The 72,089-nt window shown below is 39.1% G+C and overlaps 1 protein-coding gene across 1 annotated transcript; it reads right to left on the reverse strand.

Moving 5' to 3' along the window:
• Positions 1 to 20,603: 20,603 nt before the first annotated feature.
• tox3 (TOX high mobility group box family member 3) lies at positions 20,604 to 58,235 on the reverse strand. Its single transcript, XM_035906369.2, has 7 exons — positions 57,436 to 58,235; positions 37,181 to 37,246; positions 30,463 to 30,714; positions 24,002 to 24,265; positions 23,657 to 23,887; positions 23,461 to 23,541; positions 20,604 to 23,230 (listed from the first exon to the last, which is right to left on the reverse strand). The coding sequence occupies exons 1-7, from the start codon at positions 57,535 to 57,537 to the stop codon at positions 22,367 to 22,369; spliced, it is 1,860 nt and encodes a 619-aa protein (XP_035762262.2). The 5' UTR covers positions 57,538 to 58,235; the 3' UTR covers positions 20,604 to 22,366.
• Between the last annotated feature and the right edge of the window lie 13,854 nt (positions 58,236 to 72,089).

The raw sequence follows: 72,089 nt of genomic DNA on the forward strand, positions 1-72,089 counted from the left end.
CGAGGAATGGTGAGAGGGTGGTTTTGTCCTCTAAAGTAATGCGCTGTGCTCTCATTAACTGCTTTTGTTCCTTTCTTAACTTGTCCTTGTGAATCTAATTTGACCAACTGTGACTGTTAGAGAGATGCGTGAAAAAGTCCAACAAGGAGGCAAGACCCAATGAAAATTATTTATACTGGCATTTCCAACTCCAGAGACGTTCTGAAGAACCAATTTCATTCAGAGGCTGTAAAATACTGGCTCTCCGTGAAAGCTGTTGGCTATATGACAATAGATAGACAGGTCTATCACTCCCAGCTTGTCACATATGATGAAGACCTCTTAACATCACATTTAAACGCTCTGCTTTAAAGGTCAGTTTTCAATGTACAATTTTAATATTATGCCGGTTTCTAAAATGTAACCATTTTTTTTGTTCCATAACCTAATGAAAGATTGAAAGTGGCAAGTGAAAAAAAGATGAAATGCAAGACACAAAGCTCCAAAATACTGGAAAATTTATGACCGACTGTGCTGCCACCCCTCTGGGCTCCTAATCTGGACTTTTAACACCTTAAAAGATGACAATTATTTCTTAGTGTTCAATCTTTCTTCAATACTGCTTCAGCTGATGACAAAGTAGTGATGCTAAAGGACAAAGGATCTCTGAAAAGCCAGTAACATAAGACAGAATGACTGTATTTGACCTCCTGGGATGAGAATGGAATAACACAGTGATCCTCTTTGAGAAAAAGATTAAAAAAGCAGTGTCTTTTCCAAGATGTCCAGAGTCAAAGTATGACCGAGAAGGTGGAAACATGGTGCAGTGACTTTAAGCTGCTTATCCTGTTTAACAGCGCTGCATTAAGCCAGTGAGGGCAACAATCAGAGAGATGCTCCTCATATAAATAATAATGGCCACAATTTAGCTTTGAAATAACACAAATTTTATCTGGAATGATGAATATCCACAAATAATCCAGTAATAAACGCTTTTTTGTGTAAATTTTGTACTTCTGTTGTCAGATTGAAATAATACTTTGACACAATCTAGCTGAAAATGGGTTTCCAGGCAAGACAAATATCCTGTCTCCTGTGTAATTTAGTCACATTGTTCCACAAAAACGGAAGCGCATAGAAAATAAAGTGCTATAATCTATATATTGTTACCACACGGTGTGGACAACAAACATCAAGTACAGGAAGCTAAATAATTACAATATGGATGAAAACATGGAGGCATTTATGGTTCTAATCACAGAGGGAAACAATATATTACCAAGAATAGATGTGATGTGTGAAGCGTCTCGCTGTGCCAAAACAAGATGTGCAGTGCGGAAAGTCATTTTTAGGAGTCAAAATGGTAAAACCAATTTTCTTCCTAGCATATTTCACTTTATTTTGCTTTTCTTAAACACTCTGCTGACTACAGTTATTCTGTGCTGACTAAGATTGGACATTAAAGCTTAGTTTTAATACACAGTTTTAAAAAATCTAGCAAGATGTTCAAAGGTAATAATTTTTTGAAATTTTCCCCTTCTACTTGTTTTCTATACCTTTTTTGTAAAAGCATCTGTATATTTATAGTGCAATAAGGCAAAACACTGGGACCAATAAAGCCAAAACTACTGATATCACGAGGAGAGCAGAAGATACAACTCTTCGATATTTAGAATACACGCTCAATTAAACCATGAAAGGAGCAGATAATTACTTAGAGGAAGAAAAAAAAACCCAATGATGTCCCTTAGTGAGGCACACATGCCTCAGGTCAGTTTTATATTTTTATAATGGGTCTTATTCTTCTCAAAATATGCTAATAAATTACAATTTCACTGAATGTTAACTCCACATATAAATAAACATGGTGTTGTAATCACACAGCAGCAGCGTAGCATCTCTTCATCTCCTCAGACTCCAAAAGCCAGTGTTTATAATCACATCAGATCCATAAATAAAAAAAGAGTTAAAGATCTTGTATTAACAAGTTTTCTCAAAAAGTAAGCTGCGAGCCACTTTATTCAACTTTAGAAGGGCCATCATTATCTTACAGTGTCCATAGAAGAGATGTAAATGATAGCTTAAAAAGATGCATGATGTTTTGAATGTGCCCAAAGCTCTGTCTATGTATATGACCAGAACACATGGGAGCTATAAAAGTCCAGTAGGATGCACCCCCAAAACAAAAGACATAAAAGTAGTCTGATTATACAAAGGATTTGCTCTATTTGAACTTAAATAGTTTGTCTTTACATATCTGTCTCGCAGTTAACATTATCAAATGTTAACCAATAAGAGCACTTGGTTGTACAAGTGACTCTAAAGCATCCTGCACCCAGCTTCTTGAAAGCTATAATAACCTGTGCTTTCTGCGAAGTTCTGCCATTTCCCTACAGCAGATGGACAGTGAGCCCACAGAAAGCCAGTGAAGCATGCAGAAAGCAGGTCTCATGATACAATAGAACATGCAGCAGAGAAAAGGGGCAGCAGTGAGGGCTCAGGTTCAGCATGTGTTCAGCTATTCTCTGCTCCAGATGTGCAATCTTGCCCTTTCAGCATTTTACCTAAATCCTCTGTGTTAGAATAACAGAGCTTTCAGACCAGGCTTGTTTATCGATACAGTCCAACACATAATAAAAAATTCCCTTATAGGGGACTCTTTATCTTGTCTTTTTGCCTGTCTTTATTTTGCTAGGTTTGTCAGTGTAGTCTTGCACTGTGCAGGACAGGCTTTGTAGCCCTTAGCATTCTTCATGCGGTGCCTATTTTTGCTGGTTATTACATTTCAAAAGGACAGTTCCACCACTATGATAAATCTAAGCCTATACATTATAGTGCAATTTTTCAAGATGCATAAAATAGCAGGGAATTTGATTTAATGCTGCATGGCAAGCATTCAAGGTAATGCACCCATTTTTATACAGATAAATAGCAGTTTAAAATTATATTTTGTTGTTCTTTGTTAATTGAATGTATCTCTAAAAGCCCGCAGAGCTGCTCTCAGACGGAATCAAACTAGCCAGATCACAACAGAAAATTCTTACAAAGGATCAAGTGAATGATGTAACATGACAGTAAAGACGTTGCCCATCCTTTGTTCTTCTTGCTGCCCTACTTTTGTCAAATGATACCGAGGGAGACTTCAGGTACTGCTGCAGTAATTCAAGCTTTTATCCACACATAAGAAGAGGAAAGGAAACACTTTGAACTCTGCATGAACAGCAAACAGATGCTAATGAACATGATGTTCTAGTACAGGCCTCTGGCAACAGGATTAAAACAATTTAAAGGGGAGTGGGGAAGAGAAGATATTCACACAAGCAAGGATGAACATTAAAAAACACTGTACTGATGATGATTCGTACATGGCTTGGTTAGTAGAACCAAGAAAATGCTTTTCCTTATGAACTGTTCTCATGATAATTTGAGTTATTTTTATGTAAAAATGATTTATTTCAAATGTTACATTAGAGTTCTTTCTAAAATTGAGTTTGCAGAAAGCGTGGCACAGTTTTCCTGCAAGCAATTATTTTATGCTTTTGAGATAAATCATTGAATACATCAAAATTAAGGTTTAAGGTCTTTCCAACTTTAAAGCGCTTTGTCAGTTTCCTTTTGTCAACATTTTCCCATCAAGAGCATAATATGATAGCTTTCAAATGTACCCCTGAGAATTAAATAGAAAACTATGTTGCATCATCATGCTAGCTGTGGATGAGAACAGAATGTCCTGTAAATCTAAGCCCACCGCAAGGAGAGAGTTTCATATTTATCCACCTTTTTTGCCGACATAATGTGAAGTGTCAGAGTTTTGTCTATTATTATAGAAAACTGAACATCCCTGCCTCCCACCCTAGTCCCTGCATCAACAGATCCAACTGTAATTGGTTATTTAACTGGTGTAGTTTATGTGAGATGATGGATGCAATAGTGAAGGATGAGGCATAAAATTGCATATAGTGAGACAGCCAGCCAGCTAGTTCTGGTACGAAAGGTTGGAAAATGTCATAAGCTGCATCGTGGTGTAGCAATAACAAGTAGAAGCATAGTAACAAACAGACACATGAATAATGTATTTACATGTGCACACGTATGCCTCGTGCACACACAAACACACACGTACACTACAGTACACGCGTGCTTGTGCATGCACACAAAACAAATCTCGTCAAATAAATGCTTGATTATAATGTATGAAATGTTTCTGATCAGTCAGCTGAAAAACTAATTTCATTTTCTCATTAGAAGTTGCTGCCTGAGGCTCGTTCTCATGTCAATGTTTATTATTCTGAAAACAGAAAATTAAAATCATCAGCTTGGTCAGAATCAGAGCTGTGAATCACTATTTACGACTTAGGGAGAGAAAAAGAGGGAGAGAGCGAGAGGGTGGGGTGGGGGTGGGGAGGGGGGGGGGGGGCATATGAAAGACTGGACAACAATTGAAGGAAGTCATTTCATCTTACTGAGCCAGTGGATTTATAGCCAGCGTGACCTTTAGTTCTGCAGAAATTTGTTGCTTTTCAGACACTCATCATGTTTACCTTATCACCTTATTTAACACAAGGTGCAGTGGGTTAGTGAATAGTTTCCATTTGATTAGTCAGTCGATCTTAACCAGTTAATGAATTGGTTTTAGAGCTAAAGTGATAACAGAGTCATTTTCAGTGGAGCTTTTTTCCCCCCTGTTTTCTTGAACAGCAAAAATATTCTAATTTTCAGAAAAGGCTAAAAGCATTATTTTTGTACACAATTTAACTCCGGAGAATATAGAAACAAACATGCAAGCACACATACCAAAGCAGTATGTTCAAGATACCTTATTAAACTAAACCATGAACTGTCAAGACTACAATAATAAATTAACTGCAAAGATTTTGCAGCGAAATACTGATATAATCACACATTTTCTAACTTGTTTGTAAGATTTTAATATTGATTACATCTAGATTGCAATAGACTGAATTAGGAATACACTGAGATAATGGTTGAGGCTGATATTGACTAGTTTACTAGTTTACTGCCATTAGCCTGTTTGCAAATAAAGCCTCCTTTATGCGTGCACTGCAGCCCTCAACTTTTCTAGACATTACTTCCCTACAAAAAGCAAAAGGCAATCTGTCTTAGAGTTTATAGAGATAAACAAGTGCAGGTATGCGGAGGAGGGTCACTGGCAAATGGGAAACAAATGAGACAAATATAACAAAGATGAAACTGATCAGAGTGGGACCGACAATTACAAAACACAGGGACACGGAGACAAGAAATAAGACTGAAAGCAGTGTAAGAGACTAATATATTAATCTGTGTGATGTCCAATAGTGCAGTTTTGCACCAATGTGAGAACTGATGCAATACACAGCTGGCTTGTGGTCAGCTAACTTTGGACAACCTGATTGTTGTTGATTATGCTTGAAAACAGCTGCAGAGCACATTTATTCACACCAGTGATAAACAGTTGTATCACATCAAGTTTTCATTAGCTAAATGGAAGCTAGAAAAAAGCTGGACGATTTTAAAACTTTATTTTAAATGATGAAAAGGTTTTTTGTTTACCTGCCACAAAAAAGGGAAATGTATGTCAACAAAAATCACATAAATAAATAAAAACACAAACTTTGCTGCAGGATTTTTAAACATTTTTAATGAGACATGTATATCTTATGTAGAGGCTTCCTCATAGTGGGAGGATGATCACTTCCTGATAGCCTATTCAGCTTATTGTGGTGTTTTGTATCTTTTAGCGCATTGTTTTGGTTTTAGGGCTAACAGCGTCACTGTTTTGATTCATTCCCATACTTCTCATTGGATCCATATGCAGGAAGCAGCCTTTTCAGGCCGTGAAAAGCTTCTAAAAATCCACGGGCTCCTTGCCAAACAACAAATGCCAGAAAAATAAAGCTAGTGAGTAGCAAGTAGATCTTTTAGCAGCTAAAATGACAGATATTCCCTTTAATTATATACCCAAAAGGCATAATTGGATATAAATCTATGTGAAAATAGTTACCATGTTAAAAATATATAAGTGCAGTTTTGGGCCTCTAACATTTTGAAACTGCATATTTATAACTCCATGTTGGAGCCGTACTTCATGGATTCATACCTTCTAACCTTGGCTGGTATTTTGATCCCCTTTCTTTGGATCGTCTGTACATGAAACAGGCTCCAATTTCCATTTGTGCCTAAAAGTCTGTCACAGTGATGTAAACTACTGCAATAGTTACAACATGGACCCACATTCGAAAGGCATATGGCCTCTTCTTTTCTGGATTTCAAGGTTATTTTGTCTGGGTAGAGTTAATGTGAGTGTAGGGTTATACTCCAGACACATCAAGCCTCCCAAATCCTTCTAAGTGTGAAAACATTTTGATATAATTAAAAAAAGATCAAACAAGGTGTTTCCCCTATAGAGTTTGATTTATTTTTTATTTTTATGATTAATATGATCAAAGCACACAAACTCTATGTGCATTTTAAGCACTTTGATTACTGTTTAATTGTATAACTATGACTATGACTATTTACATGGGTGAACTGAAGGTTGTATGGCTAATACCAATTTCTACAACTATATTAGTGATATAATTGATATAGCTGACCAATTTCTTGTGTGTGGTGATTCAGGCCTGGTTGTTTAACCAATTAACCAAATCTAAATTGACTTCTTGCTGCCATTAAAAGAATCAGGCTTCTCTGCACTGTACTATCCTGCTCTGAATCTAGGTCTAGGGCCTTGTAGACTTCTTATTGATAGTTCAATTTACGCAAGCTCACGTCAGTCTATTACTGTGGCGTTCAGTTGTGCTTCAGGTAATAGTACATTACAATCTTACTGTAAAGATCTAACCTTGAATAAATAATGGCATACTTGCTGTTATATTGGTTTGCTTGAAAATTGCAATATACTGTATGTGCATAAAGTTTATATATTGAATATAGTTATACAGTAATAATTTAACACCTAATTAATTAAAAGGGGCCAAAATGACTCAAATGATTCTCAAGAATTTAAAGGTTATAAGCTCTTGACCAAATAATATTTCAAAAATAACTCTATATGATATGTACAACATAGAAATGCCTGGAGTCTTGTGCAGTCTTGTTGCAGTAAAGTAGTTTTAATTTCTAGGTTACAACAAACCTCAGATGTGAGAATGAGAATGAATAATGAATAAATAAGAAATACTTTATTGATCTTGAGCAGATTTCTCTCTGCTACACAGACTCTTGTATTATATTGACTGATGCACGTCATATGAAAATTTCCTATATCTACCCTTTTCGCAATGGAGCTGAATCGGTTAGTTTGAGCTCCTCTGCCTATCCAGTAAGTGATGGTCAGGATTATTCATGATGGATAACAGTTTGTTCAGTGACTTTGTCTACACTACAGCTTCAAAAATATTCAGTTCGCAGCCAGTCATAGACCCCAGTCTTCCTAATCAGTTTATTCGGTGTGTTGGTGTCACTAGAGCCAGTGCTGCTCCCCCGGGAGACCACAGTAAAGTTGTTACAGAATCTCAGCCTGGTCATCATTTTTGTTGGTCAAACAGTTGTTCAGTCTTTCAGCATTGTCACATGCTGCCATGTGAACACCCAGGAACTTATACTCCTCCACCCCACCAACATCCTGTCCCAAGACAGAGAGTCCTCTTTCTTCTGAAGTTGATTACCATCTCTCTGGTCTTATTCATATTCAGAACGCCACAAAATCATCCACTAGTGCTCTGTCCTCTTCCTGCCTATCACTAATATTACAGATTCAATCAGAGTTTTCCTGAAGGTGGCATGACCTGGAGTTGTACCAGACGGGGTGAACAGGAATAGAGATAGCATGGTCCCCTTCGGAGCTCCTGTACTGCACATTAACAAATTCAAAGGAGCGCTATCCAATTTCACATACTGTGGCATGTTTGGTATTTGGTAATCTATGAGATGGTGGAAGGGTTTACTGACATTTCCTGTAGCTTCTCTCTCCGTAACAACAGCCGAATTGTGTTAAATACACCTGGGAAATCAAAGAGGGTAATATGTGTATTTTATCAGTAAAAAGAGAAATCTGACTCACAAGACCTCAGTTCAGATGTATCAACTGTTCTGACAATGTACCTAAGATCAGCCCAGAGAACAAAGTGCAAATCATCAGATATCTCTTTAATGTGTCTGGGTGGCAAGTGAAGAAAACTTGAAAGGACTAGCAAAAAACTTTGGATGTTTATGAGAGAGCAGGGTTGGGCACCACATAGGACAGTTGCTTGAGAGGACAGCTTGCTGGTTTGAAAGTCTAAGGCCAGCCTATTGTCAGAAGAACTGGACACCAGCAACACCTGTTTCAACGAGAATTCTTCAGCACATATTTGTCCACATATTTGTAAATATGGTCTTACTGCTGCCCAGAAACTAGTCCCAAACACAGACAGCTTAAAAATGAGCTGAAAATACCAGACCACAAAAAATACCACATGTTTGCAACCATGCGGCACAGCAGAAAAACTGAGATGAACTGTTTTTTCCAATTAATAAAAAAAATCTTAAGCATTGCCAGTATTGTTGATGAAGTACTGCAGCTCATCTGGATCCTCAGTTTACCCAAAAGGTAAAGATTATGGTTAAGTAACAATCAGTAAGGGGGTGTCAGAGGATTCATAAGGTAGATGGGAACATTACCTGTGCTTAATATAAAGAAATTCCCTCAAAAAAGCCAGTAAAGTCCTCCATAGCTGTCTCCTGATGTGACTGTTACGCAGCATATCAGATGCATATCAGATGAATGAAGGAGGAAGCTTGAAACCTGGAGCACCTTTGGGATGCCCTCAAGGCAGCCTTCTATTCCATATCTGATAACTCCATAAGCAAATTCTATGACTGGCTGCCAACTATTCTCCAGGGTAAAGGAAGCCATATTAACTTTCATATTTAAACTCTAATGAAAACAAATGGACAGATTTTTCATTTGTTAGTGTTTTTCTTGACTATATTTCTTGACTATAATTTTATTAATCATAATAAGTAACAAAACCTAGAAATTTAATTGTTAATGACGGGCAAAAATATATATAAATAATGAAAACATTTCAAAATCAATTCATATATTTCAGAAGCAGTTAGGTGAATGGCAGATGCTCATTGTTACCATGAGATTTTGCTGTTATAAATGTGAGGACTTTCCAACTTCATCACTTGATTCTGCCAGAGTAGCTTTACGTAGTTTGCAGTTTAAAATAACCGTTAATCTTTGTTTGCATATATTTCTTATCTTTGTGCAGCTTCTCAGTGATTTTAGTTCCTTCCCCTTTTCATTTAAACTTACTTTCGTGTGATTGGCTGCCCTCTGCAAACAAAAGACTTAAAAGGTAGTTGAGTGGTCTGTATCTGTGTGCCTCGGATTATATTAAAAATCTTCATTCCCAATTCATTTCAGTTCAGGGCAGCACGGTAGCACAGGGGTTAGCAGTGTTGCCTCACAACAAGAAGATCCTGAGTTTGACTCCTCCATCTGAACGGGGCCTTTCTGTGTTAGCATGGATTCTCTCCGGGGACTCTGACTTCCTTCCACAGTCCAAAGACATGCAATTAGTGGGGTTGGGTTAATTGATGTATTCTAAATGGGCCAAAGGTGTCAGTGTGAGTGCTTTCTGTAGTTGCCCTGCGTCAGATTGGCAAGTTGTCCAGGGTATTCACAGCACCTATGGTAGCTGATCAAATTGTATGTACACTGACTTATTATTTGAAACTTCAGCTATGTTTAACCTGAGCAACTACACTGTAACAGTATATAGCCGATAAAAAATAATGTATTTTAGATTCTCAGCCTGAACTTTTACCAATTCCTAAAATGTGGTTATATACTATGGTATATGCAAAGGGTATTTCACTAAAATTTGATTTGTAGAGGATTCTTTGTATTGAGGTGCAGCCAGCCATACCTTGCTATAAACAGACCTTATTCCATATCACAAAAACATGTGTCCTGACCTTTCCACCAGAACCTTTCATTTATTTTCTAATATAGTTCCCCCTGTGAGTTACTCTGTTCTATAGTCATAGAAAAGGTCAAAGCAAGCACTCATGTCTGATGTCTCCCTGCAGAATTAGCTGTGTCACCTTTAATTTCTTCAAACTTTTTCATATAATAGTATATGTTCAATATTCACGGCGTATTAAGCATGGTGAATGTTCCATATTCTTTCTGTGAATGTGAAAATATGAAGCAAATAATAACTAAGCATCTTAATTTCGATGCTTCTCCCATCTGCTGAATCCAGCTGCTCAGTATAAAAGGAATTTCTTGAGGTTTAACTGCTATGCTGCTGTAAGATAATTGAAAAGCTTTAGCCTACAAATATGTAAAAACATACAAATATTGAGATCTGTAGCGTTGTAGACTTCGAATGCAGCAAAGAAAAATCATTCTCTATTCCTAAAAACAGACACGAAAGAAGTCGAGAGGGGTGTATCTTTTATCCCAACCCCATTCATCCAAAACACAGACGTTTCTTTAATAACCAAAAAAAAGGATGAAGGGATGTGATTTTCCATTAATCAACAATGGCAGAGCAAGCTCATTTGTATTGTTCCAGGGTGCAATTCTGAATTTAGGACATTGTGAAGAAATGACCCCCTTACGCCTGTGAACAGCTTTGAGAGGAAAGGAGGGGGAGGGGCTTGTCAAACCAATGTTGATCGATGATGCTGCGTGAGATTATGAACACAGAATTAGCACATTAGGACTTCTATGATAAATAGACGACCAAGACCAGCTAGTCCCCAAATCACCTCAAAGAGCAGTTTGACTAACTGACTGCACCACCAGTTTATGCTGATTTCATTGGTCACTTTGCGCTTGCATTGAAGCTCCTACACAGCTGTCTGTCAACAATATGATCTCAATTACAAAATCACAAAATGTAGAGACACAATTTATCTGTTTCAGTAAAATCTAAAGAATTTGTTGATACTCACTCTGAGGCTGTTTTCAAGGCTTTTCTTTACCTCCTTTTGTCATCGGTCATGAGTATTTCATGAGTATTTCCAGCTAGTGTTTGCCAAAGGAATCTGCTCATTACTGAGGCCAACAAATCACACACAATTCTACATAAGACGGGCAATCGTGGCTCAAGAGTTGGGAGTTTGCCTTGTAATCGGAAGGTTGCCGGTTCGAGCCCCGGCTTGGTCAGTCTCGGTTGTTGTGTCCTTGGGCAAGACACTCCAACCAACTGCAACCGTTATCTACTGGTGGTGGTCAGAGGGCCCGGTGGCGCCAGTGTTCGGCAGCCTTGCCTCTGTCAGTGCGCCCCAGGGTGGCTGTGGCTACAATGTAGCTTGCCATCACCAGTGTGTGAATGGGTGGATGACTGGTTGTGTAAAGCGCTTTGGGGTCCTTAGGGACTAGAAAAGTGCTATACAAATACAGGCCATTTACCATAAGGACAAAAAACTGATTTGGCTTCTGATAAATTTTGTTAGCAAGACAGTTCAGGTTAGCGTCCAACTTAGCTGGCTACTAAGCTGGATACAAAGACAGTAGATAGACAGCCACTGTAAAGTCACCCATTCGTTTGTGAAGTACCACTACAAACACCTTGCATTGCGTGTTTTTGTCAACACCATCTTGGTGTATCAAAATCAGATGTGGTGAGCTTATCTGACACTATGTTCACTAGCTTAAGACTCGTGATTAACAAGTCATTTTTTATGAGCATATCTGAAATAATCATCTTTTCTGACTCTTGGAATGACCGTAATTTACAAAATGGACTTAACAAATTGGTTTTATCCAATAACCTGAAACCAGATAATTGTTTATTGAAGTTATAAAGCAAGGGTTTATGTTGCACTGATAGGCCCCTGCTGGCCACTAAAAGGAACCTTTTTCTTGCCTTCATTTATCAGACCTGAAAGCTACGTCTACCATTTATAATTGTAATCTAATAGTATCAAGCATTAGCCAGTGAAGTGGTGAAACTCTTCTGGCTAGAAATGATCATAGGTCAAGGTTGGAGCCAAAACTAGGAACTACATTAAAAGTTCATTCAGTTCATGAGTGGGGTGGCTGTGACACAGGAGGTAGATCAGGTCATCTACTAACCAGAAGGTAGGTGGTCTGCATGCAAAGTATACTTTGGCAAGATACTTAACACTGAGTTGCTCCCGATGCATTCATCACAGAGTGTGTGTGTGTGTGTGTGTGTGTGTGTGTGTGTGTGTGTGTGTGTGTGTGTGTGTGTGAATGTTAAGAAATAGAAAGCACTTAGATGTAGAAAAATAGTATATATAAAGTGCTTTGAGTGCTATAAGAATCAGCCCATTTACCATGAAGGGAGCTTTGGTGGGTTTTAGCGATCAAAACCAATCATGATGTCTTTTCTCTCGCTAATCTTAGCTTGCCTCCGAACAAAAACCAATTGTTAGCCATTTTACAATGGGTCATATTACATAGCTATGTTGGATGGCTTATCTTACATTTAACTTTATATTTATTTATTTTTACCTTTTCTTTTATAACTGTAACCCCTGATATCTGCTCATTTTCTCATCCACCTTCATGTCAGCTAAACTCCCAACTTCTATCTTTACTCTGATTATGATATGTACAAACATCTCTTTCTCTAATTCTATCCTCTGACAGGTTCTCATTTTCTCAATACTCACGTATTTTTCTTCTTTAATGAGGCTACCGCAAAAACTGATGAATGTCTCCAGCTCCTCTGATGATGGTATTGGCGGTGAATGGAATAATACTCCTTACTTAATTAAACAACAGTAATGCTGTCTATACTACAGCGTGTACAATCACTGTATACTATACAATCTACTGCTGTTTTCATGCACATGGAGTGATGATCAACGTTTTACTCACATCAAGTGGACTTTCTGACAGTAACATTAGCTGAATTCTGTGGTTTTTCTGTGGTATATTTTGTAATCTTGCAGTCTTGTGTAATCATGACTCCTTCGTGGAGACATTCTGGTTGTCTTAGCCGTCTTCATTAGTACCCCCTATATAGACTAACAATTTCCACCTCATGTTAGTTTGTTGTTGTGTTAGTATGCAGTCAAGCTTTTCAGCATTTCTACTGTCCCTTGGATCTTCTGTTTCTTTGTGTTTCTTTGTTTCCTCATATGTCTAATTCTTTCCTTGTGCATGACCTAAAGCACACATAAAGCTCTATAATAATAAACTGGTAGTAATAACATTTGGTTACGAGTATTGCACTTATTGTTGATTATTTCAGCGATGTGTGGTTGGCTGCTAATATGAACTTTTTTAAGCATTTTTTGAGTATGTTTGAATATTGGTTTAGATGGTTTTCTCTCCAATATAGGCTATATGATGAATATGGCTTTGTTTCTGTCTACTCTGCTGTCATCAATAGGCCTGCTGTAAACTTACCTGAAACACAGTCCAAAGCAAACACAGAAAAGGCTTTATGAGGGGAAAAGGAGCTATTTCAGTGTGCATAACTGGCTGCACACCTACACCTGATACCGCAGATATTAGGGTGGAAACCTTTCAAAGCATGAACTGGGTGTTTTTCAGCAGTTTCTTTTCGTCTGTGTTCAGCTGTAGATATGAATTTATTTGAAAATCTAAACAACCTACGACTTTCTTTTTGTAAATGTATAATCATAATCTCCTATTGACAGTATGTGAATAAAACCTTTGTCTAAACTAGAGGGTCTCTTTGTAAAATGAAGCTTAAAGTATTTCCATGGTAGATCTGCTTTCTTTGGCTGACTGCACTGTTGAATCACACAATACTAACCACACTGACTTCTATTACCATTCTCCAGCTTGCTTCTCTTTACTAATTTTGCCCTTTGTTGACAGCTTGAGTGCAGAAAAACCACAATGTTATACATTCACAAAAGGTGTGAAATCTGATATCAAAAAAATGTCGACTACATGGATTTATCCGCCTTTTGATGTTTTCATAGGAGCTGATTCTGACATGGCGGAGGCGTAGAGGAAGAAGACTGAGGAGAGTTATTTAGTGCATGATGTGTTGAATCAGATAGAGAAACTTGTATGAAAAAGCCACTTAGACACCACTGAGCAAACACGCAGTGATCCAGTGTTTGAGCTTGTGGACTAAACGAGCAAACAAACACCATGTTAGCTCAAAACTTTCCAAAGCTACACAATTTTTCTTTATAGCAACAAAAATGCAACTCTTTATTTAGGCTTGCTGAAGATCCATGCAAACTACTGCTTTCTTAAGGCAGGGCAGCATTTTGGCCATAACTAAAAAAAGCCAAATAACTAAAATATTCATTGGAATCATCGTTCATGCATTCATTTATTCATAGAACTTTATTAATCCCGAAGGAAATTCAGGATTAATAATATAATATGTAATATAATACATATCAAAACAATGACTCGCCTTGAATTTTGGTACAAGTGCCAATGTTTTCATAATAATTATTTTGATAAAATTTCCTTTACTTTGTATTCAGGTGGCTAATATTGTTGTTTCATGTAAAATATATGGATTGTCACAAGGTTTGAGGGAGTTATTCATTAAACTGGTTTGGTCACTTTTAGATGTTATAAGAGTAGATTTAGATCTGAGGGATTCTCTTTCCTTTACTCCTCCACTCTGCCATATTGCTGCCCATAGAATTTACTTGCAGGCTATGCTGGCATCAACATTATAATTTCCTTAAATAGAGAAAACAGCAATTCATATTGCCAGCCTGACACTAATAAAATATTTAGACATTTTTTGAAAACATATTGAAAATCTAGAAAATGATCACCTGTAGTGTAAATCTGAAGCGCAGTGCAGTGCATGTATGTGCAGCAAAACTCGCGCTCATAATAAACAATAGGCAGCATGGCCTTTTAGGACTAAAATGACTGTAGGTAATAATGTGTTGAGGGTAAGTGAAGACCTCTGGCACCCAGCGAGACCCCCAGCTCTGCTTCTTCCCTCCCCTTTAGCTGGCCCCTTCTCTCTCTGCAGGCACTGAACAAAGAGAGGACCCAAACAATGGATCACTCTAAGAGTTGAATGGCTTTGCGGGTCAAGCACTAACCCCCTCCCTCTCCCTGTTTGACAGAAACACAACCCACACTTGTTCTGCTGAAGAGAGGCTGACCCTCCCGGCAAAGAAATAATGAACACTGTCTGGGCATTAAACTGATAAAACTACGGGGACTGGAATCAGTTTGGCAGACAAATCACCTCTAATGGCGTGAGGCTGGAGCCTGTCTTCTGTCCTGTCTCTCTCCTCTTCATTACAAGTCTACTGTACACTGTCCAGGCATCCATATAGTCATGTTAAGCTGCTCAACAGAGTTCATAGCTCAGGACGTGACCTTAAAGAGCAGCTGTCCACTCTTTTTCTTCAGGCATCACTCGTTTTTTTTTTTTACATTTACTTCATTTTCTGTTTTCAATCTTGGTTGCTTGTAATGGTGTTGCAAACAAAGAGGCCATCATATGCAGTCAACTGGAAATGTGTTTGGGGAGTTATTTGCTAGGCAAATTGACTGATCAACTGCCACAGAAGCCTCTGTTGATAAATAAAAGCTCCGCCTATCACATCTCTCGCAGCATCAGGGTTCAACCCAGACATTTGCATGTGTCATAGTCAAATTTGTTAAAAATACGTTTGCAAATCATTTCTAGAATTTATTGTGCACCTTCTTCCTGGAGTTTCACAGCAGCTGGCAGGTTGTAAATCACATCACAGAAAGATGAAGAATTTCTTTTCAACTGCTTTCCTGTGCATGTCTGAACCATCATGTTCAGTTGTTGTATGGATTCAAAAACACAGTCAGGCATCTGGTGCTGTAAGGTTAAGGAATTGTTTTAATGTTATAAATTATGTGCAAATGCAATTAGATCCAGGTCTGTTCATAGCCCCGGCAAGGTACGATAAGATAAAACTTAATTATCCCCATAGGGACGATGGGTAAGATCATCATCATTTACTGATGCCTCCCTCCTCCGCTTCTTCTTCCTACACTTTAACTTTGCTCCTTTTTAGCTCTCTAACGCCTGTATGGCGTATCAACTGCATTTGAGCTCCTGTCATATTTGTATATGGCAGCCATGACGCTTCTGCGGAGCTCAAACGGTGGTTTTTAAAGCTCCCTGTCTGCATGGGCAGCTGAGGTCTGGAGGCATCCAAGCTGTTCAGTCTTTCACCTTCGCTCGCGGCCCCTCCCCCAGGTCAGCGGCCATACATTAGATCAAGCTAGGCCTCAAAGGGTCAAGCAACCAGTGCCAATCATTCCACAGTGCGCGATACGCAGGAGGGCAAAAAAAGACTATAAGCCTTTATAAAAAATATTATCTCTTTATCATTTGGTAGTCAGTATCTTTTCCCTGATATGGTATTTATCCCTTATTTGCATTAATGTCACGAGTTGAGATGCCAAATTTAATCTGCCTTCAAAATCTACTAGTAGTAAAGAACTGTGGTAGAATTTTAATGTTATATGTGCAATTTCCTGATAAATCTCCCATATAAAAATAGAACTGTTTTTACATGTTGTACAGGTATTTCTGTTTAATGTAAGCAGTTTAAATAATTCATAATGGCTATTTTATACTATTTCCCAATTTAATGTAAATTAGCAGTCATTTAAAAGTGTTCAATAAAAATAGTAATAGTAATATTAAAATGGCAACAACAGTGTGACAGACATGTATACACCCTTTTCTTTTTCAACCCTGTTCTTTCCAAGCTCCTTACAATAATAACAACATGGTGTTTCTGACTGTTCTCTGTGTATCTATGCCTGCATATACTCCAGACTGCACTGTAAGGAAACTCTATGGCTCATTTGCCTCTGCTCCTGCACCCTGAGAATTGACTGTGTAAAAGAATCATCCTCAGCTTGAATCTATTATCACCTGATCCTGTACTGTTGCAAGTCTGCCAGGTCCACGGATAGAACAGTCTCACGTTTAACCCTTTCCTCTCTGCTGGATGGCGTTCTCTTTCCCTGACTATTACCAAGAGTAAATGTTTTTCTTCACCCTCTCCAATGAGTAATTTTTGGTGTCGAACTTGTCTCTAACCTTTTCCTACCCCCTTTTGTTTGGCTTTTGTTTGGCAACAGCTGTTATCATGGATTTCTTTTTCTTTTTTTCTTCTTCTTTTTTTTTTTTTTGGTCAGCTGTGATTGCTTCGGGCAAAACAGGAGCAGATGGTGTTTTGCTATGCATGAATGGAGCGTTAGAGGAGTTGGACTGAATAGGCCAAGTTTTGAATGGTGTCTACACAGCACCTGCCTCTTGTAGCAGCAGGGACATCCTAGTGGCATGATCTGTCTTGGCTTTGCTGCCATCGTAAGGGATGAAAGAAAGAAACAGAGGGGGAACCTTGTTGGGTACCGTCCATATTTATTGATTTTCCTGCAAGTCGTGGCATAATGTGGTGTACAGTCAGTTTGAGTTAATTGGATGTGACACAGCATGCACGTGTAATCTATCACTCTAGTCTCCTGGTACACTTTATCAGTTTTGTTGCCATAGAAACATGTTGGCTCTGTAATAGCCTATATTAACAGGCTAAGTAAGTTGCAATAAAAGGCAATTTCAGAGTTGGGATCCTCTGCTGAACACAAAGCCTATAAAATACTGATGAAATAAATCGGAAAGTGGCAGCAGGGGGAGAGCGAGCTGGATTTTTATATTCTTAAACTAAACAAAGTCCAAATAAAAAGAAACTGCTATCATTTCCATGCAATGCAGGGACATCTGTCAACCTCTGGGGCATGATGATCTGTCACAATAAAAAAAAAAGAAGCTTTTTCAAATCACTGACAGCTTGCTGAGCATGTTTTTAGAGCAACTGTATAATTCAACTGAGGATAAATGCTCCAGATGCATTTGGTCTGCAAAAAACTGACAATGCACAATAACAAACTGAGCTAACCATAATAATCTGAAACAAACCAGTCCCTAACTCATATTTTCACTGATGTCACTGTTATAAACAGTTTTTCTTTGGACTTTTGATGTTTATTCCATGACCTTTTATTACGTTGACTGTAAGGTAGTAGTGGCTTTCTTATCTGCTTTCCATTTCTGCTTAAGCCACACTCAAATACATGGTGTTTAAACATTGTTTAAACATTAGATAACAGCAGATTGTGATCTGTTTCAATATTCTATTTATTATGATCACATACAGTTAATCATTTACTGTTGTGGGGAAAGAGGATTATTCATTACTAGCACCAAGTCACCAGAGTACAGACCAGCGATGTGCATTTTTTCTTTTGGTGCATGCTAACATGGAGGTATCAGATCTGTGACAGCGTAGCAGTGCACAAGCTGACAGAGGTCACAAGACTGGCAGATCAGACTTACCTTAACAGAATTCAACAAAAGCAGGGGATAAGCCTAATGGCTGAATCACTCGGTCTCCAAGGCAACATCATTGTGCTGAATTCCGTGGATGGAAAATGTGTGTGCACATGCATGTTTCTTGTGCAAACGTGTTTGCGAAAGATCAGAAAGATGGAAAGGGAGCAAAAGAGTATAAATCTAAATATTTATGCATGGATCAAGTTTTCTGCAGCCTGATAAATTTATATTTGTTAAATCCGTTTCCCCTAAAATTCAAAAAAATTATATTTTTAAATTAAATCAAAGTGCTAAATTAACTGACTAAATCAGAAAGGCTGCAAAGGGTATCATAATATTTACACTAAGCCTATTGAATATTCTATTAACTTTGCTAAGAGTCTTTGTCTGTGGTGCTCCTTCAGTCTGGCAGGTCAAAAGTTCCCTAAACAAGCGTTACCATTGGTCAGGGATGTCAGCAGTCCGGCAGACTAACAGAGCAGCCAGCAGCCCCTTCCAAACAAAGTTCACTATTCATCTCAAAGGTCAATAGTTCTCTCTGTGAAGCTCATCAACGCAAGGTCAAGAATTCTTTAAATGTAGTCAGCCATTTCACTGGAGGTCTGATTCCTCCTAGTAAACAAAGCTTGACATTGGACTTGTAGAGGCAGATGTCTCTGCACTCTACTGGATCAGGTCTTATTAGGGAAAAAAAGGGTTGTTTTTCCTCCTTTTTCTTTAGGAGACAATGTTTAGGTTGCCATATCATAGTGGCAGGTTCTGCATCTGCAACCAGACTGTGCGAGTGACTGCAGCGTGGGTCTTATGGTCAGATGGTCAGTGTCAGCAGGGCTTTTGTTAAGCTCATATTGTATCTGTGCAGTGAACGGGAAAATAACAAAAGAGCCAAATAAATCATTAAAATACAGAATCCCTTAGCTTCCACATCTGACTCCTTAGTCATCCTTGGCACTGTGCCCACCAACTGACCTCAGTGGGGAAGAAGGGGACAATTAGGTCACTTCATGACTGCATTACTCAAATGACATATTAATGTCATACTGCCCTTCATGCATTTCATCAGCCTTAGTTAATGATGAGGACAGGAAGAAAGAACTGCATAAGTTATTGACTGCTTCATTCTGTGATCATATCATATCGCACTGAGGAAACAAATGATCTTTTGGATACAAGGCTGATGCATAAAGCAGGTGAATACATTTATTTATTCACCTATTCAGATGAAGCCAGCCTTCATGATCCGGGGATGTATAGCAGTGTATTATTCTTGTAAATTATGTGTGTGTGTATAATGGTGTTTTGAAAATATCTGTAACCTTTTTATTGCACAGTCCCATAACTCCAACCCTGGCTATGAGATATTTGTACACACAGTGACCGCAGTACTGAGGGGTTATGGAATAACAAGAAGCTCCATGCATTATTAATGGGCTCTGCTGTGAATCTGTTCAGAATAATAACAGCGATTTCCCAGAGCCTCATTACTGTGTGTTTTTAAAGCATGTGTTTGGTATCCATGGACACCCGCTCTCACATTCTCTTCTTCCCCCTGTATTGAGATTCAGGTCATGCACGGCACTTGCTGTTTTTAATTTTCATTTCATCATAAGCACTTTAAGACTGTTGCCAGTGCTTATTTGCAGTTTTCCTGCAGACCTCTTCACTCAGGCTTCTGACAGGACAGATGCTGCAATTAATCACGGCAGAGAAATGGGCATCATTTCCACACCGAGCTGAAGAACCAATCACCGCAGCAGCAGAGGCAGCAGAGGCAGGCCTCCGCTCCAAATTACAAATGCCTTCCTAAAACTAACTAATTGAAAACAAACCAAAATGTGAAAATTCTATCAAGCTGCTATCACAGAAGCGCAGGAGCGAATTCACTTTCCTAATTTGTAACTAACATTAACCCGTGTTTAAAATGTCTCAGCTGCCATTGGAAGAAATAAAGGCCCCTTCTCTGGGCCAGTGGATTCACAGCCTATTGTGAAGATATGATAATTATTGTTTGCCTGCCTTCCCTCCCCCGCTCACCATATTATTCAAGGGAGCACAGCAAACCCCTGGGGATGTCTTGGAAATGAAGTGATTTTAAAAGGGAGTAAGAAAGAGGCAGAATCCAGTGCACTGGTGTGTGAGAAGGGGACTGTTATTGAGACAAGTACCAGTTACATGCTGACCTCGTCCAGTATCAACACTGTTTTTACACACAGTAACAATGGACTTCCATTCAAATCACTGAGAAACAGCACAGAGTATAATAAAGCCAACATGAATGCTCATATAACCTTGTAAAGTATTGTTCTCATAGATTTACTTCATAGAAAACATACAAATTTATCTTTTTTATACCTGGTGAGCGCTATGAATATCTATAACTGCGGTTCTCTTCAATAACTAACAAGGAAATGAAGAAGTTACGAATAGAAATTATGATTAATATAAATTTTTGAAAGAAAACAGTTCCTTCAAATAAATATTTGTGATTGAGAGTTTAATTTTCAACAGAGACACAAAGAAATATATAATACTTCATACAAAATTATGGCTACTATCATATTAGTGGTGGAATGTCTCTGGATTCGTCTTCATGGCTGAGCAAAAACTCCAACATTAATTTACTTTTTCTATCTTGAGCAGAAAACAACCTTTTCAGAACTCCATACGGATATGCATCGACTCTATGGACAGTTTTCAAATGCAGTTGGTTTTTAAGCAAAATACAAACAAAATTAATTGCTGCTATTGTAACTCATAAAAAAGTATAAAAGAGCAGAAATGCACTATGTGATATAGCAATCCACAGGTCGTTTAACAATGTTTTAATTAAAGCCTCACATATTAAAACTTTACAACAGGTGATATGAAAAATGTACAACATTTTCTTGTTTCTTTTTTTCCCCCGGGACTTCTGTACAGCTGGCAAAAATACCTCCGATGCCTTTTCAGTTGGCTTTGGCAGTGCAACAAACTGGCTCTGCTAGTTTTCTTTTTTCCATTTTTTTTTTAAACAATGACAGCATCAAGGAGCAGAGTAAAAATACATCAATCCCCAAACCATCTGCCTTGATCCAGAAATTTGTATTTACCATAAAATATCCCCTTTGTTACACAAAATAAAAACATAATTTAATTGTTAAACATCTGAAGTAAAAACAAATAGATTAAAGAAGACTTTTTTTTTTGGGAGGGTGCCAGTTACACACGTTTCGGCAAATCATCTGGAGGGTAAATTACTGGATAAAGGAGGTCTTGTCTCTTCCCACTCTACGAAACATGTACAGCAGATTACAGCTACAGAGTGATGATGGGATGAAATAAATGATTTATGGCAGTTTCTCTCTCTGTCTGTTCAGTCGTTCATCCACAAATCTGGATCCCAAGACCTGTTATTTTCAGTTGCCCTCATTCTTGAAGAGACACTGTCTGCATTTGTGAAATGTTTTACATTTGTGTTCCAACACCACTGGGCCTCCAACATCCGATGATCTGTAGAGTTACGTCTGCAAGAATGATGGGTGAAAGAGAAAGGTTGGACTAAAGAAAGTTTGCTATATACCGGCCAGTGTGGGAACAAAGACGGATGGTTACTGGTTTCCAGCAAGGATCCTGTGAGTCATTCAGTCCAGGCAAGAGCTGATAAAAATCCTTTTGATGAAACGCATTCAGAGCGTCCTCACACTGCGCTGAACTGACAACTCTGGCCTCATAAATAAAGCTTTATTGTTAAATAAAACAGTGAAAGATTTGCTTCTTTCAACATACTGTGTGTCCAGTCAGTTCAAATTGAAAACTGAAAGACCTCACAAACAAATAAACAATCACTGGGTGCTCGCCCTAAAAGGCTTCCGTCATAGCTTAGCCTATTTTATAGACAAAAACCCAGTTAACATATTAATCCCCTGTACACGCATGTGCATATCTGTCTATATCAATGGACAAGTTCTTTGTATAACATTCTAAATCTTACACACACTTCTTAAGTGCAACTTAGAAAAGCAACATGTTTGATGCTTTTTATTCTATTCCTGTTCTTTTAGATAGGACTTCCATTTGGCTCAGTAAATGCTGACCTGGGATAGGACCTGGGCATGGGCCTGAATTTGGGAAGGATGCGGCTGCTGCTGTGAGGCTGGCTGCGGGCTGCCAAGTGATGCAGAGCCTCCCACTGAATGGGGTGTACCAGGAGAGTGTTGAGGTGGAGAACACTGGGCCTGGTGCTGCTGCTGCTGCTGATGATGATGTTGCTGCTGTTGCTGTTGTTGTTGTTGCTGCTGCTGCTGCTGCTGCTGTTGCTGCTGCTGTTGGAGGTGTTGAATCTGCTGCTGATGCAGCTGATGCTGCATCTGCATGTGCTGCAGCTGCATCTGCTGCTGCTGTTGTTGCTGCTGTTGCTGCTGCATGTGGTGCTGCTGCAGCTGTTGCTGGAGATGATGTTGGAAATGCTGATGCTGCATCTGCTGCTGGATTTGCTGGTGATGCATCTGCTGCTGCTGCATCTGATGGTGCTGGAGGTGCTGCTGCATCTGCTGCTGCTGTTGCTGCTGCTGGAGCTGCTGCATTGCATGCTGTTGCACCGGTTGCATGGGTGGGCTCATCTGAGAGACTGCTGTGGACTGGGCACCTGCCACCATGGACCCTCCAGCACCCATCTGGCCGAGCAGCTGCGGAGGCATCCCAGATGACATGTTCTGGTGGGAAACTGTAACAGAGGTCACGATTTGACTGCCCCCTAGTCTCATCTGCAGAGGCTTTGGGGCAATGGCCCGTGGCAGGGCTTGTTGAAGAGCCTGGGAAGCTGATGGCATGGAGGGGTGCTGGTTGAGGGGTGACGGCAGCACCAGGCCAGGGGACAGGCTTGTGGAGGCCAGGGTCTGCTGCACTGAGCGAATTGTCTGGGCTTCAGCTGATTCTGCTGCAGCCTGGATAAGAGAAAAACATAAAAACTTATTACGATTACAGATTTCTCCCATTTAAAATCCCACTACATCCCTTTAAAAGACTAGCATATAGTATCTAGTAACTACTTCAGTCATTATAAGTCCTCTACAACTTCACAGTGCATAATATGACACAATGAACTCAATAATTCACATCACCTTTCTGATAAATTCACACATTTTAAAGGTGAAAAGAAGAAATGGTTTCTCACCTTGGAAACCAGGCTCGCACGGTATGCTGCTAGAGCTTTTAAATATTCTTTCTTGGCAGCTTCTGTTTTGCTTTTGTAAACCTGTGATGACACAAAAATGTGTGTGAACAGAAAATTACAGCTTTTAAAATGGCAAATAATAATAATTTAAGGTAGACTGCATACTACTTTAGAGTGGCGCTAAACTCTGTAGTACCTGCTTCTGTTCCTCTCCAAGACCATCCCACATAGATGCCACAATCTTTGACACTTCTCCAAAGGTGGCATTAGGATTCTGACCCTTGATAGCAGCCTGAGTGTCTCTAAAGAAAAGGGCATAAGCTGACACCGGCTTCTGGGGCTCATTGGGATCCTTCTTCTTCTTCTTTTTCGGGGTCTTAGACTTCTTTGTGGGATCAATGGGGGCTGGTCGTTTCTCCCCAATGACCTGAAATGATGGCAGAGTTAACATAAGAACAATAACAAAAGTGCTCTTTAACAGAGTCTACTTTTTACTGCTACCTTTTAATACAGTAATCCAAATCATTAAAAGTTTGCTCACCCTGTTGGCTTCATCCTGCTCATCCTCATTGATGGAGCTGGAGGGTGAAGGTGTTGCAGACTTGCTGGCAGGAGGTGAGGGGGAAGTGTGGGTGATGTTGGGTCCTGCCATGTTTAAGGTTAGCTGTGTGTTGAGCTGGGATTGGTTGATGGTGGTCAGCTGATTTCGTGACATCATACCATTGGGGCTGTTCATGCTGATGATTGACTTCATCACCATGGCTGGGTTGGATGGATATTGACGTAGATGACCCGGGCCAACGTTCTGCAAAGAAATTCACATAATGGCAAACACCACTTGTTAAAATAATTCAATAAAACTGTACTGTAAAAATTCCTGTTTTTGTTGACTGAGGCCCTTTCTGTTTTTTTTTCCCTGTACAGACTTCATGCTGCACCTAATTTGTTTCTGCTATCCAGCTTGAATAGCTGTACTCGGTGTGACACCATCCTGCCCAAAGCTTGAGAACCTGTATTCCTTTACCACAGCAGGAATGGGGTCATTGGATTCTGTGGGTTGTTATGTAGCAGATTACATGTCATGATGTCCTGGGTCTTAAATGTCTCTATTACAAGACCTGATAAATTATCTCAACACTCGAGGTGCCATCTTTATACGTCAGTAATAGATGACTACACAGCTTGGTTGATTCATTTCAAAACTCTATTGTATGGAAATCTGTGACACAGCTTTAGACTGCCCAGTCCCTGTAGGGAAACAGTGGACTTCAAATGCCACAGTAATATTACATATGTGTGTGTGTCAGTTTGTATGCACTACTTTATTTAAGGTTATACAACTCCGAAGTAGGCACCTTTCAAAGATCATGCTTCACTGTTAAAGAGTGGAAAAAAAATACTTGTACAGATCAGCTCCATAAATCAGCCAGTTGAAGGAATGAAGCTTAAGAGGTTTGGACAGGTCCCATCCATTCTGCCATCCAGGGTATAATGTAATAACATTTTCTCTTTCACCTTTTCCTAGTAAAACATTCAGTTCTTGAAAGAGTCTTAAAGAAGGTACAGGCGAAGTGTTTGCATTGATTGTGGTGAGGAGGAAATTACGAAGCCTGCCAGCTCTCCAGAGGGAAGACTGATCAGACAGCCAACAGAGCTGACATGGAACAGAGAGGGGATGTGAACACAACAGAAAAGGTGATTTGTTCTCCCTGGGTACATCCATCTGGTATTCAGCAGCACAAACTCAATCTCTCCCAACATCAACACATCATAAACCCACGCACCTGGCTTTATTGAAAGAACCTTATGAATGCCCGTCTTCGAAAACAATATTGTAACACCATTCCAGACAGAAACATATTGGATCTACAATCCATTTCTTTCTCATATGCCATGTCTACTGCTTATCATAAATACAATCTATGAAGTGAAAATGGATTTATATTTACATGAAAGAGCGGGTTTCAACAAAGAGATGAGGAAAAGTTGGGGAAAGAAATTTTAAAAACATATTGTTATTGTTCTTCAAATATGGAAATCCTCACAAATAAAAGCTGCAATAAACAAGCCTGCAACCAAATGACTGTGCTTTACATATGAGCAACCCACTATGTTCCAAGTGCTATTGTCATCTTCATTACTGGGAACACGATGGCTCACCGTTTGCTCTTTGCTCGCTACGAACATCAAAGATGCACACACTGAGCTCATTAGTCGTGGCCATCTGTATAATAACACTTTTGCCCAATCCTTATGGTGCAGTTTTGACTTAGAGCAGTGGCTCATTTTGCCGTTTGGGATGTGGTGAATTCTTTGAAATGGCTTCAAATTAAATATAGTGCATTAAAGAAACAAAGAAAAAAAATGTTTTAATGGTCACCTTTAGACACATCATTATATCACATTCAACACCCTGCTAAATATCTGGTTTTACAACATGTTTCTGCAATAACCAGAGTACCAGCAATTTAGCACCTCACTCTACAAAAAAGCGACGGCAGTTGCGTCACTGAAATGCCAGCATTAGAACATCTGATTTGAATAAAAACATAACAGCTAATAAGTTAGTCAAAGAAATCATCTTAAGTAACAGTTGTCTTGATTGCGAATATGAATCTGATACTAGGGAGGTTTATTTATGTCCCTCTGGCTTCTCATTTGCATTTTGATTGCAGCATTGTCTGGAGTCACAGCAGACATCCAACCAGATAGTTTGATAGTCATCGTAAATCTGCAAATAATTCTTTATCTTGGGTACACAGTGGCCAGATGTGCCCTCCTCAATCAGATTTGTGCGTTTCTAGGTGTGCTCCTATCTGTGTGTTTGCACATCAAACACTAACAAGCTGAAATGTACTCTCTAATCAATAAAAGGTTTTTTGAATGTAAATTCAGTTTGGGCGATACCCCATTGTGTTGCTTTAAAATTGCAAAGCTGAAATGACTCACAACAAAAGAATGATTTTTAGAATATGCTGCAAAAAAAGAAGAAATAGATTGTTTTGTTTTGTACATTATCACCGACTTTAACCACTCTGAACACAGCAGCAGCATAAAGTGTTCTGAAAGCTAGCACATGAGTGTAAAAAAATGTTTATTATATTCATTTATTTATTTTTTGACAATGCATGAAACCCTTTCCACAATAAAACGCAGGTCAATAAAACCAGCAGCGGAGCTGAAAAAACAACATTATGCATTCGCCAAGTGATAAAAATCTCAACACCGATGTCAATGAAAACAGACTCTAGTCTGTTCTTAAAGATATTGAAAATCAGAATTTGGGAAGAATTTATGAACAGTGGCACCAAGCTGTAACAGGCTGAAAAGAATGTTAACAAGTTCAATTTCCATTCAATCAATGCCAGAGCTCTTGGAAATGTTCCGTGGCAGGAGAGGAGTAAAATCATCTATATGTTAATTATAAGGATGAATCCCCCAGTAACTTTCGCCAGCATGAAAGGTCAGTCCTATTAAAGATAGTTTATCAGTGCTCTGCACATATTCCTTTACTCGGCTTCTAAACGGGAACATCATTTTATTTTTTTTTCCCTTCCATTTTCTGCAACCTGCTGAAGTCTGTGCTTAAGCCAAATGAGAAAAATGGAATTTTGAATGCCGGTAAAGGCTATAATAGCACGAAGATAAATTGTTTTTCTTTCCTCTGCCCTGTCTCAGTCAAACACACTTCGCTCTCTTTCCCTCTCTGTGGTGTGCAAACTCACTCCATCCATCTCGCCAACCTCTAACCCCCACTTAAAAACAAATCTCTCTCCTTCTCTCCTCCCCCCTCAAACTGCAAGGCCAGCAGGTCCCCTCCCCCTTTGTCTGGTGCAGCCACTGACCCATACCCCTATCCACCATTTCTCCTAGTGCATTATGGGTATTTAAAACTTGTCCAACATGACATCATTTCAGTTTGTGAGCTGCCTGAGAAAAGTAAATTACAGAATCAATCATGCAGAAGGTCAAGCTGAGACTTCATTACAAGTATTGCATGCCTGCATGAATATCTTTCATTTCTGACTGACCCAATATGTCACAATAGCTGTCTGTCGGGAGAGGAAAGAAAAAAGAAGAAGAAGAAGAAGAAAAAAAATCTCTTAAATTGATGTACAACTCATGTCAGTGCTTCTTGGCTTGGAAAGGAGATAAGAGGACAGTGTAGAAAAACATGCTTTCTGCAACACTGCTCACATTTTCCATTTGATTCAGGATATAGTGGTTTTTGACCAGTCAGAATTGTGGGTATTATACTCACTCACAATCTACACAGTATCGTGGCATATCAAATCATGTGAACGGCAAACTACAAATGGCTTTTTCAGACTTACTTTTATCTTGCATGATGGATGCCGTTCAAACGCCACCATCGCTTATTAGCATATCTTTGCTGCTGCAAAGCTAATGACATGTGAAACAGCTAGTTGGTAATGAAAAATATATAATGCATTACCACATAGTGGTAAATGTAATAAGACAGCAGGGCTCATATCTTCTAAATATTGATTTTAACATCTAATACAACCGGTTGACTAGTGTAGGGATCAAATCCAATCAGAGAGGACACAGAGCCCATTTCACTACATGCTTACACGTGTCAAGAAAACCCTCAAATGTGGTGAAGGCACCAGGTGTTTTTTGAAATAGAACCCAGAGACCCTTGCTGTGCAGCAGGGAGAAAATCGAGAAGAAATTGTGAATAAAGCAATACTGGCAGCTCTAACTCCAGTACTATTTGGCACTATTGAGACTCAATCACAAATCAGGAGGACACATGCTGGGAGACAAAAATGAGAGTCAGAAGCTTGTTAGGAGAGCAGATTAAATAAATAATGACTTCAGATTCAGGGCTTGCCAGGCACATTGCAGCTGAGAAAATGTATTTCTCTTTGTAGAAGCCCAGCATCTGTGGCCAATTTGCAAGACATACGCTGAACATTAAGGGGAGAGGAATTAGCAGAACACTTGGCAATGCAATGACATGGAAGAAGCTTTTTGAAAATAGCCCAGGTATATTTGCTGGTTGGGTTTCTCATTAAGTTCTGATAAGAGACAGGCTTTCACACAGGCTAAGTATTCTACACGAGTAAGCTAGCACAGAGGAAGGAAACCAAGACAAGAGTTTGGGAAATATGAGCATGGTGGCTTGATGAAAAATGTAATTGCAATAGTGCACGGTTTATTTGTTTGCCCCTGAAGCCATAACAAATAACACAGAATGTAATCATGTATATAAGGTTGTCATTCCTTTATCAGTGTGCTGACAAAATGACAAAATACCCCTGTTAGGGCCTTCGTAAATCATTGTCTCTATATATGGAATACAGTGAAAACAGTGCTGTTACTTATCTCATTTAGTTGCCTTCTCTTCTCAAAGCAAAGATAAAACCACAGATGAATAGAATTTCTAAAGGCATTGTCACAAGACTTTTGGGGATCAATCCCATTTACAGGAAAAATGAGGGGCCACCACAAGTCTTCCTGCGGTACAATGTGCGATGACTGATAACGAGTGAGTAGTGTGCCGACGACAATGCCACGAGGCAAAGAGTAAAAACCCACATTCTCCCCTCAGTTTTTAATAGAGTCTCTGCACAATCAGAGACATGAGCCATGCAAATGGTGTTAAAGAGGAATAATGTTTGAGAATCAAATCTAATCCTCCAGCAAGTCATGAGAACAGTCAGGAATGTAATTGTGTCAAGGTTCCGTTTCTTCCAGATGCAGAAAGCTTAACTGACCATGAAATGAAAATTCTTTAGGCAAAAAGCCTTCAGGGGCTCACTTACTGTATGCAGCCGAGATATTTTAAAAGCTGCAATTATTTCACATGCCAGAAGCATGGGAGCAGGAAAAAGAGCTGTAAAATGTTACAGTCCTTTCCCATATGGAATGTAAATAAATATACCTAATATCACTGTGATTCAACAAATGTGTTAGGGAGAAATGGGGGCAGAGGGTCTAAAACACATTACATTTATTCACACACACTTCTAATAATAATAATGGCGCCTCATCTCAATGCAATCTGATTTGTGACTCACAAAGCAAATGCACCATCAATACCATCATCTTTTTGCTGATGCCTTTGTCCTTTCAATTCTTCCCTCCTAAATGAATCTTCCATTTTTGTAATGGCTCTGTAAGACAACTAGGCAGCCAGTGACATTTCCATTTTTCCTCCTCAGTGCTTCCATGATTGTGGCATTTGAAAATGCCTGTCCAGCCTCAGACAACGATCTCACAATCTGTAGCACACAACAGTATCAACATAAAGAAAGTGATTAGTTCACTCTACAGTTCTATGTTTAATCAAGTGCAATAATATTAACCAATTAAAATTCTATGTATCAACATTTTACTAGTGGGATAATTCTCCCCAGTCCTAAACTCTAAAAATAGCATGTGTCGTTACTGAAGACCTCATGTGACACTTTGCTGAAGCGCAGATCAGCATTTACAGCAGGAAAAAAAAAGGTTTCAGGAGGTAACATGAATTAAATATGAGCATGTGAAACTGTGGCACGTTTGGGTCCCATTTTCACCGTCCTCCTGGGGATGAATGAGCATTGTACTCTAACACCTGTGATCTATTCACATCTGTTCACCTCATATAGAGAGGGATCATTCACATTCCTGTTTTGTTTTTTTTTGTTTGTTTTTTTTTAACAGATAAAAAATGCTCACAGTAAGTAACATAATATCATGACATTTACTCAATGTGATCATATACCTCCTGTGTTGTAAACAAGGCCAGATGCTGTGCCAGATGCACCGACAATAGGAGGCATGCAAAACTCTGAAGGTGACATTACAGTATGGTTCAGTAAAAGGGCCTTCTTATAAAGGTGGATTAGTGCAGCTCTCCAAATTCTGTCTTAAAGTCTTTCAGTTTGGATACATCATCAAAAAATAAATCAAGATTTCTTATTCTAGATAAATGAGAGCAAGATAATGTTTTTTTTTTTCTTCACTTAGTTGTGAGATGGCAGCGCTCACCACAGACTGGCCGTTGTTGACAGACACCCCTTCTTGGTCCATCATGTTGCGTGAGATGGTAATCGAGGGCAGATCCAGACTCTGTGGGGGAAACTGGGGGATTAAGGGACCCCTGTGTGGAGCTGGGGGCTCAGGCATTGCTGGGAATGGCGAGTCCACTTCTGACAGACCCAGACCGGACTCCGTCTCAGGTGGAGGTGTAATGGGAGGAATCTCAAACTCCTCGTCTCCCAAGCTGGGTGTATGAAAAGTCTGCAAGAAAGAGGAACAAAGAAGAAAATTATGAAACCCACCAACACAAAAGAGGCAGGAAGCATTCGTTGAGGTGGGCCTTATCTAACAGGCTGGAAGGAAACCTTCAGGGATTAAATCAGATGACTTTGTTTAAGAGATGGAGTGTTTTAGTGGAGTGGTAACGCACTTTTCTGTAAGTGCACTAAGATGTAACATTTCCTAAACCTATTAAAGTCCACTTTGAGGAAAAAGAAGGAAGAAGGCGAGTGTGGAGAAAGACGTCAAAAGCAAAAATATCAAGCAGCAATCATGGGAGAGAGAGGATACATGATAAAAGCCCTTAATCTTGGGGATGTTGGGTTGAAGTGCAGTGAAAATACACGTCACAGGGAGATGGGTTTAAAGAACATTTTCAAAGATTATAACGCTTGGCCAGAAGTGTTTCTTTTTGTTCCCCTTGCCTGCACCCTTAAATCTGCTCATCAAACAGCCTAATCCTTCTGCCTTTCGAATTAAAGCTTTTGGTCACACTTAATTTGCTTATGTGCCTTCTTGGAGATGGAACTGTTCACCTACTTGGGTCTTGTTTTCATCTATGCATTGCATTAAGCTACTCTCTGCAAAGCCAAAATATTCATACCCTGACAATGACCACACTGCAGGTTCGCATAAATGCAGGGCCTGCTATCTTAGGTGCTAGGCTTGCTGTGCTTCCAAGTAACCAACGACCTCTTTAAAGCACAGTTCACTTACTGAAAGTAACATGGTTTAAAATGCTAACACTGAGTAAAACAAAACTCATGTTAAACTCCAAGAATTCTTGGAAATGTTAGACTTTGGGTATGTGGACAAAGAGAAGCTAGTTCTGCATCAAGAATCTGCTTGAGGTTGATCACAAACACCATTTTCTTGGCCCTGCGTCACTTTTATAGCAGCGGTTGCTTGTTAAGCCTCCTCCCAAATCCTCATCTAGTTCCTGAAATTTCTCAGACAATCATGGCATGAAAATAATTGGCAAAAAAAAACAAAACAGAAGGAAGCAGGCCCTTATGCCAATTCGAACAGCCACAGATGAGTTTCCCACATGCCGATTCACCTTTTCACACACCTGCCTATAATTCTCAGAGGGATTGAGAGTCCTAGAGATGTTCATGCATTCCTTTTTGAGATAAGCTCCTTTGAAAAGGGTCCCGTTTTTCCCTTACTCTTACCACTTACTCACATGTAAAGCATCATTCAACATCCTGTAGTTCTGGCATGGTGTACAAACAGGAATGGGGACCTTAACCTCAGCAGAGGTGAAGATGTGTTATCTAAAACACCTATAAACCTGATATTAACAACCCCATCTTCCTCTGCTCTGCCTCTGGTAGGTAGGGGATAGAATAACAGAATAGAGACAAGGGAGGGAATATGCCAACACAGACCTTGATTAGGGAGTATTAATGTTCCCCTTGCTTGCTTTAGCACACAGACACTTGAAACTAATTCATTGCCTACTCAGGGCAGCTGTCTTGACAAGCACTGATGAATTCCAGTGGCGGGAGAAGCTAATAGAGTTTTTATTCTCCCATTTTCTTTCTCTCTTCCTGCTCCCTACCACTGCTTCACTTTTCAGTGCTTGTTTCATAGCTAGAGAATCAGTTCTCCTTTCGGAAGGAGCTAAGGTCATATTCCAGGCCTCTGGCTCTCAAAGTGTGAAATAAATCACAAGCACCTTAGGAACATTTACTAACAGCCCACTGTTGTCATACTATGCTCCAGTCCACTCAAAAACCACTGAAAGTTAGTTCACAATAATGCCTGTTCAGCAGCATGTGAATGAAAACCCAGTGTACGTTTATAAGGTTAATAAAACAAAACTGTCATGAGTCATGGACAAAATGTTCCAGTAGCACATGGAAAAGATCAGAGATCGTCTATCATCACAGCCGTCATTCAACTTTTTCAACTTCCCCCGTAGAGCAGGGTCAATCCCCATACCAGCCTTCAGATCTATCGCCCCAGTCTCATCTGGATCACATCATACAACAATCTGAAGACATTGGCACTCTATCATAATCTCTCTAACAGGAGAGTTTCATCCTGCCTCGATCTTGCCTTGTCCACTACAGCCAGATACACTGCTTAGGCTGTGATTCTATGGCCACATTCATCCACGTAAGCCCTGCGGGGATGTTTTTGAGGGGGGGGAAAAAAACATCACTTGCATTTTTTTGCTCTACTCGACTATGAATACTATTTGCTGATCTAAGTAGGTTTCCTGTGGTGTTACACTGTGTAAGGTAAATCAGGGCAGTACTATATAGGGCACTGGCTCCTATATTCTGGTGCATTGTGGCCTGAATTACAAAGCCAACCTAGAGATTTGAGACAAATGTCAAAGAGGAAGGTTGGCTGAGGTCAGCTACACTTTTGTAAGGGAGCAGTACAAGCATGACTGTGACCTTTAAGTGAAACACAGACTTGGTGGAGAGGAATGCTGGTGTTTAGTATCTGCTAAACAGCATGGAAGTGGAGGATAGCGAAAGCAAAAATCACAGTGGATGTGGGAAGATGGAGCAAGATCAGTATCACAGTCTGCGCCTGTATGCTTTGCCTCACTCTGTTAATGATGATACAAATTAACATCAACACCAGGGGCACTGATAATGGAGACATGGAGTTTTTGCCTCATATAGGGGGGAGGTTATGGAAGATGTCAGCTGTCTGTGTAGAAAAGGCCCTCTCCCTAGGGAAGAGGTGCCAGATTTTACTGGATCCCACAGAGTGTTACAGTGTTGCACACTGTCTGGTGTCATTTCACATAAAGCCAGTTTAATTCTTCACCAGGAGCAGCTTAGGGGGCTCTGATCGGAGATTAAGAGATGCACAATCCACTTTCTTCGCATCACCAGCCTGATTATCCATTTAAATTGTTCTGAAAGGCTCAGTAGAGCCAAGTGCCAAGCCAGATGCTGGCTTGGGAAGTGCAGGCATGTACATGTTAAGGGGTGGGCAAAGCAGAACACAACAGACAGAAAGAGAGAAGGATTGTGTGTGTGTGTGTGTGTGTGTGTGTGTGTGTGTGTGTGTGTGTGTGTGTGTGTGTGTGTGTGTGTGTGTGTGTGTGTGTGTGTGTTTCCATTGGCAGACACATGGTTCAGTGGTCTGAGGACAGACAAGGGCTTGTAACAGAGAGGCCTGATGTACCCAGCATGAGCATCCTAAGCAGGTGTGTGGGAAATCCCCCAGTTCTTAGAACCCATTGGAGGTGGATCAGCCCAAATTGTACCAAGAGAAATTCTCAACAGTTGTTATATTGTGCTGGGTCAATTTTCAGTGTAGGATCTATGTGATTTTAGATAAATGCAATAATCAATCAATCACTTGATTGATTATTTACAAAAATATAAGCTTAACTCAAAGTCTTGTTGAACAGCATCCTCAATGCTTGCACTGACAATGCAAATAATTTAAATATCCCTTTTCCCATTTTTACTTGTGTCATAGTAAAAACACCAGTAAAAATGGTGCCATAGATAAACTTTAAAAAGTTAAGAGAAATGACAAATGTAACTTCAGTTTATTAACTTGAATTATGTTTCATTTCGTTGCACTTCACTTTAACAAAAATGTTTAGCTTATGTTGCTACGAGAGGAGCTGTGAGCAGAGCAAAAAGTAGAATGATACTAGAAAGTTGTGCATATCTAGGAACTATGACTTGATTCTCTTCGCATGTGTTTTTTATAGTTAGTTTATTTTTGTCTAAATTACTTTGTCTAGTAAAGATATTCCATAGTTTGGGCAGAACCTGCTTGAATATCTTTTCTGAAATATGTGGAACTGAATGTTTCAGCATCAGTCCCCTTGGTTTCATAATAAATATATGTACCAAATCTCTTGGCAGCCCATGCTTTCCTTTTCATTTTCAAGATGTCACTGAAAGCCAAAAATGTCAACCTTATTATGGTGCTCAAGGACAAGTTATCCCCAAGAGTCCTGTTGCTAGCATGCAGTGGAAAAGAATGAAAGCACAAGACTTTAGTGCAAACACAAAATGTTGTCATAAACAGTATAACATTGGTTTATAGAGAATGTATGAACTACAGAAATATAAAAGGGATGTGACTAGGATGGGAATCACTGAATTTTCCCTTCCAGTGGATTATCCCTGCGGTGCCTTGGAGCTCTTTCAATATCAGAACAAGAGGAAGAAAAAGCTTTTCAGGCAATATTTCCAGTCGTTCAATAAATGTAGTAATGCAATTCACAGATGTAATAACCAAGAGTTGTTAAAGGCAGCAGCATGCAATTACTGCATATAATAGGCCTCAGAATCAATAGAGGCTGGACCGAGGATCCAGTTTCAAATATCTAGACAGGCAGAGTGCAGCTACTCAAATGACAACATCAACCATGGCACCCCTAATCGGCACTATTTCAAATTTGGATCATTTGTAGTCCATTTCTACATATTTATAGTTCATTACATGATGCTAATTTGATTAGGAAAGTAAAGTGATACATCTGAGTGGAACACAATCTCAGTGTACAGTATCCTTTTCACTTAGGAAAGCAGTCAACCTTTCTCTCCTAGGATGTATGCTTTACCAGGCACACCAAGGTCATCTTATCTCATTCTCTAAGTGCATAAGGTAAATGATACAACAGCCATCCAAACAGCAATGCGAGTCTGTCGCTCTGAAGCAGAAGCAATCTCACACACTGTGTGCAGTTTTAAATATACAGTATCCGCTGTGTAAATAAAGAGTAGCTGGATGTAAACAGGTTTGCATTTTTTTTTTGCTTTAAGTCATTTGTGGTAAAGCAAAACATCTGTATATATAGTAATTTTGAAGCAAGGAATAACCCATGCTTATTCTTACACATGAAAGAGTAGGCAAAGTATCCCTATGGCTCGATTTGAAAACAATAACTAACCAAACGTGGGGGCGTAAATTTAACTTTGCCGTGTTTATCATGGAGCCTTCATAAAGGAGACTTCCTTTCCTCTCCTGTAGCCACAACACAAACCAGACACAATCGGTACATTTAACCAGTGCTATTGTACATATGGTGTGAAACCTCACAACTCAAAGTGGAAATCACTTTAATCTCACTTTAGCTCAGATTGCAACAAACAATACTTTGGACACTCCAAATCTTGACAAGAAAACCCTGTGCTTAAGGCTTCTTCTTGCTCTTTCTTTCCTTCAAAGCACAATACCATCTGTGCCCTAACACTGGAAACAGTTGTTCCTTTTGATAAAATGCAAATGAGCTGGGCTGTTTTTATTAAGGAGTGCACCCCCAGCCCATTCCCCCCCGCTTTCACTTACTGCCACAGTGGGCCCTCACAGCTGGGGGCTGAACGCTCTCCAAGCAGCCTGTGTCGGCATGGTCCCTGCTGCAGTGGGCCTCAGCAGCCCGTGGATACAGAGGATGCGCCCACTCAGCGTAAATGTGGGGGAAAATTAGACTTCTTCCATAATACTCTGCGGCTTTGTGAAGCAGCCACTTTATGAACATGAGGTCATGCGCTCCAGACACTTCTGTGTAGCTGCCCGAGTTTGAATGTCACAGTTGCATCCCTGCTGCCCAACTGACATGAATGAAAACAATACGGTTAACAATGACATCTATTTCAGTATTTTGGAGCTACTATGTAATGATGCTTTGCTTTGGGTTTTGAAGCCAGATCAATCTCCCCTGCTAAACTGGATGAGATTAGACAGTTTGAACCACAGAGGATGATGGGTATTTTTGGTGCACTTGTCTCTAATGACAGGGCAGCCGAGTGGGTGGAGGGGGAATAAAATGGATAAATTTAGCCCACTGTTAGGACTGCTATGGCTCACAGAGTCCGTTATATACCTCCAGAAGAACAACTGCACCCTTATTCTTTTCAATGTGACAGTATAGTACACAGTTTTTCCAGCAGCTCCTCAGCCAAAGATTGCTGGTGACATTTCGCTTTCTGTAAGTGCCAGGAGATAGCACAGCTCAAAGAGTGACACAGCTATGGAGTTTGTTTATGCTTCTTTATTACATCTTTGAAAAGAGAAGGAAAACAGGTGTTTTTATCCTCAGCTTTCTGAGATATCACTTCATCTTACAGAGCATAGTTGAAGCAGTCACATCACATTAGCGTCCGCTCTCACAAGTTACAACCAAGCCTGAGGAGGTTTTAAGGAGAGGAGGAACAATTTGGATGGTAAAAATTTATTTCCTGATTGAGATGGCAAAATAGTCATTCATTTCCAGGAATATTACCAATCAGATATGAAGCTTATTCTGACAGTTATTCATGGCACTTCTACCGTATCCCATTATTTTCAAAGAATTATTCAAACGCCAAAAGAAGAGACTGCTTTATTCCATAACATGTATAAAAAAGGTGTAAATTATCATTTTATTTAGTCATGTTTAAAAAAAAAAGACAAACAAAGACTCATTTTCACACCAAAATTTGTTTACATTTATGGAAAACAGTATACTTACATCCCCAGCAGCGAGCAGGGCACCATTCGCCTCAGCCATGTTCATGTAGTTGTTATTATTCTGGAACTGGAAATGAAAACAAAGAGAGAAAAAAAAACACAATCAGCCGAGTGGTGTCCAGATAACATCCAGTGTAAATCAACTCACTTCCCTCTCATAACCAACACCTGTCACTCAAACAGATTGTCATACATGGCTCTGAATATTTGCACACTGGGTTAACCCCTGTCTCTACATGCATAAGCACATTCTGCCACTCTGCCATTATTGTGACATGATGAGAGGCATTTGAGAGGCCCTGGCCAATTCAAACCAGGGTAATGAGAATCTGGTCCAGCTATTCAGCTCTTATGGGATAGCAATTAAGGATATGTTTGCATCACAAAGCCAAGTATCAAGATGCAGTGGCAGGTTATTAACTTAAAATAACCTATGGGAGAGGAGTGATACTGGGGGGAAATAAGGAGGTAGGGGGTGTTTTTATTATGGCTGCTGTACATTTCAGGTCAACGGGAACATTTGACTAAGTCCATGTTCATGAAGAAACTAATTTCCCCCTGATCCGTTACAAAAATATGTTTTCTACTTCAGCATTTACATATTAATAGATACAGTCTTTAGTGGTGAGTTAGAGCCATACTGTAAAGACACATTAGTGATTAAGGGAGCTGATAAGCTATCAAAACCCTGTACTTTGGAAAGAAATAACATGTTTTTACAACATCCCCCCCGCCCCTACCAACCCACATGGCCTGTTGGCAAAATGGCAGCCACTTCCTTTCTTCATAGACACAACCATGCTGACAGGTAGGAACAATGGGACATAGAATGAAGAATTATGGGCTAGCAGCTGGGCCCACGAGCACAATGCACCTCTCTGTGAGTGAGGAGAGCAAACCCCAGCCTACACAGCTCAGAGGAGAAAGAAACGCAGCACGTTTGCGTCTTCATGAGAACGTTTTACCTGTTTATTAACAAAGCTCTGAAGTCATCTCTTTTGTATGTTTATTACAAAGTCACTCTCTTAAAACATCATGAGTGAAAAAACTAATAGACGGGGGGAGAGGGAACAGAAAGAGAGCGAGGCAGAGAGAAAAACGCTTCTTATCAGAGCAGAAGCCAAACAATAGTGGAAACAAATTAAGATCAGAGCAAACTGAGAAGTGCATTAATATATTTTCGAGCCCTTTGTGGGGGTTTTTTCTATACTCTTTTTCTTCTGAGTGGTTAGTATGCGAATGTAATTACCGAAAGAACTGCTGCTAATCAACTGCGAATGGTATCCATTAATTAGTCTATGCCCTGGAGAGAGAGTTGAGAGTCAGCAGCAATGTTAACAGTGTTGCGCACCAATGAGAACAGGGAGCCACAAGCTCCACTAGCAGTTGCTGAAGCAGGTGGTTTGAGCCACCTAGGCTTCCAGTGCCATCTTACTTGGAGCTGTCCTACTAAACTATATCTGACTCAATTGAGTTTACATATTTGAACAAACGTATAAAGACACACACACACGCACGAGCCTCTGCTGGAAAAGTAACTGTCAATTGCTGGCACTGCTTCGCTTCCCAGCTGTGTGGAACTTTGAGTCATGACATGGCTAGGTTACGTCAGCTACTCAGCTTGTAATTAACCTTATGCTGGGCTTATCTTGGAAGTGTTACTCCGTTCCCCTTCTTCTTTTAGATAATAAATTGAAGTCTCAAAGATATCCTTCTCTATTCAAGCACTAGAACATTGTTCTGATTGTGGGGGAGATACGGCTTCATGCAGGGCTGCTTCCGCCTCTTCTTGCCCTGTGCCTGAATGAAAGATTTTTTTTAATTTTTTTATTTTTAAATAGGGGGGGCACCAGTTGCTCTCCAATGCAAATAGTTGCCTGAGAATTTAGAGAGAAAAAAAATCATAGTGAAAAAGAAGGAACTTTTGATTTTTACTTAGTTGCTACGAAATAAAGAAAAATAATTTGCCCTAGATTCCATGCAAACTTCCTGCTCTCATTAATAGCCATTTTCAACTCAATTACTTGAAATGTTACACCATTTTGTAACGCAGAAAACACAAAAAAAGTAAAAAAAGTGTGAGTGTTTGTGTGTTTGTCTGTGTTTGTCCAATAAAACAAATATCACACAAAGGCATCCCTGAATTGTAAAGTGTAAAACAAAGATATTGATCCAAATCACTTCAGCTTCATTACAGAAAACATGATCAAGTCAAGTCCATGTGCCAATCAGCAGTGTTAAACTCCCTGGGCTCTGTCTCTCTGACTCGTGTTTTACTGTGTTTCCAGGCCCCTTTAAAAGCAGTTCAGAATCTCCTCAGAGAACTGTGCCTAACATCCCAAGAAATGTCCCCAGTTACCAGTATCAATCTTCACCATTAAAAGCTGTACCATGTCGGGCCGGAGGCCTCGGCTGACAAGCAGAGCAGGGAGTGGAGATTGTTATTTTTATTCCCAATTCATTTCTGGGGTAGGGGCCATTTTGGGCCCATGTTTGCGGCATTGCCGATTGAGTCAAATGCCAGATTAAATTAAGTGTGATTGGAGGGACCGCGCAGTTGACGGTAAGGGACCGCGCTAAAATGGGTCAGTGTAGACAATGAAGGCCCTGTAATTAAAATGATGTGACGAGCTGGAGGAGAGCTGTGGCTGCCATGTGAAGAGTCAAACAACTGTGTGCCTGCCCATATGCAGACCTAAATGAAAAGTTTGGGAAATCTGAAGGATGGGATCGCTTGATTTTTGGAAGATAAAGGCTCCTAAAATACAACAAAATGGCTGTAAATGTCTAGCACTACAGTCACAACCCAGACAGGTTTGCTACTTGCAAGAAACCAGCCTCCTCAGTCTTCCCAGTTCCAAAAAAGTCAGTTATGTATTTGGGCTTTGCTTCTTTCAGCGGTGGGGAATCATGAGGAAGCCATAGAAAATGGTGCTTTAAAATAGCTTTGGGATAGAAGGCTTTTACTAACAGAGTGAATTCACAGATAAATGTGCTCTGTAATATGAACTGTGCTAAGAGTCAGACATGGCTACACGGCAGCATAAAATGCTGGGTTCCCAGTGTTTTTATTTCGCCTTCTGCACCACCAGCACATTTCTTCAATAACTGTTTAACAGGAGAGAATTAAGAGCTTACATGGACCCTGATCCTGAAGTGAAAAGACTCCAATGTTTGAATAATCACAGGCATTTAGAAAAGCCAAGCAACCTTGCAGCAAATAGGATACGTGTGAATTTCTAGATTTTTCTACAAATGCAAAAGTATTGCTTTTCTTATTCGTCTTCTGACTAGATTTTAGAGATTTTTTTTTTAAATCGCAGTGAATGTTTCAGTTATTTATTATCAGAGACAGTAGTACCAATCACAATTTAAACATGTTTTTTTTTTCCTGACTAAAGCCAGTGTAATTTTGCTTGATTTTTTTCCAGCTATCTTTTAAATCCCACTGCAAGAACATTTGTATGAAAGAATGTCCAGTGGGAAATAAGGTGTTTTACAGCTATTACAGCAAACAAAATTATTTCAACCTCAGGGTGAACACAATATTGCACCAACGTGACCCCCTCTCACTCCCAATATGATGGAGTAACCACACAGATCCTATCAGTAAACATGAACTGGACAACGAAGAATCCACAGAATAGAAGCCTGAAGAGCCTTTGATAGCACAGCTGCCTTCTCTTCATGCATACAAATGAAATGTGCATATGTTTTAGTGCAAACATCAAATATTGCTTTATCAATGGCAATTAAATGATAAAGCATGACTGGGAAAATCCAAGGTGACAGTTTTCACCAGAAAAACGAGAAACATAAGAGTGTTTTCTTTTATTTTCAAATCAGCTTCAAAAGACTGCTACTTGGTTTTACTGTACAATCATAAAGTTATAATATCATAGCTGTCTGTCAGCAGGTAACCAAATTGGACACATTCTTGCTCCGTACTGAAAACCGCCAAACTAATTCAATCAAGAGCCCGGGCTTTTCCAGAAGCAAATCAACTGCTGACAAACGATTTTACAGTTCAGCTTGAGCTCAGTAATCACAGCCTAGCATGTGTTCTCTGGAACATGACACTTGTGCTAATATGTTCTCCAGTGGTCTCCATAAAAGACAGTGAAAACACCACAGTTAAAACGCAATCTTCGCTCCCAAGTAGCCCACTGTAATTTTCGATGTATTATTTTATGCAATTTCCTTTAAGGCCCTGCCCAGAACCAGGTTTAGCTAACTCTCACACTGAGTGCAGGAGGCTGGAGATTCAAAAGAGCAGCACTGTTTCCTTCCCTGCAATACTGGTCGGACTGTGTTGTAGCCTCTGGGAAAGTTATCTTCCAGAGGTACTCCTCACCAAATACATGCTCATTTACAACCCAATTCAGCATAAACACTCTGCAGCTGCGTCTCTGGTGATCACAAGGCCTATTCATGCACAGCAGGCCACTGTGCATGCAGAGGCAAGCTGACATATATAGATATATTTCCTCCTATGTGTGCAGCAGTCAATTTGTAAAGCAACTCCACAACACAGCATGTCCACACAGTCAGCTAGCAAGCTGTGTTCTGATCTGCGGGCCGAATCGATTGGTAATTCAGTTTAAAGCTAAAATCATTACTCCCCCCAGCCCAGCACTGTCTTCCACTATTAAGACTGCTAGTCCTTAACTACATAAGGTAGCATTGAGGGGAAGTTCATTGAAAGCATCTCAGTCTTCCTTTGCCTCTCAGTGGTAGTACCCCTACAACAGTGCAGAGGAGCTGGTGTGAGAAAAAGTGGGATCTGAACTAAGCTGATGACAGTGTTGTTCAGGCTGTGTGGTGATTACCCTCCCTTCACACCACACAGACCACTATAGTCTCAGCTAGAGGTATCACAGCTTGCTTTACTTTAGTAAACACTGACCTGGAGGAACAGTTTTCAACCCCTGCACAGATATCAAACCTCTCACAAAAAGACTGTTTCCTGGCCACAGAATGGTAGGGATTCTGCTCCGACGGTGAGTCACGTTTATTTAGCATTCGATCAGAGAAGGTTAAACAGGGATCTTTAACTTTTGGACCGTGTAATCATTAAAGTCTCTAAAATAAGAAACTTTAGGGCATCACAGATGGGGTTGTTATAAGCAAACCCAAAAGCAGAGCCTCTGTTCTTTAAATTACTCCAAACGGCAAAGGAACACTATAATTCCGTCACAGCGCATAAAAATAAGTTTGCATGTCCAACCAAAATGACAAGCTTAACTATCAAAATAAAGGAAAAAGTTACAAGTGATTTCACAGCTCAGCAAATATATATTATATTTTTTTCAAGCTTCCCAGTCATTATGGCTGTGTTAAAAGACAGTAAAAGGTGAACTATAGTTTGTGTATTCAGCATGTTCCTTTGGGCAAAATTTATATTCAGCGCAGACACGGTGTATGAGAGCGATAACACGGAGACACAAAAAGACCAGAGTGAAACAGCATTTGTAAAGTCAGGCAGAAAAGTTGTCAATGACTAAAAGTAAACATCTGGCATATACTGCATCTGTTTATTTTTAGTTTTTTTAAAGAAAACATTTGACCTCAACCACATTTTATAATGGCTAACAGATCAAGTGACAATGTGAATTACCGATTTCATATTGAAATTTACATTTTTCCAAATAAAATAACTGCTACTAAATACAGATTCCACAAAAAGACTTTACAATGTGTTTGTCGTTCACTTATTCTCTCTCTCCCTCTTTCTTAGACACACAAACAACAAATCAAAGGCAGTGCAGCTGCCATGCATACCTACTATTAGAAGGAACTGGGTGCTCAGTGTCCTGCACTTCGGCATGTAAGGAGACCAAGGATCAAATCTCCAACCCTGCAATTAGTGGACAATCCACTCTACCTTGAATTATGGGCTCACTAAATTAATAGGATTTGGTAACTGCTATGCTAAGAGTACAGTGCTTTATTAGATAGTAGATCTGTCAGGTTGTATTTATGCACAGTTGCTTTGAGATGTCAGGCATCAGGGGCATCAACACATCTTTAGCAGGTAATGTAAAATAATTATAGAAAATGTCAGTTTAGTGTGTTAGGATGCTAACATTTGCTAATGAGTACTATACACATAGTTGTCACAGCTAATAGAAATGGGATCAGAAATGGGTCATAAAACAAAGGAAAATCTGGTGCAAAACTGTTGTTACCGTTGGGAATCATGAATCTATGGATGTATGTAGGATACAAAATTTAACAGTACTCCGTCCTGCATCCTGTTGAGCTAATCTAGTCTGGACTAAAGGGTAGACTGACTAAAATGGCCAATGTTAGAGCAGCAATGCCTACATGACTAAAATTAGTCCTTGTTACTCTTATTTTATATTATAAACGTAGCCAGTCGCTTTAAAATATAAACTTCTAAGACTTCTGCTTTCTTGTGTAAATGTGGACTTTTAAGTGTAATTTACAGTAAATGTAGCTGGACTAATTTTATAGCATAGTCGCTGCTAATATCACCGCACTAGTTACACAGTAGACCTAAAAGCACACAGAGGTTCTCCATGGCTACTGTTTTCTCTGAGGCCTAAGACTTGCAAATGTTGCCAAAACAAAGATGGTCTCAGGATTTGTCATAATGGACCAATAGCCTGAGCTCAGCAGCCTCAATAGTATGCAGGTCAACATCCAACATCCCATTTTTCCCTGGCTGTTGAGTCTGCTATGTACTCTCAAGAGCAAATCCTAAAAGAAAGCGCGAGCTAAATGGGGTTCCATCTTTGATTTGGCGGGGTGCAAAGCCATTGGCCCACAGCCACAAAGGAGCTTAGGCAATGGAGAGGGCCTCAGAAACATGGTGTAGCTTTCTCACAATTGCTGCCGTTGCATGGACACACGGCTCTTGAGGAAGTAACATGAGAGAGGCTTGTGTTGTTGGTGTTGTCTTGCTTTTACTCCTAAGCCATGTCTCAAGGCTGTTTACTTTCAGCAGCTTTGATGCAACTCCAACTCAAGATGGTATCGGGGTGTGGATTTTAACCTAAGCTTGTCCTGTTCTGCTTGCCATTCTTCTACTTCAGAGCACAAGGCTGCTATCAGGTTAAAGAAGCTAATAGTATTTTTTTTTTTTTTAAATGGTCAAATGTCAAAAAGTAGAGGAACAGCTTTGTGCCAGTGGAAACAGGTTTGCTTCTGATGGCACTAATGGTTGTACTTTTTTCCTGATTTGTCAAATGGCTTTGTCACTAGGACTTCACATAAAGATCCACTGAAAGCTGCAGGGAGTGGAGCACAGACACTCCCCCCCCCCCCCCCCCCTTTTTTTTTTTTTTTTTTTAAATTCCCTGTGTGCTGTTACTGACTAATACAATCATTATGAATGGCTCTGGGAATGTGCACAGTCAAGAGCTTTTAGTGCTGGACTCAAAACAATCCTCTATTTCTTATCTGCTAATGTTGGATATAAAACGATGTAAAAGCCTAAAGTGGTGAGAGCATTAACATCAAACTATTCAGTCCATTAAAAGCCTAATGTATTCTATAGCGTGTTTTTGAGCAATGTTATCAAGCAATTAGCCCAGTTTAACAGTATTTAAAGCTATCAAATATAAAATCTATTTCTTTCTTTTGAGAAATGTTTACAAAAAGGCATTAACAGCAAATAGTAAACTGGAGGGTTAGTCCCATTTTTCATCATAATTCTCAAGCCCATTAAAATCTTCATGTATGCAACCTGTGTCTTTTCTGTTATTCTTAGCAGAAGACCAGTATGCACAAACCAGCCAGTTGTTCAATCTCTATAAATCTGAAAAGCACAAACTGCTGAGCAGTGACTCGTATATCAGTCTATTATATACTACAGGGCTGACTGTATTAAACAAATGGCTAGGCCTGCAGCTGGAAAAGAGAGGCAATATAGAGAGAGCAGAGGTTATTGTCTAATTTAAATCTTGGCTGCTTTCCCAGAACTGTACCACATTCCAATTTGTGGCTGTGTTGCTTGGCGCTACTGACAGAGGTCCGGCTGCAAATACTCTCGGGCTCCTCTCCAGAAATGCGTCTCCAAACTGACAATCAACAAGTTGGCAGAGATTAACGGAATGATGGGAGCAAATTAGGTAAAATAATGAAAATGCACGAATATAGATGCCGTGCTCTGTTATTTTCTTCCACCTGTGGTTGCAATAATGTATCTATAATCATTAAGACTTGATGTGCAACAACACAGGCTCGTAAAGAAAGCCAGTACATTGCTTCTGTAATGTCTTTGAGTTCCATAATGAAATAGCAGCTGGAAAAGACATCTGTGAACACATAGTAGTTACAGAATGGTTGAGTGAGCTCTTAGAAGCAATTAGCTGTTTCAAGCATTTTCTCCTTGGCATACTATTGTCCGTTCATCTGCTAGATTGACAGCACACCAGGACATCATTAGCAAACCTGACAGCTGTTGAGTCGCAGACATTGTTTTTCTTGTGACAGCCACCATCAGGCTAAGTGCTTCACTAGTGTTTTTAACAGTATTTAAACTCAAAATGTCACTTTAACATTTCCTACTTCAAAAGCAGCGTGAGATTAAGATACCAGCTTTGAATAATTACAAACACTAAGCCTCAACTTTGATTCCGTATCATTGCACTGACATTTAAAAAGATTCGGAACAAAGACACATTACACATCTTTTAGTCATAATGCAAAAATTATTCCTCTCCTCGGTGTAAAAAGACAGGTTGGAGATCAAAGGCGTATGAAAAACCTAGAGGTCTGCTGTGTGTGGAAGTGGCATTTTGTTATTTTTAATTTTTAAATGGAGAAGATAAGTTAGGAAAGTGTTTACACATTTTTTTAAACAAAAACTAATGCAAAAGCATTTGTTTAATAAGACTTGTCAGTCTGTGGCCAATCAAAAGCAACCATATCTGGGCTTAATTTCCCTAACAATGGTATCACACAAGAGAAAATAAATACATTGTACCTATAAAAATCCTCCCTGTACAGGTTTGCTTATTTTCTGCTTTGACAACAACTCCCTTTGAGCTATTTTTATCTAATTTCAGTGCAGGCGGCTAAGGGGGGAGGGGGGGGGGGGGGGTGAGGGGTCACTGACATTTTCTGTATTTGAGCCTTGCCCTCTATTTTAGGACCATGCTGAGTTCTTCCACTAAAATAAATGACAGCACGACAATCTACTCTGAACTCGCACCTTTCCGCGCACATGTTCTCCCATCACTCTTCATTTATCTTCATTAGGTTTGCTTGACCCATCGCCAATCCTCTGCCAGTGTAAATATAAACACTACAGTCCGTAGAGATCATCCCTATGTGTGATATCTTGCAGAGGTGAAGAGTGGCTAAATGTGAATGGCCGACGTGTATGTGAAAATGTTTCTCCACCCACTCTGGAGTAGTCGTGTAACAAACCTCGAAAGATAAATTCCACCGATCCGATTAATCAATATATCAACAAAGCCTGTAATGAGAAAAATCAGTGATTTCAACAGGGGGCGCCATGCTGTAAACTACCGACTACAGGTTTAAGCAGGAGTGCGGAACGGAAATCCCACTGTCAACTTGTCATCGGCTAATTTACCTGGAGCCAGAGGGGGAGATTCACTGGACACATAGGGAGAGTTAATCTCTTCATTCATCTTTCGCTAAAGAGATCGACCCAATTAGCTTGCCACATTGACTGACAGCCCTTGTGTCTGCTTTTCTCCCTTGACTTTTCCCTTCCTTTTTAAAAAAAGAAAAGAAAAAAAATCAGGAGTTATGCAGTTTATGCTGGCCCCAGCTGAAGGCTGTGAAAATTATTCGAGAGTACTGTACAACAGTGAAATAATCATGATGGCTTTATTCAAATATGTCGAGTCTGAAATATTCACCACTACAATTTGCTGTGACTGATTAGCCAATGGAAGGGCTGCTTGGGGATAGCTCTCCAGAGCTCTGTAATTGAGCGGATTTGACTTGGGAGAGTTTTTCTTCTCCTGATAACTACACATTCCCTTTTGAAATGTACTTTTCCTTTTTTTAGCCTTTCCTGGGAGCCAGTGAACATCAGAGTTATAACGCTTGCAGAAACAGCATGTATGTAGGACAGTTTATATTCTGATCGTCATCTGTTTAAAATGTGACTCCACGTTGTGTGGATTTAATCATTTCCCACTGTATCACTGGTTGAAGGGCAGAGAGTGCAGAAACATCAGATCTGTAACCTCAAAGATCAGGGACAACAATAGCCTGAAGGCCTGCCACTGTGACCATCCATTTGACATAAATCTCTATGTTCCAATACAGATATTGTAGTGACAATTTCCCAAGTGCACCTTTATATTCTGCAGTTGGTTTATACATGTGAGGACTCGCAAACCAAAATCAGGAATAGGAAACAGTGCCCAGAAAGAAAGAACATCAAATGTGTAACAATGAGCCGTTTCGTTTTAATTCTGTATGCTTAATTATAACATTAATATGTCAATCCTGATTTTGTCCGGTTCTGGAGACAAGGCTACATTTACAAATATCTGTGTGCCAAAATGTACTGAAAACAGCTTTCTTCTTTCACATTAAATCTCATTTATTTTCTACAAGGGGAAAAAAAAGAAAAAGATGTTGTTATTCTTTTTCAAAAACACACCACTAATGCTCTGGGGCATGGTTTGTCATTGTTATTCAGTGCTCGCTCACCTACACTTAAAACATGATCCTTCTGGATTTTAATTAAGCACCAAGGTACCTCCCAGGGGGTTCTGGCTTGGCAAAGGAAACTACTTTGATTTATGTACTACTTTGTTGTTCCTGCTTGAAGCTTGCATGTTATGAGAGACTGTGGTGATGAATGAAAGAACTGGGCAATTATTCTTATTTGTTAATTAGTTCCTGTTGGGAATGCATTATTGTGGATTCCAACACTAAAAGATGAACACATAGTTGTCCCTTTACCTGTCAACAGCTATGTTAGGACTGACTAAACCGAGTATCATGCTACAAGCTGGGTACATGTTTGATTGAAATTGAATGTTAAATCAACTAAAGCTGTTAGGAATTTGCCTGATTGTCAAGCATGCCAGCAGAATAATGCAGCAATTTACATGCATCCCACTCTACCCACCCCACCCACACAGCAGAAAATGGTGCAAATCAGCAAAAATACTTATTTGCAGAACCCGATGCAATGCTATTTCAACAGCAACACTATTCAAACAGAATTTACTGGCTGTTAAACAAGCAATTAACAACAGCTCGAGAACATTTAGTAGAAGTGCCAATTACTGATAAACCTCTCAGACTTGGGGATATAGGAGAATTTGACACCATAGTCTTATGCATTAATGCACAAGGCAAAACAATAAACCCATAAAATATTAACAGCCGCATTCAAATCAAAGTGGGAGCTGACGACAAATCTCTCGGTGTCACTTGAAAGGGAAGTTGGCCAGGCACCTCAGTGACACAAGGATGGTTTAAGAGGAAGACCTTGTGCAAGCTCTGCTCTCCTGGATGCATATCAGAAGCTAATGGAGTCTCAAAACTACAGGGGTGCTGCGGGATTGCCACGATTAGCTCGTGGAACTGCTGAAGGTCACCACTGCTGAGCTGAGCAGCCACAAGCCTTCATAAAACCATGCAGCGTATCATTATTTTCAAAGTGTTTCATTATGGACGGTTAACCTTGGCTAACTCCAACCTAACACTTTAATCAGATGCCTGTAATGCTTTTGAAACATTGTAATCATTCAGTTTCTCTTCTTGTTTATCAGCGGGGGAGAAAAATAATATTGGAACTCCTTAAAAAAATGTTTTCCAAGGTTGTGCAGGTATTTGAAAAGTTACACTATTGAGTCAGAACCACCACAGATTAGAAACTCGATCAGGTTCCTTGGAAGGAATGTCATTTAAATGAATTGTCAGTGGCTGTCCGCAGAAGGAAAGCCCTGGCCAATGTAAAGGCCTCACAGACCTTGATCTTGTTTCTACTTCTGCCATCCCACACTACGACCACATGCAGGAGCTCACAAGCCAGCAGAAACATACATGCACATGACAGTAAACAAGGACATGCTGTGAATGAGCCTCAATTTCACCTCACAGAAATATCAGAAGTTGACTCAAGAATTGCATGGCCTCCATTCATAATCCCGCAATTGAGGTTTCTGGAGAATGGACCTTTATTATGTGGTTGGAGCTTTTACTGAGGCTGTGTCCATTGTTCCTTTTTATTGTGGAACTGAATAAAAACTAGATAGATTCATGAATACTGCATGATTTTCATCAAATAGAAAATCTCTTGGAAGAATTCTCAAAGCAGTGTTATTTCAGTAACATGTTGAGAGCTGTTTATTCAAATGAGGACAGCTGATGGGCAATTATAACCAAAAGAATAATGTCAGACGGAAGACAAGAGGGGTTTTTTTTCCCCATTTTGTTTTTTTTAAATGCTGAATATGTTTAATTTGCGTTCCCCACAGGATTTACTCCTGATAAATAGAGATTAAAATCTTTCTGGATTTATGGGAGCCATAAAAAAAAAAGCTGTTGGTTGAGGGCGAGGAAAAGATTATCATCTTAGATCAATATTGAAAAAGTTCAGTGTGCCATGTCTCATTCTTCAGGTCGGGTCTGCGCTGAAATAAAGAGTGATGGCAAAACAGACAGCTGAAATACAAGTTATTGTTGTTGAATTCCTGTGGCCTTGTTAAAGAAAATGGATACAAAGACATTTCTGACAAACCAAGGTATGAAAGAGATATTAAAGGGCAAACATTTAAGAAGAGCCGTTTCACTCCCCTTAGGGACTAAAAAGAAAAAGACAATCCTCGAGCAATCAGCGCTGTGTAACGAGAGCTTGATTCACTGCAACTGAATAACAATGACAAAAAACCCCCACAGTAGTCATATCAGAGAATTCCTATCAGTCTTAAGTATGTTTACAGAAGATTGAATCAAGCTGCTGCAGGTTGAGATAGCAGATTTTTAACTCTGGGGACTATTAAAACGCTTGTTTAAGGGGTAACGCAGGTCTGCAGGCAGCAGTATTCCTGCTATGGTAGTTACTATGAAAAGAAAATATCATCTAACTGACTCACACTTTGAGACATCGTGTAAACAGGGGGCAAAACAGTAATCAAGGTTATACATTTTACCAGAAAGTGTCAAATACATCTAATTTTTAATTTTTAAAGGAGTGCTTTCATCGTTTCCTGCATGATAAACAGGTTTTCTTTCAAGTTAGTCTTCCTTGAACTCTGATGCAGTTCTGCTTGAAAACATGCCATCCATTTCGCCATTCAAACAAAAGTTTTATTTACCTACATTATTTAAGCTCTTTGTCCAACGGGTCTAAGGGATATTTGCACACCTGCTACTATTGTCAGTCCTTTTAGTGCAACCTGGTAACAAGCTGCATTATGGGAATGTGTGATGTAGGAGGGGGGCAGCAGAAAAAAGGGAGGATTAATCACACTGTGTAACAAGTAATACTACACACCTGCAGCTCATAGCCCTGTAATGAGAGAGAAATTCACACTCAACCTGATATATGAACAAAGGTTGGGATCATGAATAAGAATATCTATGATGAGGCTGGTTTCGTTTTAACAGTTAAAGCAAACTGAAGCATATAACAAATTCAACCCCCAACCAAAGCTAAGCTTCCCCATGCGTTTATCCCTTTTAGTAAAATATCTCAATTTTGAATCGTTTTCAGTATTTATCTCAAAGGTCATTTAGATGCAGAAATTAGGAAAAACTAAAAGAATAAAGTCTAAATGTGAAAACAGAAACAATAAATTCAACCTGCACTGCTAAGAAAATATTACCCATAACTGTATGAGACATCCATCAGTGGCCTGTGTGCCTGACAAAGAGCCAAAGGCTTAAGTCAAGCAAGTCAAGTTAAAAGGAAAACTGCAGAATGTTTTGATACAGTCTGTGAGCCCATTAAGAGAATTGGACATTAGATCTATGAAACATGGAATGGCTGCCTCTCTGGAAAGCTTTAAAAATGAATGCGTCTTAACAGCGAGGCTAACCACTAAAGGGACACAACACTTATTGAATCAGCCAACCAGAAGTGATTGACTGGTCCTTTTGAAACTGCTTAATTCATGGTTAAAAACTGTTTTCTGGAGCACAGGGGGTTCTTCTTCCTCCTTTTAATAAGTCAGCAAGGTTGAAGCTGTCAAAAATGTAGTGAGCCAAAACCAGATTAAAACAGTTGATCATAGTGGAAAAATCTCTCTTAAGGGGCTCTCTCTTGAACAGAAATGGGCACAGCATTGACTCATTCAATAGAACTTCTGAAGGTTAATGATATCTTTGGCCTTACATAACTTAAAGGTGCATTACACTAGAAGAGGTTGGTGTTGTTTAAGAATTGTACACAACAACATGTATGCAAGGACCCATCATATTGGTAACATATGCTAACACAAAACCTCTTAGTTAATCCTTCTTTTCAAAAACCATTTACCATTTCATTGATTTCCTGTCATATGATCAACAAGAATCATAGACACCATGATCTTGTAGTGCTGTACATCGGGATTACATACTACAATCCCATGAGGATTTGGGTGAGTGCTACTTTGTGCTTCAGGCAACCTCTGCAATGACACAGACACCTTTTACATAACCTCACAACCATTCATTTTTCCACACTGTCAATCATTTAACTTATTGTTTTGAAACTAAAAAAATCGTACATATTGCACATCTAAAAAGGCAATGCGTACCTCCTCATGTCACAGCTTAACAAACCTCTTGTACGCCAACTCTGTTTGGTATTTGAGTAAACTCTCAGGCTTATCTTAAGACATCAAAACCCTAAAGCTAAATCTCAACCCCCTCGCTGACCTGGACAATGTCATCTTTTCCACTTTTATAGCGAACTTTGTGGTCTAGATGAGTTCCATCTTTTGGTGCATCTCTGAGTTATGGGTGCTTTTTAAGTGAGCTCAGCTCATGCTAATGCTTTGCCATACAACTTCAACATATGTTTTAATGAAGTCAGCAGTGAAATTATTACTGTCATTTTTCATTTGGACTTTAATGATGCATTAACTAATTAGATATTTGAGAAAAGTCATAACACGGCTCCACATGTAACTAAGAACTTAAAGATCTAAATGATGTTAATTTACATTTTTTAAAGCTATCCAAATGAGAACAAGTGTTGATTTATCCAGAAAGCAGATACCCAGAAAGTCCTTAAGACACTGAAAAGAAAAAAGCAACTCTTCTGTAATAACTTAAAATAATCTTTTGTTATGATTCATGATTTGAACGGTGTAGTGATGTTGTTTACATGACAACACTGTGCATCTCTTCTCTTTATACCACTGGAAGAGATGTTTTTGAAACAGCCACATAGCTACACATAGTCAAAAGGGAGAATTTTCTGTTGTGTTATTAAACAGGGCGAGGACAGATAACAGTGGAGTGGATCCTTGAGGTGAAACTATACGCACAAGGAAAGCCTACAGCATAAAGACACTCCATATGCAAGCATGATTTCTTTTTTTGCTTTTAATGTGGTTTCCCCTATTTTTCATTGGACATGAGATTACATAAGGCCAAATCAGCAGAGCAAGATGGTTCTTGTCTATAGAATGGTGCCTTATGGTTTGCAAATCCACCGGTTGGGAAATAACTTCATAGTGTGAGGTCTGCCTAAATGAACCACGCTGAGTAATGCACAAGGAGATGTAATGAAGTGGATTTATGAGCAGTGATGGCAAGATTACAGAAGGTCTTTACGAGTGCTGATCTGGGTAATGGTCTATGTCTGTTGAAGATTTCAGAGCTGGAGGATTTGTCACATCCACCTCATAAACAAAGTGGACAACCTGATGTTATGTTTTCCACTCCGTTGGATCAGATTGTCATACAGTTGCAGAATGCTTGTGGGATCAAAGCAACAACCATTAATGTTGCTCAGAAGAAATGGCATGCAGAAAATGGAGCTGGGCATTTACAAAATGCGTGTAGTGCCGTCTGCCACATATAGCAGTCATTCTTACAGACAGGAGCTCCAAGTGCACAGTGCGTCTTCGTGTAGAACAAACTAAAAATAACACTCTCTTGTCTCACTGGGAAAATTAGGTGTTTAATAAATCTGCTGAACTACATCTCCTGACAAGCTACAATTAAAGGACTCAGCAAAACACATCAGCTATTCACTTCTTGGACATTTAAACATTTAACGTGCACCTTGGAGTCATATCCATCAAGTGTTGAGTTTGACAAAGCAGACAGCCTCCCTGCCCCTCCCCAAGACACGCACGCACGGCATTACCGCGCACACACATTTAAAGTTGTGTTTGGATATGTTTAGAATGTGTGTGATGAAATGGCACCAGCTGTGTACACTGGAGAGATGCACAAGGCCCCCTGGTTAAGAGAGTTAACCCCTTCCCTCCCGCTGGAGCTTAAGTGACAGCAAAGACAAAAGAAACCTGACGTACTATGCTTTGGACAAAAGAGGTTATTGCCCAGGGGTTAGCTAATGTGAAGCTACATTAATTCACTTCCTCCAGACCTTAAAATCTGTGTTGTTCCTGGTTTCCTTACATATGCATGTGTCAGTAGAGCTCATATAAACTAAGTAGTTCATGGCCTACGGCCCATTTTCCCCCGCTCAGTAAAATCCTTTAAGAAGTGCATCATTTTGGGTCTTGAAGAACTTTCTAATCAGGGAATAACAGCAGAGCTAGTCTGTCATATTATAGCTTCTGGATGATAAAATACAAAGCCGACAATAAACAAATTATCCAGAGTCCTTTATCAATATGTGGTCGAAAAACAACAAAATAAAGCATGTGTAGCTAAAGACGATTTGTCATCAAGATCATTTCTCAGAAAAGACTTATTATGCTGCACATAAGGCTGTAATCCTTAACAACTGAGTCCAAGTTGATTTGGCACTACCTGTTGTTAATAGTCTGTGGTTTCATGCAACAGCAAACACAGCATGTGCATCTAAAAATCAGTGTAAAGTGCAACCGCCAAACTATTAACCCTGTCTTAATCAGTAATCAGTTTGTTACCTTTGCAAGTTAATTGGTTGGTGAAACATGTCTGTAGTTTGGATTTTTGAATATATAAATTGTTAAAATGCTGACAACATTATTAAAAAAAAAAGCTTACTCACAAATTTCTGTGTTTAATTATAGTTTGCCCTTTCCTTTTAAAATGCTTCATTAAGCACAACTGTTGTATGTCTCTTAACAGCACTACACAGCAACACAGCAGAGATCCTGCAAGACTCCCCCCACCCCTTTTGTAGCTTTTGTCATGTACAAAGGCTATGGGATCTCATAGCAATGTGTTTATCTACATCCCTCTGCTATACTGCCATTAAAATACTCCAATGTATGGTCAATTCTCAACTGCAATGAATTATAATGTCTCGGCGGTGCTGGTATTAGTTTTCCAAATAAACCTTCAGTGTTAGCACCAGTGCAGGTGAGGAGTTTGTATTAACATCTGTTGGTGATTTCTTGGCGCCTGGAGGTAATGAAAGCCCACACTAAATGGATACTGTATCTGAAACATTATTAAACCTTTAGGAAAAAAAGACCAGATGGCAATAAATATGGCTATAACAGAGGGTCTCTTTCAAGAAACCATTAAAGTCAATCACGTTTGACTTTTACAAATACCAAAACTAGTTAAATCCAAACAGCTCTTTGTCTTTGGTTTATGTTGTGCCTGACTGAGGAGCTTGCCTAGAGAAAACAAGCAGCCTTAACCATGTTGCATCACTGAAATCTCTTTGAATAATAAATTAGACAAATGAGATATAAGTGCATATATATGTATGAGCTCATACACAGATTTAAAGTTTATCAAACTTCAAAAGGGAACTTTTATAAATTTTACCGACTACAACCAGGTGTTGTTAGAAGAATCCAAAGAGCCAGGAAAACCAATAGTCATTATCAGATAAATTGAAAACAACGCTACCTGAAGTAACAACCAATCAGTAAAAGTAGGAGCCTTGGTGTTTTTGCCCTTGAGCATACCTGTTCCGTGTTCACCCTCGAGTCAAGGTAGTTTAAGAGAAATAGACCCCACTGTGACAGCCTCGTCACTCACCCTGCACACGCTGTAGTCAATGTTTATAACCCACAGAAAAAAGCCTTTACAATTTCAGTTTCAATAGAGAAACCGTGTTTAATTTTTCCGAACTGCAACGAGGGAATTTTTCTCACAAAATAGATTTTATATGAGAATTATTCAGCTTTGTGAAGTTGTGGCATGTTTCTCTTCAGCACCTTCATCTCTGTGCCAAAAAAAGGGAAAGAAATGGCAGCTTCATTAGTCATGACTGCAGCACCTAATTAAGTTTGTGCCACTCGTTTGGATTTTTCTGTAAATTTAAAAGAATCTGTGATGTTTGAAAGTGCCTCTGGGCCCTTCTGTCTCTCTTGTCATTAAAATTGAACATTTCCTGCGCCAGCATTTTGAGTGGGTATTGCCTGTTTTCAAATCAAAACTGTAAATCTAGTGAAAGTTTGGCTGCTCGCAAAAGGTGCTGTGACAGCTTATAAATAGATTAAAGAAGTAATGCTTCAGCTCTGTGACTTGTAAGCATGCCACATCTTTTAGATGACTAACCGCTCTGCATTGTGCTACCTTTCAGCAAGCTGATTCAAATAAATTGGAGGCTTATTTGAAAGATGCATGCAAAAGAGCCTATTTGTTCACAGTGGAAAGACATTGTAATTAGCATGAAATGCATGCTTTGTACTCTCTCTCTCTCTCTTCCTCTTTCCAACGTAACTGGTGGAGATACTGGATAAGCACCTTCTCACCACCCTCTCTCTCACTCTATGCCTCCTTTTGCATTGTGGCCAATTACTGTTACAGATGGAAAATTTCACTTGACCCAGGGATTTTATGAGCAGGAATAAAATCGCACTTCAACTTTTACACCAATTCAAAGCAATGTGGTTAAAGTTTCTTGAGGCTGATGAAGACATGATGAAATTGGGCACATATGACAACTTGGCCAAATGACAAAGAGCTGATGAAACACTGAGACAAACCTGGTAACTGTTTTAAGCAGCATCAGATTGCAAACAGAGCTGCATTACGGGGCTGAATAATTTGAGAGGGGGGGTAGTGTGTCGTGTCTGTGTGTGTTTGGGGTGGGGGGGGGGGGTTATCATTGTTTAAACTTCATAAAAAACTGTTATTTTTGACTGCCACAATGATGTTCTCTCCTGCTGTTATACAAGAGAGTCAAGTTAGTGACTGATCACAGGCCTAACAGTGCGCGTGTTACATCACTGACAAAACATTACAAATCATCAACTGTGTTTTACATAACCTCATAAGCTCTAGTTGCAAGAGTTATTAAACTTCAGCTTTGTTCTTATTCACAGCTCGGACACGGTGGCGTTTGTACACAAATGCGAGGAAGCGAACAGATCAACATGTAAACAATGCAAATACATCATGCAACCTGGCAGTGGGCAGATAAAACTGTAGTGCACAGTATGACAGTCAAGAGTTTAACTGATGCCATGGGTAAGATAAGTGCACAAAACGGCGCAGCGCTGACAATGAATAGATTCATACGGAACAGATAGCGAGCTGTCCATTCCTCTTTCTGCTTGTGCATGCTTTTTTTCCCCTGAAATGTTAATGAGGAATATGATACTTGGAGCTCATTCTAAGAACTGCTTGCAAATGCAGTGAACAACATGAACTGAAGGCGGTTTGAAAATGAGGTTAAATACACAGTAGTTAACCAAAAGACCAACAACCATTTCTTTATCGTGTTGTCATTTTATTTAACTGCGTGACGTGGACGGTCATGAAGAAGAGCAGGTACCTGACAGCCTACATCTTTCTTTTTTTAAAAAAAATCACATTTGAACTGTAATGACAGGATGTTGAGAAACACGGAACCCTAAAGGCAACAGCGCCCATGACTGTGGAGCACATCAGTCTGGTGAGAGTTTAGCAGTGCGACGAGGCAGGTTTGAGCTGGACAAAAAGTAACACTGTGCCGCTACACTTGTCCTGTGCTCCCGTTTCCTTTCCTAATGAACAACAACAAAGTTTGCGGCAAGAGAGGAAAGTACTGATTAGGCGGAAAGAGAACTCTGATTCAAGGAAGGAGGAAGTGAGTAAGGGGAATTCTAATTAAATCAACTTAATATCGGTAAGAGTTTCAATAATTAAGCTAAAAACAGTGCACTAGTGGTTCCAGTCCCAACGTGATCGCACAACACAACACTACGGCGCGAAACGGGAAGGATTTCTCACCTTATTGAAGTTGTAGTAGCCCAAACAGTGGGCAAAATCCAGGTTTGGTGGATCTCCCGGAATAGAATTTCCACCGGCAGTCGGATAAAATCTTACATCCATGGTGTGTGACGGAGCCGCGCAGCTGTAGTTGTAGCCTGCTCTGCACGGAGCTCAATTTGTTTCTGCCGTTTACAATCCAAGCGCACAGATAGATGGAGAAAGAAAGGCGGCGAAACTGACCCAAGCTTTGTTGGGTTAAACGAGATATTACGGTAAGAGAAAGGGGGGACAGGTAAAGTTTGGATATTCCTCTTTTTACACCTTACACCAGTCGCTTCATTTCTGTGGAAATCCACATGAACGCTGGACTGAGCCCAGGAAGCTGTCCCTCAAAGAGCAGCAGACGCTGTGTGCCCATGCATTTACACACAGCTGCTGCTGTATACAAAGAAGCCACGAGACCGGCGAGTGAGCGTGGGTCCACCTCCTTTTTCCTCCCTCAGACGCAGAGAGGGGGAAGGAAAGGGAAAAATGAAAACTCTAGGAAAGTGGTAATAAATACCACGAAGTAAAGTCCGCGCGTCAGGATAGTGCTCAAAAACGTGCCCGCGTCCTCCGCCGTGTTTCGCAGAAGTTTATTTTTCCAACTTGTAAAACTAGTTGGTGAAGCAGTTTGAGGAAGGAGCAACTAGCTGGCCGCTCGAGCCCATCTGCTAAACACAGGTTTTGTACAACAAGCTGAACAACACTCCACAGATGGTGCAATTAGTGAATGTGATGTACTACACTGAGTATCTCCGTTCAGCCTTCGGCTCTGCCTGTCGTAGTGATGAACAAGGCAAAATGTGTGAACAAGCCAGCCACTCCCCAAACACACTAAGCCACTCCCATGAAAACACTGCATTTAAGTCCATGTGACATGTTGGCATATGATAATTAATCATAATTAAGAGTCTGTATGTGTATATTTTCTTAGCATATACCTTTTTATGCCCTTTTAAACGGTGACTTTCATAATGAATGGCAGGTTACATCCAAATGTAATTTTACATCTTACTCTGTTTTTACTCTGCATTACTCTGCCAAAGCCAACAGGTACGATAGCTCCTGCAGTTTTTCTCCCGTTTGTTTTTCCTTAATTCTGCGAATTTTAACCTTCAGTTCAGTTTTTGACTATGAAGCTTTTACGAGCCACGGTGATTTTCTTCCCACTGCTACTGTATTTGATGTTAATGCATATTTTATAAACGTTTCTGTCTGTGGCAATTTCTCACATATGTTTTCAGAACTAACTGAGGTGTTTTTGATTTTCAAGTCATATTGGTACTGGTCACAGGGCACCGAACAATATACATAAGTAGACAAAAATGATACACCAGGTCGATATTAATCCATAGTTCAATGATTGAAGAAAACTTTACCTTTCCTAAGCTGGAAGCTTGCAAAAAGAGATGAAAAAATATAATCAAAATATACTTTTTTCTGGTTGGTAACCTCTACACAAAATATTATAGCAATAGCAGAAGGTTCTGTGGATTCAAAACATCTAACAAGGTTTTAAAGGGCTAAACTGTTCAACACTATATATGAAGTTCGATAGCTTTACTTTAGACAAGTAAAGATCTTAAAACTGGTTAGTATTATGGTATAAACAACTGCTTTTTGCTGTCAGTAGTGAAGTGTCTTTTCAACTGGTTAAATTCCCATGGTAAGTTAAGTTGAACTAGTTGGAATTTTTGGTTTAAAATTGGCTGGAAGCACCATATTTTCACTAATCTTTTATTTACAGCATGTTTTAAGTGCAGTACAGAGTCTCCGCTGGGCAAATATGTTTTAAAAGTGCAGGTTGTGAAATCACAACTTACTAGCATTACAAGTGAAGCACAGCTGTAAAGTTACAACAGTGCAAACTGTCCATTGCATTGTCCATGGAAAGTGCATGTTTTCAGCTGGTAATGCAGAAAATGTATACATTTTTCAATTTTGTTTGTTTGTTTGTTTGTTTTACTTGATTCTAATCTTCTGCTCATTCTCTTTTACATTGCTGAATACACAGCAGAGAGCAGAGAACACACAGCAATACAATTTAATCTGTAAAATGAATTTCACTCTAATCTGCTGACAAACTAAAGAGATTTCCACATCTCCTTTATTATGTTACGTGACAGCAACCTTTTAATGTTTAAATGGCTCCAGTTTGGATGGATCCACACAGAGCTCTAATGTGTAGTCATCATGTTAGAAACAAACAGCAGTACAAAGCGCTGGCTCGGGGTTCAAATAATTAATTTGAAATAATCTCTTATGTTATTTTCAACAGCATTACATTTTATTGTTCGACATATTTATGCTCTTTATAGATTTTTATGGCTATTTTCATCTTTTCTGGTAACATTTGTCTGAGAACTTGAAGTAGGCTATGCTCGTAGGGATCGTTTGTGCATGCAATGCCCCTTTTTATGTGAGTGTATACAGAGCATGAAACAGAAAGCTTTGCTTAACAGAGAATGTTGATAACCACCATCAGTTTTGTCAAGTCAGCTAATGCAAAGAATTCCTGACTGTGTTGAACTTCCCACCCAATATACCATCTGGTGTGGGCTAGCCCACCCACAAAGCTTTTTGCTCACTCAATACACACCAAATCAAAACTTACAAAAAGTATTTTTTGTTAGTTTGTTTTGTTCACCTAGTGGAAATAATTAATAACAATAATAATACACAAAACAGGAGTACCATTTCTAACTTCTTACTGAGTGGGAAGCCCACAGGCCAGCTCCAAAATCTCCTGCTGTACACCCTTTTAACGTCGTCATAGGTACATATGCATATGTTTAATAAGCCCGCTTGTAAAAACTGATGACTCAACATGTTGTTTATGTTATATTTTTATTTTTCTGTCTCAATTTAAGCATAGGTCTGGTTTACAAGTAGCTTTTGCGATGCTAAGATGTGTTGTGACACTCTCTCTTGCTCTCCCTTGGTTAAGCTAGCACTTTTAACATAGCGTAGATCTTTACTGACATGCTTTGGTGGGAGAAAAAGAGCTTCTGTGTCTTTATTTGCATTTCTGATTTGGTGCAGGGAACTATAAGAGTGCAGAGTATTGTTTGCATTTACTAGCTTTTCAATTAGATGTGTGGGAAGTGTTGAATTATTATTAATATTCTTATATATTTGAATAAGCAGCATAATGCACTCTTTAAGTAATGAAACAAATTTCTCTGAAAGATGCCTATATTTACATGTGAGCTAAAGGGTAAGTAATTTAGTAAACAAATTATATTATATGTTTCAATGAATATGAATTTTATCTGTATTGTCTTGTTTTTATTGTCAGTGTTTTAAGTGTTAAGGTTGTTTTTACAGATTTTGGAGAGTCTTTCTCTGCAATATAATTTTCAGGTTTCTTCAGCCTGTAGAAACTATCCTACAGCTGCTACATATGGACTAGAACAAAGTAGTTTTCTGAATATTACTTTAACATCATGTAAGATTGTTTATTATGTTTATTTTTTTCCCATGCAGAAAGACACTATTCCCAGACAGAGAACCCAGTATTTGAACGGGGACTCAAACCAGCAACTTGAAGGTTACTAGTTGGCTGCTCTGACCTGTTCAAGTTGCCCATCTATTATTTCTAACACAGGATGCAAGAAATCCACCCTGAACGTAAGTTACCAAATTTTCTTGCCAGTGATTTCTTAAAGTCTGCACAGTTACAAAAAAGTAAATATTTTAATAAAAATAAAGATTCACGGTTAGGGTTTTTGATTTGAGGAAGGGTTTTCTTGGTTCTGGCTTCTGTCAAGCTTCACTTAACCATACTGACATAATGAATGAGTCTACACATGAATAAATGCACAGCCTGAAACTCATTATGTCCATTGTATTCACAAATTAATAAAAAAGACAAAATCATTTGTCTGATTTGAGATTGATAAACTAACCAGTAGCTGAAACTAATTATCACACACAGCTTCTGTCAGTGAGATTAAAGAGGGGACTGCCATTCTTCCAATGTCACCTTCAAACATAAAGACTAATATATAATTAACAACTAATCACTGATAAGAAGAAATACTAAAGAGCAAAAAAATAACTATTATTCTACCAAACATCCATCTGAATTTGTGTGTACACATACGTGCACCTTTACTCCTTTGTTTTTGTTTTAATCAAAGAAAGCAACATTTTTATTGAAGTTGATTATTGCAGTGATGATTCAACCAGGCACATACGTATGTATCCCTGGCCACTTTACACTATCTTGTCCACTTCACCGCTTTGTTGCGTTGCTCTACTCGAAACACTTACTCTGTCCTTGCAGTCTGTGCACTATCTACCAGCACACACTTCTCAGTTTCTAAGTAAGAAACAAGACAAGACTGTGCAAGTGTTACTTTTAGGATGGTGCAGGAAGCTGTTATTTCCAGCTAGAAAATCAAAGACATTTTTGAGCAGTACCTCATAGCAGTGGGAGGGAGTATGTGTATGTAAGGAATCCATAGTTTACACCTGTGAAAAATTCTTTGGAGAAGAAGACCATGCTTTAAACATTAGTAAAACAAAACTTTTATAGGAATCTGAATTTAAACTAAAGAGAGGGTTAAAGTGAAACTTTAGGGACTTACTGCTCACTAGAACCCTAGTTGTGCAGTAAGGACATAAAAAGTTATTCAGCTGTCACAGTCATCTCTGCACTGACAAAAGAAGACATCAGAATCAAGCAGAGAATTAATCCTCCATGTGAATACATAAGCCAGATTTTGTCGTTATGTCATATTTGTCTGCAAGTGTCAGGTTAGCTTTATTTCCCATTAAATCTCTGCTTTGAAGTGTGTCATTTTTTTGTCTCTTTTTTTTCTTGGATTCTCTAAATGAACACGGTCTACTTAATCACTGTCTCGTTAATAGTGTCGATTACAATAACACAACTTTTTGTTTTATACATTTTCTTTCGGTGCTTTTTCAGTTATGTTCAGTTGTCCGTCGATGTAAAATAGAATATTACATGAGACATGTTAAACTCTGCAGCTTGCTACGGCACATTATTAATAATTATTCCTGCACGTCACACGCTAGTTAAGAAAATAGTGAACACAAAATAGCTTTTTTCCACTTTCTGTCATCTATATTATACTGCATTTCTTTACATATTCAGATAACATTATATAATTATATATAATTTGTCTTTCCTAGATAGGATGCATTTGAGGAGCTGTTATGAAACAGAGAAAAATCCTATGCAAGTGGGATGCGTGTTGGCATGTACTATATGCAAGCTTAATCAATGACATACAGTGCTAAACTCTGCTGTGCTGCATTGGAGGAGATAATCCTCATTTGAACGCTCTCCAATGCTTGCTTAGAGATGGTCAACAATCCATGATAGTCGCCAGGAAATCTACTTTGTAATTATGGACACATTGATGCATATGCAAACCATTTTTTCGTCATGTTCTCGTTTGATAGTGGCTCTTGCATGCATAACGAAGCAATGCCTTCACATGCAACACACGCTGATACGCCCACCAATCAAATCTCATTCACTCATGCACATACGGGCACATAAGAAAAACCCACGCAGTCTCCCACACACCACATATCAGATAAGCAAGCTGCACATTCCCAATTCAGCCTGGTTGCTGTTGTTATTTATTCCTGTTTTTAATGTTGTTTGGCTGTGCAGCCAGGCAGTGGAATTAATTTCCTTTCTGATGGTTGAGTATCAGTGTCTCAGCCAGATGAATTATGCTTTTCTACTATATGCGATTTCCTCTCAGCCTGGCAACACTGGAACCATTTGGTAACGTGAAAACAAATTATCTTCTGCTGGCTCCTGCTCAGATTCAATTAAAGCGGTGCAGAGTAATTATATGGAGATACAAAAGAGTAATAAATGCAAAATAATTAATTAACCTAATAATCTTTATTTATTGCAACCCCCCCTTCATATTAAGTGCTGAATTCTGTCGGTGAGTGACACCTTCACAAATAACTGCTGTCTGATGTTAGTCATTGGAGCCCCACTGAAGTCTGTTTTTGTGTAAGTGTCACAATATCTCGCTTTCATCTGGCTCGGGTACCTGTCGTCCTCAGAGCTATTATGGTTACTATCACCATAATTCACAGTGTAAATATACACCCTAATGCTGAAATTTGTGTTTAATTGTCGGGCGGAGACTTACCAAAACGATAAAATAAGGCGAAATCAATTCAAATTGCAAATTGCAAAAGAAAACCAAACTACCAGCGAGCCCTGAAAGAGGTTGAAATATCAGTGTAAGTGAAAGCGTTTACTGAAGTTGAAGTATTATTTTACAGTAAGTGAAAGTGTTGAGTGAAATTGAATGGACCTGCTGAAAGGACCTGAAGATTCAAACTCTTAGGACTGAAATCCTGAAAATGTGGAAAAAAGGAGAATCTATCAGTATGCGATTAACACAGCAGAAAGCACTTGAAATGTCAGTTAAATGTCACTGCAGGTAGTTGAAGAAATAAGCGTTATGTTATGGACAGTCAATTGTGCTATAGTTGGAACTGTTGAGAAACATTAATTAATTTGTTAAACTTAAATTATTAGTGGGAGAGAAACAGGTGGGAGCAGTGCAATTATCAGATACAATTTAATGAAAGGAGTTAAAATTTTATTTGAAGTATGTGCAGTGAATGAAGAACAAGGCTGCTGGAGCCAAGCACATTGGTGTAGTTGCTTTCAGCTGGTCCCTTTAAATGGTAGGTCTGTACATTAGAAATCTGAATCTTTAAATTCTTCCTAATATTGATAATCAGTCAGCTGAGGTTAATTACTTTGTTTTTATTTGTAGTGTGACAGAGATAGGGCGCAAAAAATCTTTGGTAAAATTCAAAGTGTTTTCATCTCAGGCAAACATGATATACGTCATTAGAGGAGTGAATTGGCTGAACAACTACACAGCCATTTCTGTGAAGTGTCACTGAGCAGTTACTCCACTAAGACTTAAAAAAACACACACTCACACACTCATCACTGGCAAATTTAAGTCTGGCACCCTCTCAGAGATATACAGTGGCCCCGAGCCACACACTGAAAACATGAGGGGGTAACGCACTACACACCTCACAGCAAATCACAAGTTTCATTACTGTTCTGAATGGCATGTCCCATATAAAATATGATAATAATTATGCTCTTCCGTTACCATTCACATTTTATTAAAAACCTTAAAAGGCTGTGAGGCCAAAAGAGGAGAAGGCAATAAAACCTAATCAATGATGTTACAGCAGTGATAATCTGTTTATTAGGTCAGAGAACGTCTTTTTGTAGAGAATAGCTTTTAGGTCTTAAGTCATTATGCGTCACCTTTATCCTTCTATTGCCTTCTGGACAGACTATTTCCTTAATCACTATGAACGTGGAAAAGAGGTCTGCTTTTTATAAAGAGATATAAGATCTGACTGTAGTATACCAGGTAGTTCAGACTATTTTATCTAGTTCAGGTGCATTCTATAGGTCAATTTATCTCGAGAGTATACTGTATATGTTGCTGGATATTGTATGAGTGAAGTATTTAAAGCTTGGTTAATACAACAAGTTACATTAATTTAGGTAATGATTCGGATGATCTACAACTTTTAATAGAGCGTTTTGGCTTGTTTCAGCTTATTGTTTTAGATTAGAGCTAAGCGACTGGCTACCCACAACCAACTAATATGTGATAACTATATAGATCTGTTATTTTCTTAATACTGTTTAATGAAGCCACCGGGAAGGAGGAAAAGGGGAAAATCAGCGAGAAGATTTATGTATGAATTGAAGGATGACATGCAGAGAGTTGATGTGACAGATGCTATAGGGATATGGTGGAATGCAGACAGATGATCTGCTGTGGTAACCGCTAAAGGGACTAGCCTTTAGTTTACATTAGTAACACCCTGGTAGGTATAGCTTTAAAATGATGAGTAGAGAAACACAAACACAATTTTTCCATGTTTAATCTATTTTCATCCCTAATCTACTAAATAAGTGTTTTCAACAAACTTGGCTTTCCCATTCTGTTTTTTCGCACTTCTGCCATGAAGCTTCTCATTTATTTGTGTCCATCCTTCAAATAGCATCTCGTGGCCACAGTTGGCTGTTGTCTGTGGATGCAGTGTTAAGTCTGTTTAACTCAGAGTCATGGGAATCTTTAGTCTCTATTGTCTTCATAAGTGTGTCCAAGTCCCATTGACAAAGGTTGGTAGTGTGCAAGACAAGCTGCCACTGGCTTTAACTTGGCTGTTCTGAGGTCAGTTACAATTAGTACATTCTGTGAAAACAGTTTTATTGCTAAATTTACTAAAGGAAATGTTATTAAAAATGTGCGTGGCATTGTCAGCTAATGGTAAATGTTTTTAATAACTGTAGTAGTGATAATATTTTACAATTTTTCTGTGAGAAAGGAGTGTAGAAATAAACATATCCTTGCAGAGTGCAGCATGTTGCAGGAGGATGTCAGCATCCAGAAAAAAAAGTAAAAGACAAGCGTGACAAAATCTTGAAACGGTATGTTTTAATCTGGCCCAATCTGTCTCGTTAAACAACGGAGGAAGATTTGTATTCTGTGTTTGAGGGTGGTGTTTTGTTTAGATTTTATTTATCTCTGCTTGCCTTGCTGTAAAACTCACCGCACACCACTGCATAATAACCCAAAACCCCATGTGCGCCCTTTAACCACGAGGTTTGCTTTTCATGTTGAGCTGTTGGGGCCAGTATAGGCTATTACCCTTATCAGAAATGATCGTCCATTAAAGCACACAACATTACTGGTAGATGTGCTTATTGATTTTTTTTTTTTTGTTCCTCCCCTTCTACTTAATATTCTTATTGTGTTGTACCAAAACATGCATACATAAAATACACAATTTAATCAGTTGCACACAAAATGAAATGATGTGCACCACATCCCAAATAAACTAATAATGAATTAGTTCTGCAGAAGAAGAAAAAACACTTTTTGTTGCTGGACCTACTGCTGGCTATTTTATTGCACTTCTTAGGCCTGTGTGGACCAATGGGGAACAAGGACTACATACTGACAAATCTACAGGACACTTAATTACATTATTCTCAATTAAAACCTGTACTCAGCAACATTAGTCATCTTAGCTCTCGTCATTCATACTAATTAGCACTTGCCTTCCTTGCCACATGCTGAAAGAGGATATTTCAATATCCCATTAAGCGATTCCAAGATATGCCCTTGATTGACGTTCCCTTAAACCCGGGAAGTAATTACATTATACGCTTTGGTTTTCTTTTAATAATTTTAGATTTCCCCAGGTTTTTTGAGTTTCATATTTAATTTGTCTTAGATTTATCCATATCTACACTGCGTAAAAAGAAACAGAGAAACATAAATACAAGACATCCTGGGACACTCATTCAGTTAATGAGTGAAGCTCTTAAGCATTACTGCATTACATGACTTGCAAAGTATTACTTAATTAGAATAAATCCAAAACTACACAGTGACCACATTTACACAAAGCCATTTACTGAATCATAATATAATCATTTAGCTAAATTGACTTCCATATCTGTTTAACTATATTTAAGTGCCACATTTCTACAGTATAAAGTCTTTGCTTCACTCAGTTTACTCACTTGCTTAGATGCACAGAGGCCTAAATGGGTCCTCATGCTGAGCTGATACAGCACATACCTAGATGAGCTTCCTAAATTTGCATCTACCTCACAGTCAGCAGATTTCATTAGAACCCATTCGCATGGAAAAGAAAAAAAAGGAGACTGAAAAATGCATACAGTAAAGACTAATAAGAAAAAAGGAAATTCTTGTGTAAAATGTGTTGCTGGTGAATTTTAATAATGCACTTTCAAAAGTTTTGCACCTCTGTTGAACTGTGGGTGAAGGTGACATCTCAGAGGTATAAAACATAGATTAAAAATTAAGCAAAATGCCTTGTAAGGAAGTGGGACACTGTAATTATATAAATATATTGTGATTCATCAAACTGAATCTTTTTGTCATTATACCAGCGTGGATTGCAGATATTATCCATTTAACGACTGCTTTGTTTGGTTTTTATTTGCCTTATATAGCAAAGTAATTAGAACCCAAACTTCATAGCTTAATTGAAAACATGTGCGTGTAAACCTCCATGCATTGTTGATGTCTTTTAAAATATTTACTTCAATGCAACGATTACTCCACAAAAATGTTAATTACTGGGTGTTTTGACAGAACATCTGTTACTCCAGAAAGGTTTCCTCATGAAATTTTTTTATAAATGTGTCCCATGGCGCTGCACATATTCTAAATGGTCTAATGTAATGAGTTTTTTGTAATGAATGTCCAAAGCATCATGATGAATAGTTCTGAGCTCTTATTTGCAGAATGCAATCTGTTATTCTGTAACACGTCAGGGCTAACCTTTTTTTTTCTGTCTCATAGTCTTAACATAGATTTTTTTTGGAAAGCTTTACATGTAAATTACAGTGTCCACGGGGTAATTGTCTCCTTATAATATAGTGAAGAAGGAAACTGTCACCAGACACAAAGATTACAGCCTATCTCACCACAGTATGAGTGTCAAGATACAATGAAGATAGGGGGGGCATAAGAACAATTACAAGAATATTAATACATGCAGGGATTTTAATACATCGTAATTTGTGATCTGGATTTTGCTCGCCATATTGCAAGTCCAAGCATTTTTCACTAAATCATATTGTTTAATCAAAATCAGTCCTTCACATAGTAATTGTAGCTATCCCTGACCTTTTCCTGTATCATGACCTAATTCAGGACATTATACATTTGTTTGGTGATTCTAACCCCAAAGTACCATACAGTACAGTACAATACAGATGCTAGTGCTGTAATATCAATGTCAATACAATGCTATTATAATCAGTATTAAAATGTATTCAGTATAAGTCAATCACGCCCTTGGTTGTAGTTAATGTATCTCCTTTGTGTGCCCGCCCACAGTCGTGACCTTTTTAAGTTACAGAATTCACACAATGAACATTTAGTTCCTGTCTCTTGTATAATGGTGCCTAAATGGGTTTCTTTTAACAGTACAAAAAGTGTTGATATTAGTAATGTAAACCTGTACTGGAAAACTGTTTACAGACTGTGCTGCAGCCACACCTTTGTTATATTAACTCCGATAACAGGCAGTAGAGAGCTGAATGTGGGCATATGTGGGCATATGCAGACACAGTAGGAAATGCAGATATGCTGATATTTTACTGTCTTGTAGTTGGACACTATGATGTGAACTGACCAGTCTTATCATTGTGTAAGATTGCTGTTACCTGGCAACTTTGCAATAACTATGCAATAGCTTATGTCAAGTGACAGAGTTTTTAATGTATTTATTTATTTTCTAAAGACACCACCAATGTGGTGCAGTTAATGGTAAAGAAACTGTGTATGTTTAATTCCAAGCTCCACTACACACCTACTCTTGTTTCTTTAGTTTATTCAGGTACAACACGTTCTCACTCCCAAAGCGTAACATTTTACGCTAGGTGACAAATCGTCAACATATTACGTTTTCAGCTACCCACCACGTTCCTAAATGACGACCTCGGAAAAATGAGGAAATATGAGAACCGTATGGACTCAATCTACGCATGTTCGCTCTTTTTCTTCAAATCGCTTAGAAACACGCTATTTAACATCATTAAAGTCCTGGTTAAGCTCAGGGAAAAGGTTATGGTTAGGGCTAGGGATAAGGTTAGGTTTAGGCCTGGAATACAGGGCTGGAACGTCTATTACCGCGGGAGCGTCATTGCACTGGATTTCGCCCATAACCCGCCGCGTACCATAAGAACGCCGAAGGTCTCCTTTCGCGTTCCTCAGGAACGCCGCGGGACGTGACAAAACGTCGGCATGTTACACCTCGGGAGTGAGAATGGGCTGTCAGGTACTATATAAAGGGGAGGATACTTATTGGGTTGGTTCTGAATATTTGCAGTAGATCGAAGGTTGTGAGCTCCAGAATCATCTTATAAGGATGTCATTCTCAGCACAGGGGCTTGGCATTGACATGTCCCTTGAGAGAAGTGGTGAGAAAGGACATTCAGATTGTTGGTATGACGGCTGTAAATGCAAAGGATACGGTGAAATGGAGGCACATGATCTTCTGTGGTAATTCCTAAAGGTAGTAGCCGAAAGAAGAACATTCATGTTGTCTAAAGGATGAGGATGAGACATATTTAATCCCTACATGCTCTTCTTGACCATCCTTTTACTCATCCTGTGAATTATGTTATAATCTGCTAGTTGAATTGGCATAACATTTTGTGCAGACATTGCTAGCTTCTATGATTAATCCTGATGACTTTAGTGATCAATTAATCTTTCCCTACTAGCACCACGAGATTCAAATTTGTAAATTTTAATAAAATGTCTGGCAAATCGGTTGATGGACTTCCATAAAACTTGGCACCAACATTCTTGTCTCCCTCAGAATAAATGTGTTCAGTTTTGTTAATCTCTTCACTTTTCATCCAATGCTATGATCATCTATTACCTTTATTTTATTTGACTGAATAAAAAGAATACTGTTTCTAGACTGAACTTCTAATTAGAAAATTAAAAAATAGCCATACCTAATCAGCATCAGCATGCTAACAGTCAGTATTGTCAGCATGAACATTTTGACATGGTGCTGTTAGCAAAGCAGCCAACCACAAAGCGGCCCAGTCTAATAGAATTGCTCTGTGGCTACTGACTAATCTCAGTGATAGCTGTTGCATCTGAGGTTTTATTGTTTGTTGCCATTAGCTTTAGTTTGGGCCAATAATTCTTTCCACTTGAATGTATCAAATAATATTTGGGGATTTTTTTAATCGTGTTCACATGCATTGCATTGGTCTGGTTTGGTATGGTTACAACAGAGTCTAATCATTCCCGGTGTATTTTAAACTCTACCGTGATTACAGCTCAACTTTCTTTGAAGGAAGAGGGAGAAATCTGTTACCAAGTCATATTCACCCTCATATGTCCTCTAATCACAGTAATAATGCTGATACCTTCTCAGCATCAAAGACAGGTTATTCTATTTGATCCAGTGTGACCGCTCTCTAATGCCTGTCACTGGCTATTTTCTTATGTTTATATCATGGGTTTGGAGGAATCCTTATGAATATTTATGCTCCACTACAACAGAATGCTCAGCATGAAATGAAATACTGCGCTGCTTGAGGGTTGTTTGCCGTGAGACACAAATCTAAATCTACATATTGCCCATTGCATACAAATAATAGTGCTATATGCTTCAACCTGCAGGACGCATCCATCTATCTCGTAATCTAGTTGAAATATTAAGATCCCATCTAAAGTGGATATTTTTTTTCTTATCAGTTATGCTCCCCATTTAGTGTTTAATTTACATGTTCAATGGGTTTTGACTCTTTGGATTAAAAAGGATACATGTATTACTTCTTAATTTCTTTTTAGACACGTATGTCTGTTGCCTGACAATCACATCGTGCACAGTGAACTGCATTTTCTCTGCCATGGTCCAATAACTGAAGAAAGGTTCTTGATTTGTTTCTCCCTATGGCTGCAAATCTCATTTTTATAGCACAAGATATTATGTGCAAACCAATTGCAAATCCACTTTTCCAGTCTACTTTTCCATTATCACTATAAAATCGGAGCTCATTTTTATGATGGCTGAATGTTGAAATACATTAAAATGGGTCTGAGAATAGCCTTGCCCTCTTGGCCGTTGTCTTTTGAATTAAATGTCAACACAGGTGTAAAACAAAATGTAACCTCATATTCTGCTGAATATAAATGTGCCATTTACTGATATAGATGAGTCTGGAAGAGAAAGAGGCTCATAAATTAACTGGGGGCTGTCCGAGGTTGAGTGACACATCTTTGATTTGTTGCAAGCAGTTAATTTCAATCCAAACCCACCAAGCTGTAATTTCTTGCTGTATCTTGTCTTCTAGACTGCCATGCAGAGGAATAAGGAATACACCACCATCAAATAAATGACATGTCACGCAACCTCTAAAAGTTGCACTTTTGCTAATGTAAGTGAAAGAAAACACCCTAACGTCACACTTTCAGCTGAACAAACACGTGCTCCATCCTTTAACTAGTCAAAACTAATTGCTGGTTGTTCTTGGGGACGACCAATTTGTTGATTCCTCCACTCATATTTTTTCATTGTAATTGATTTCCACTGTGCAATTATTTCCAGACAAATGCAGTATTTTCAGTAGAGCGGTGTATTAAGTTGTGCGAGACGAGGCTCAGGAGGGCAGCCAGTTTGAACAGGAGAGAAACAGAGGGGTGGCTGGATCTGAGCCATGACCCTTCTACTGTCTCTCTCCAAAACTGTCATTTCCATTAGTGTAGACTCACTAGGGCCCTGACAAACTCTCTCATCCCCTCCAACTCTATTCGATTGGACAAGCACTGGACTGTGTCGTTAAATTCTTCATAAATGGTTGTGTTTTCTGAAGCATGAATAGCCCCATAGAGTTGCTTAATGAAATCAGTATATGGTATAGCACTGGGTGGGGGGTAACACGTTACATGTAATGGAGATGCGTAATTAAATTATAAAATAAAGGTAATCATCACCAATTACTAATCAAAAGTCCAGAGACTTAAGTCCAAAAGATCAGTAAAAGGTTTGATTGTAAACCATTCTTT

Source organism: Neolamprologus brichardi, chromosome 1 (genome assembly GCF_056152115.1).
Source record: "Neolamprologus brichardi isolate AB-2024 chromosome 1, ASM5615211v1, whole genome shotgun sequence".
NCBI lineage: Eukaryota > Metazoa > Chordata > Actinopteri > Cichliformes > Cichlidae > Neolamprologus > Neolamprologus brichardi.

Bases quoted from the DNA above. Each gene is read 5' to 3' on its own strand.
- tox3 (XM_035906369.2), bottom strand. From the start codon at position 57,537: ATGGATGTAAGATTTTATCCGACTGCCGGTGGAAATTCTATTCCGGGA. The intron at 24,266-30,462 runs GTGAGCGCTGCC...ATTTCTTTGCAG, and splicing joins TCAACAACGGCCAGTCTGTG to AACGTTGGCCCGGGTCATCT. The intron at 23,888-24,001 runs GTGAGCAAACTT...CCATCATTTCAG, and splicing joins AGCAGGATGAAGCCAACAGG to GTCATTGGGGAGAAACGACC.